This window comes from Medicago truncatula, chromosome 4, assembly GCF_003473485.1.
Source record: "Medicago truncatula cultivar Jemalong A17 chromosome 4, MtrunA17r5.0-ANR, whole genome shotgun sequence".
Classification (NCBI taxonomy): Eukaryota; Viridiplantae; Streptophyta; class Magnoliopsida; order Fabales; family Fabaceae; genus Medicago; species Medicago truncatula.
The window spans coordinates 33,023,034-33,095,122 of NC_053045.1; the positions used below are offsets into that span (position 1 = coordinate 33,023,034).

General features: G+C 31.1%; 6 protein-coding genes and 1 long non-coding RNA gene across 8 annotated transcripts in view; 2 read left to right on the forward strand and 5 right to left on the reverse strand.

Annotated features, from left to right (window-relative positions):
• The window catches only part of LOC25492610 (lysine-specific demethylase JMJ30), a 7,532-nt gene extending 7,185 nt beyond the window's left edge, over nucleotides 1-347 (reverse strand). The window contains exon 1 of the mRNA XM_013600777.3: nucleotides 1-347. This exon is cut by the window's left edge and continues 235 nt beyond it. Within this exon, the coding sequence (XP_013456231.1) occupies nucleotides 1-236 (236 nt within the window). The 5' untranslated portion in view covers nucleotides 237-347.
• Nucleotides 348-4,739: 4,392 nt separating this feature from the next.
• LOC25492611 (NADPH-dependent pterin aldehyde reductase) lies at nucleotides 4,740-5,543 on the reverse strand. The gene has a single exon (XM_013600778.2). It carries the CDS (start codon nucleotides 5,535-5,537, stop codon nucleotides 4,764-4,766), a length of 774 nt encoding a protein of 257 aa, XP_013456232.1. The 5' UTR covers nucleotides 5,538-5,543; the 3' UTR covers nucleotides 4,740-4,763.
• A 3,847-nt stretch (nucleotides 5,544-9,390) lies between these two features.
• Nucleotides 9,391-10,402, reverse strand: LOC25492612 (glycine-rich protein 3). Its single transcript, XM_024781538.2, has 2 exons — nucleotides 10,268-10,402; nucleotides 9,391-10,173 (listed from the first exon to the last, which is right to left on the reverse strand). Exons 1-2 carry the CDS (start codon nucleotides 10,347-10,349, stop codon nucleotides 9,836-9,838), a joined length of 420 nt encoding a protein of 139 aa, XP_024637306.1. The 5' UTR covers nucleotides 10,350-10,402; the 3' UTR covers nucleotides 9,391-9,835.
• Nucleotides 10,403-20,943: 10,541 nt separating this feature from the next.
• LOC25492615 (CLAVATA3/ESR (CLE)-related protein 40) lies at nucleotides 20,944-21,690 on the reverse strand. Its single transcript, XM_013600782.3, has 3 exons — nucleotides 21,408-21,690; nucleotides 21,271-21,329; nucleotides 20,944-21,153 (listed from the first exon to the last, which is right to left on the reverse strand). The coding sequence occupies exons 1-3, from the start codon at nucleotides 21,475-21,477 to the stop codon at nucleotides 21,034-21,036; spliced, it is 249 nt and encodes an 82-aa protein (XP_013456236.1). The 5' UTR covers nucleotides 21,478-21,690; the 3' UTR covers nucleotides 20,944-21,033.
• A 3,442-nt stretch (nucleotides 21,691-25,132) lies between these two features.
• LOC25492616 (mavicyanin) lies at nucleotides 25,133-25,763 on the forward strand. Its single transcript, XM_013600783.2, has 2 exons — nucleotides 25,133-25,316; nucleotides 25,391-25,763. The coding sequence occupies exons 1-2, from the start codon at nucleotides 25,133-25,135 to the stop codon at nucleotides 25,723-25,725; spliced, it is 519 nt and encodes a 172-aa protein (XP_013456237.1). The 3' UTR covers nucleotides 25,726-25,763.
• A 38,456-nt stretch (nucleotides 25,764-64,219) lies between these two features.
• LOC25492619 (FT-interacting protein 3) lies at nucleotides 64,220-67,767 on the reverse strand. Its single transcript, XM_013600786.3, has 2 exons — nucleotides 67,150-67,767; nucleotides 64,220-66,648 (listed from the first exon to the last, which is right to left on the reverse strand). Exon 2 carries the CDS (start codon nucleotides 66,635-66,637, stop codon nucleotides 64,325-64,327), a length of 2,313 nt encoding a protein of 770 aa, XP_013456240.1. The 5' UTR covers nucleotides 66,638-66,648; nucleotides 67,150-67,767; the 3' UTR covers nucleotides 64,220-64,324.
• Nucleotides 67,768-71,295: 3,528 nt separating this feature from the next.
• LOC25492620 (uncharacterized) overlaps nucleotides 71,296-72,089 on the forward strand; it is a 2,140-nt gene continuing 1,346 nt past the window's right edge. For both annotated transcript variants that reach the window (XR_003010853.2, XR_003010852.2), the window contains exons 1-2: nucleotides 71,296-71,438; nucleotides 71,533-71,634. This is a non-coding gene — a long non-coding RNA (uncharacterized lncRNA). The remainder of the gene's footprint in view (nucleotides 71,439-71,532; nucleotides 71,635-72,089) is intronic.

Sequence of the window (72,089 nt, forward strand, 5' to 3'; positions counted from 1 at the left end):
GAGTACGCGTCACGCCACACCGGCAACACCGAGTGCCACGGACCAGAGTGCAGCTGCTCCCACGCCATCTCGCGAACTGCTTCTGCTGCGCGAATGTCGCCGGCGGCAGCGAGGGAGGACATACGAACGTAGGCGTAGCCTCCGTAGGATGAGATGGAGTGGAGGAGTGTGGGAGATTCTGCATCGAGTGTTGGTGTTTCGAGAGAGTCGCTGATGGATGAGGTGGTTTTTGACATTTTCTGCGACGGCGCGTGGGGCTCCGAAGAGTGAATTGAAAAGTGAAGTGAGAGTGTGTGCTAAAAAGTGTAAAGTGCGTAGATATTTGAAGCACACAAGAGATATTTCTAAATATCTTTGGTGATTTTTTTTTTTAACATGAAAGTATCTTTGGATTGGGACCCAATGTAACATCATAAGGAGCTTTTCCGAATAACCCGTTAGTTAAAAAGTATAAATAAGATATATCTTGTGTGTCTGATCATAGAGACTAATTTCTTATGTATGTATTGATCTAAATGTATGAACGGGAAATTCTCGCTATGAGAGTTTTAACATTGTTGCATGCTCAAACTGAATTCGAACCTAAGACATTGGGTAAGCTACGAGAAAGTGTGTCATATCATCTATGCATTCTTAGATAATTAACGATTATTTCTATAAAATAAAGAGTTATTTGTCAATTTTTATATTTTAGGAAATACCATTTTTTTTTGTGGTGGCCAGGGTATGAAACTCGGACCTTGCATATTTTATGTATTGTCCATACCAACTGAGTTAAGCTCACGAGGATCAGAAAATATCATTTCAAAGATATTTGAAGAGTCGAGATATTAAAAGGAGCAAACTTCAATGTCTCATGTTACTACCATCAGACTAATTCAAATGAGTTCATAAAAAAAAAACTATTTCGCTATATTGTAAGAAATAATTAATATTCATTATTATGAGTAAAACAATTGTCAAATCAAAATGATTGGAAAAAAAAAAAAAAAAACTCTCACGTTTAGCTTTATTGAAAGTGCGCAGAAAGGAGAAAGAGAAAACACTAAAGTATGGTTGGGAGTAGTTAGGAAATGTGTTGAGATAAAATCCAAATCCTTAATTTAAGTTTTAAAGATAACAAAAATATTAAATTAAGTTTTATTAATTCTAATCTTAGATGGTATTTAACTTGTGTTATTGAGTGTTTCTTTTTAGTTATAGAAATAAAACAAAATATGATTTACAAAAGAAAGCACAAAGTTATATTGAAGAGATCGATCCCAACTTTCATCTTAAGAGTACTGGGTTATTCAAATAAAACAAAGACGCATAAATCCATGAATAATATGCAAGTCCATATTTTTTAAGTAAGCAATAAATATTTGAAGAATGGAATATGTCATGACAAAAGAATTTTAATCATAAGAGATTACCACATATATGTATATGCACAAAAGAAACATATTTAATAGGCTTAATTGCACTTTTGGTCCCCTATCTTTTCAAAAGTTGCAATTTTGATCCCTAACTAATTAAAATACAAAACAGTCTTCTATGTATTGGATCTTCGACATTTTGATCCACAAGGCTACTTTTGATTTAGTCTTCGCTGACGTGACACCCACAATGGTCGACACGACACCTCACTTAAGGGATGTGGGTGCCACGTCATTAATTCTTTAACGCAAAACCTAACAAGCCATAAGGATATTTTTTTTGGACCCACTTCCATTTCTTTTACTTTCTTTTCCAATTCAAAACATACTGTAAGTGTGTTTTGTTTAACTAAAAAAAAATTGAATGAATATAAAATTGATTTTCAATAATTCCGAGTAGAATATAAAATTAATTTTATTTAACTATTTATTTAAAAATGAGGTGAAACAAAAAAAAAATTAACGACAAAATAGTTGTAGGAATGCTTATAAAAATGTAGTAAATAGTTGTAGGATTAAGAGTTTCAAATCTACAATAATTGTAGTTACCTTCTAGATATTTTTCTCTTCACTTTTTTCTACAGGGAAATATAGATATTCTTGTTGCACTTTTTGTGATATTTTTATCACTTTCTTTCCTACAAAATATTTTTGTCACTTTATTGTGGCGTTTACAGTTTTTTTTTGTCCTTGCTTTTTTATTATTTGAGTGCACGTATGCTTTGGGAGATTGAGATGTGAAACTTATTTGATTTTGAACAAAGGCACGCATGAAGCCACGTTTTCTATCATTGAAATTTTGAGGAAGATATAAGTTATTCAGCAGGGGGTATTATTGGATTAGAATTTTAAAAGATAATTTTATATGAAAAAGTTTAGTAGATTTTAAAAGACTATGTAAGATTTTAATGACTTTTAAGATTTTAAAAGATACTTAAGATTTGTAATTTGGATTTCAAGGGATTTATATCCTAAGCTTTTATAAGTTTTGAAAAGACCATCAGGATTTTAAAGGATTTATATCAACAAATCAATTGTGTTTTTTCTAGATGCTTATGAAATGTTTTTTATTTTTTCCTACATTGTATTACACCATGATACTCATTTCTAACTTATAACCGACTTTGAAGCCGTCTTAATGGTTCTAGACACAGAGTCATCTTAAAAGAAAATTGGTTTGAAGTGAACTAATAAATTGAATAAATAGCTAAAATTTTACGAGAATGAAATTTGGTTGGCTTTTTCAGGGATTCAATAGTTTTTTGACGGGGATAGTTTTTTGGTTGTTGTTTGTCTTCCTATTTATTTCAGTAATGTATTGGCCACATGTTACTTATTGTAATGATGATTATTGATCAATAAATGAGCTGTTTCAAAAAAACAAATAAGGTCGTGTTAACTTGTGCCTTAAGGGCACGTGTTAAAGTTTCTACAAAGAGAAAATATCTATTATGGAAAATTAAATTTCAATCTTTTGAGAAATAAACTTTAAACAAATCCCAACAAAAAAATCTTCGTAAGAAAACTTGTGCCTTAAGGGCACGTGTTTGCTTTTCTTCATCTTCTTCATCTTCATCAATCATATTAATATCTTCGTAAAAAACTTTAAACAAATCCCAAAAAAAAATCCAGAAAAATTAAATTAAAACCCAAAAAATTCTTTCCTCCTTCTCATTCAAAACAGTAACAACAACATCATAAAGAAAACTCATCTCCCTCTTCTCTCTCGGATCTCAACAACAACATCGACAAAAATCCATGAAAAAAATCAAATCCCAACTTCACAGTAACTTGGGTAGATGAAGAAGAAACACAAAAGCATAGAGCAAATAGTAACAATGTTGAGAAACTTGTATGCAACACTCGAATTGGTTAGACTCATCTTATAAACGATTTGAATTCATGATTTAATGGTCAAGCTCTTATCATTGTACCTCAAGTATATATTTGATCACATTCCTTGTTCAGAGGATGAAATAAAAAATCTTATGGACAAGATCAGCTAGAACTAAAGGCAAATGATAACACTCTGAAAAGACTACTAATACTTATTTACTAATAACATGAGGTATATCTCTATTGGCTACTTAAACTGTAAGAGTTAACTTAAAATCAGATTTCTGCAGAATTGTGGCACGATGGCTAGGCAACGTGGCACGATTGGAGGTTTCAAGTTTGAGGCAAAGCACTGGAAAAATCGTGGCACGATGGGATCGCATCGTGGCACGATGGTGTGCTGGCAGCGAAAAACAGAAACATATTTTTGAGTGCAGATTTGTTCCAAATTTTAAGCAATACTTTTACTATAAATATAGACCTTGTATCAGAGCAAACTTAGAGATAGAGGGGGCTGAAACAAGGGTTTAGAAAGGCAACAACAAAACTAGGGGTTGTATAGAGTTTGTCTCTTTGGAACAAACACTAGGCTTTGAGGGTTGATTCACCTTGGGAAACACTATTAGGATTGAGTCTCTTGGTTACGGGAAGAGACTAGGACTTTGGGTAGAATTAGGCGGGAGACTTATTCATGTAACCCATTGATATCTCTTTTGTAACGTTACTTATCATATAGTGGAACGGAGGGCTGCTCTCTCCCCCAGACTAGGTCAATTTGGACCGAACTGGGTCAACAAATTCTTTTGTGTTATCTCTTCTTTTTCTCTCGCTGTTGTTTTCTACTTTTGGCTTGTGATTATAATTGTTCCATACACTTTGTTTTGGTTGTTTGATTATTCCTTGCTCCACACATCAAGTTGTTATTGGTGTGATATTTTCATCGAATTCGCAACATAAACTAATGTAAAATTACGAAAGCTGGACTGTTACACCATTGATGTTTCTCGACTCACCAACGAAATTGTCCTCTATCATAGCAAAAATTAAGCTTGAATTATTTTAGAGAAAATTCTATCATTTGTTTTCTTCTTTTTATTTCAATAACTATATTTTTAAATCAAAGTTGAATTAGAATTAGTTTATATTTGATTTCCTAAGATTTATTTAAGGATTATATTAGATTTAATTTAAAAATCAGAATTAATTGATTGGGATTTGATTTAATTCTAATTTGTTGGTATTACAAAATGCATAATATCTCTAATTTTTAAGGATATTTACTAAAATATAAACATAAAATTTCTACTTATTAAAGATATTATATAAGAATGCATCTTTTGTATTCTTAATAAAAAACCCTAATCATTGATGAAAAAGTTCACGAAAATATTTTTTATTTATTTCAGATTTGATAATTAGCCTTACTCAGGCGATTACATCCAGATTCATGAGACTAGTTGGGAACAAAATACTAATAGAGTTGATAATCAATCATGTAGCTAGGAGACTTCAAATAGAGAGAGAAGCACCATTGTCTGCAGGTGTAAGATTGAGTATCTTGGTGGCTGCCTCTGAAGCCCATGATTCTGGGGATTGATAAAGCGATGAGGAAGCACCATAGCATGAAGCAAGCATGTCAGTGTTGATGACTCCTGGATTCAGTGCCACTACTGCCATTCCTTTAGGCAACTCTTCAGCAACAGACTTAGTGAGTCCTTCAATTGCCCATTTGGATGCACAATAAGGTGCTACAAGTGCTGCACCTGATCTTCCCCAACCAGAAGACATGTTCACTATTATCCCTCCCATTTCATTCTTGTTCTTGGCGATCATTAGAGGAATGAAGTGCCTCAACACATTGGCAGTACCTTTCAAGTTGGTATCCATCACCGAATCAAACTCTTCAGAGGGAACCTCCCACATCTTACTGTTCTTGTTAATGACGCCAGCGCCGTTCACTATAATATCTGGAGGACCTCCTTTTTTCTCCATAACAATGTGTGCCATCTCTTCAACGTTGTAATTGCACCTAACATCAACGCTGATGAATAGATGATGATTGGTGCTGGGAAGTTGAGATTGAAGGAAGTCGAGCTTATTGTCATGATCACGAGAACATCCGATAATGGTGTGGCCGCGATTAGCCAATTCAATTGCAAGAGCCCTTCCGAGGCCCTTGCTAACACCAGTTATCATCACTGTTTGATTTCCATCACTCCTTCCTATTCCAACTCCCATTTCGATCCCTTTACCTCTACCTTTCTCACTGCCACTACCAACCATCTCCAATCCAATTATTCTTCCACTTTTTCAATTCTAAAATCCTTTAGAGCATATTATAATCCTATCAGATTCATGTATTTTTTAAAATTTTAATGTAAAAATTTTATTGTATAGAATGAAATCCAATTTTTTCATCCTATTTTATTATATAATTATTTGTTTACCTTATTGGTGTTTTTTTATTAAAATATTTGTATGTATTAAAAATGTATAATTATTATGCTTTTAAAGGATATATACAATAAAACATAAACATAAATTTTCTACTAATTAAATATTTTTCTTAATACTAGGATTTGATCATATTTTTCTTTGTTAGGAAAATATATAAAAACATATATTTTGTATATTAATAATTTCTAATTTAAATATTTCAATTACTATAATTTAAAATCAAAATTGATTAAGATTTGATCAAACTTTATTTTAGTGTCGTTTACCTAAATGTTTTTTTTTTAGTATATTTGTAATTATTACAAAATGCATAATTACTATACTTTAAAAATGACATTTTCTATAAAATATAGGAATAAATTTTCTACTAATTCTTGTCAAAAAAAATAATTTCTACTAATTAAATATTTATTATATAAATATTCCAATTCTCATTTCAATTCCTTTTTCCAATTATTGTTCCTATTTTTCAATTCTAAAAATATTTTTTTTTTGACAAATTTTCTAAAATTAGGTATGAATATTATTAGTGTCTAAGGTAAAAATATTCTTTTATTGAATATAAATCTAACTTTTAAGATATTGATTGTATATCTTATTGGTACGCTTTTCTTTAATATATATGTAAGTTTTTTTTTTGACAAGATAATATATACGTAAGTTTTTTTTTTTTTGAGAGAATAATATATATGTAAGTATTAAAAATGTATAATTATTATACTTTTAATGGATATATACCATAAAATATAAACATAAATTTTATACTAATTGTAGATATTGCATAAAAATTAAGGATTTGATTATATTTTTGGTTTCAAGGATAAAATAAAAAAATCTAATCGTTGATAATAAAATTCAAGAGAATCGTAAGACACCCCCTTGCTAAAAATATACCACTCCAAAGAGGACTAGTAGGCACACCCCCACTATTGTGTGCAAATCTCCAATGACACAAGCTCAATAAAATTGGATTCAAAATCATGGATATCCAACCAGTTTCGTTGTCTCCTGTTCATGATCACGGGGCAGCCTAGCATAATGAACAATGTACCATGAAATGTATGAACATACAGAGATTTGACACAAACTCAATAAAATTAGATTTACGATCACGAATATCCAACCAGTGTCCCAACCTCTGGTTCACGATCACGGAGCAGCCCAAACTGACGAGCATTGTACCATGAAATGAATGAGCATATGATTCTCAATCTATGGTAATGAAACAACTTACATATCAACTCATCTTATGTAGTAATCATAACATGCCTCAACCGGCAATTCACATAATTCTTTCAAATCATATGAAATAACATTTCACAAATCAACAGGCATTTCACAGATTTATGAAAGCAAAGCACATAAATAGATCATAATCATATTGATAGCATAAACATTATCGTTGGGAAAACACATTCACTCAACATATCATAAAAAAATTTCGATTTCCTTTCCTTTGACATGAATTTATGATAGAATTGTTACCTCTTGAAATGCAAAAAAGGAATGACTATATTTCTAGACATTTAAGAATTATGGTGTTTCAAGAGAGTGCCTTTACCTGAGCAAAGTATTCCTTACAACGTAGTGCGCTACACACGTAAGCATCTAAAATAGGATTGACTTATAACCCTTCGAGCTAATTATTTTCAAATATTTCAACGAAACTGAATAATATATCAATTTTCCTTAAAATCACGCAAGGGAATATTTTCTCAAATGCTTTAAGTCTCTCAATATATCTTAAAGAGATCAAAACAGTTGAAAAAATATTTATCATGTCCAGATGAAACTTCAAAATATTTTCCATTTTGAAACATCTTTAAAACCACACAAAAACTAAGAAAATGATTCTGAAGAATTTTGGCAGAGTTTCCTTTGTGTTTACATTGAATATCAGAGTCTCTGACTCAGTCAACCTAACACAAACTCACAGACAAAATATTTTCACAACATAGCATCTCAGTCATTTTTAAATTTTAATGTTGGCAGTGTCAGCAGTCACTTCATGCTCTACCTCAAACGTCCTTTATTTCAAAAATTCATTCTTCATTGGAACATCGCAAATCATAGGTTCATTTCAAACGTCTCGACGAGGCGAATTTATTGGTCAATTTGTTTTCACAGTTCAACATTCCAAAAATGATGAAAAAATAACCCTCAAAGTCACAGTTGTTTTAACCCAACATTATTTTTCGAAAACCAATCGGTTGAATCAACTCATTTACTCATCTAAATCATAAATATTAAATGAAATTCATATTTGGACACTTTTCTAAAAATTCTAAAATTTTAAAATAGTCGGATCCTAAATATTTTTGCAGATCTTTACTCATACAGTCTTACCCAACAACATTAATACATACCACAAGTCAAGAAAATTAAAACTCGACGTCGATTACACACAAAACACTCAAACCTGCACTTTAAAGGGAGAAAAAGGGGAGGAATACCACATCGAATAGCAGTGAATCACGCGTAGGAAGGTAGGAATCGAATCGTCGAGGGCTTCATTTTGATTTCTCTTTTGTGTGATTCGTAATGGTGGGGGAATGCGTTGTTGTGGAAATGAGAGAAATAAGTGTTTTTGATTTATGAGAAAAAGTGGTATATATATATATATATAATGTTTTGGTTTTCAAAAATAAATTGGACCGGTTGTTTTAATGCATACACATAGTTGATAAAGTTCTATTCTAATTCTGATAAACTTGTAATCGGTCTCAAACATCTTAGAATTGTCTCATTACTAAAAAATTACTATACATTCTCTAATATTTTCTTTTAAAAAATTTACTCAACTAGCAGCTCTAATACCACTAAATTTCCAAAAAACACCTGAACGACAAATAAATTTCCTAAATGAGTATTAAGGACTTTCAAGGTCCAATAATATTTCATTAGCAGGCAAATTCATATTCAATTCTACCAGAATCTCAAAATCACAAAAAATGCACAAGATTTAGAAAACACTGAATCATAGCATTTTACATAACACAAGTCACAGAAATATATTCATTTATTTTTTCATGCTTAGCAAACATTGTTAAAACCATACTTAATCATACATAATAGAACAAAATAGCATATATGAGTCAATTGTAGACCTCACATAGTTAACTTGCTCAACAACTTTCCCATTCACAACAATGATTTTGAAATTAAAATAACTTTAGACAAAAATTTCATTTCCAATATTTGGAGAAATGTAATGGGATTATCTTCCCATTATAACAATGTATAAAACTCAGCTTTAAATTTTTATGGTGCTCTTGGTCCGTTGAAAATTTAAACATCAGGTACATATCTAGCTCATTTTTTTCAAAATCAATAGAAAACAAATCTTGAAATTCCGACAACGTCAGAATATTTCATAAATTCATTTAATAATAAAGTAAATATCAAGACAAAACACAAAGCCCTAGATTTAGTCATATCTAAATTACGGGTCTTACATTCTTCCACTTATTTTGTTGTATTCATAACATTTTGTTTTCAAGTGTTTTTTATCAATATTTTTGGCTTATTTATTTTGGTTCTTAATTATTTTGTAATGGGTTATAGTATCCATTGTACCATGTTTTTCAATATTTCTTTATTTTGCATTAAAAAAAATGCCTAAACATATTTATTCTCCTAGTAATTTATAATATTGAGTCATATAACATGTTAAAACTAATTATTGAAATTAAAATATCTCGTTGAATAAAATAACATGACATGTAATGGTGGTACATCTTATCTATTTGAACATAATGATATAGGTGGTACAATCTAAGGATTTTAATGAAAGACAATTTAATTTAAGCGGAAAATAGTGATCCTATTAAAGACCGAACATGGAGTAAAATAAAGTGCATTTTTTCTTATTTGAAAATTGATGTTCCCACATCAAAGGTTGTAATGAAACACCACAAAATTACCAATATAACTTTATTGGCAGTTAATTGTTGATGGATGGAATTTGAGGTTAAACTTGTGATTTTACGGTGTTTCTTAGCATTGTGTGAAGTGGGAAAAACAATTTTCTTCTTATTCATACTTCATGAAATAAAATACACACATTTGTTTGATTTTCATGGATGCTTCAAGCACCCACCATTTATTTTGCTGCTTCTTTCTTCTCACCCCAAACCGGGTTCTTCATTTTCTCCTCTTTCAAAATTTTCTTCATGTACTCCTGCTTCCCAACCTCCTTCTTCTCCTCCACGACCTTCATATCCTCCTCCAGGTCCTTCATATCCTCCTCTTACCGAACTATATTCGTTTCCTCCTCCCCAATTGCCTCTATTTCTCCCTCTTCTAGCTTCTCTACGTTTTCCTCCTCCCAACAATTTATCTACCATCCGATGTATAATATTTTCAAATAATCCATCAACATTTCCTCCTTCATGGTCTCCATTGTGTCCATCCTCAACTCTTTCTACCCCAATTTTGTTTTTGGAGTTTTCAGTTTCACCAACTACAAATCAAACAAACACATTTATTAAATATAATAAAAGAGTAAAGCAATTGCGGAAACAAATATATATTGATACAAACACATTCATTCGCACCTTTCGATGAATCGATTGCCATAACAGAGATGATAATTAGCGGGCAAAGAAAGAACACGAAGATCAACGGTTTAGTTTTCATGGTTGATTTACTTGGAGTTTAATTGTAGTAAAATCTGAATTCAATCAACATTATTTATAGTGATCATGGGACAAGATAAATATATGAACAAAAGAGCCTTGTTAGATAATATATAATGCATAGTAAAAATTTGACTCATTGTGATAATAATGGGCCATCAACACCTATTGAGACATAAATTCGGTTGTGTTTGTCAAATTAGGTGATTTTTAATATTACTAGTAAGGTGCTTGTGCTTTAGCATAAGTCACTTATGTTTTAGTGTTTTTTACATGTATTAGTTAAAATTTGATTTGTTTCACATATATAAGTATCAAAAAGAGGTAATTGTCTCTACGAAAAGTTGTGATTTTAAATAACTAAACTTACCTCAAATTGGTTTGTGAATTTGAGCTTCAGTTTGAACAATTGCATAAAATAGTTTGATATAAGACATATTTGATATAAAAAAAAAATAATAACTAGTAAAATTCTAAATTATTGAAAGAAAAAGGGGCATGTAGAGAAAAAAAAATTATTTTATAGAATTACAACACTTGAAATAAAAGGACTTAAATTTTATATATTGTAGTTTTGAATAATAAGGAATAGAGAAAGCTATAAAATATAAGAAATTTTTAGTAATATAAAAATAATAAGGTTAAATTATTTAGAGGAGAGAGAAAAAAATTGGAAGATAAATAATACATTACTACCTCCAAAATAATAATAATAATAATAATAATAATAATAATAATAATAATAATAATGATAATAATAATAATAATAATAATTATTATTATTATTCTCTCAAAATAAATAATAATAATAATAATAATAATAATACATTATTAAATTATTAGGAAAGGTAAAAAAATGAATTTGTTAAAACTTGGAATATAATATACACACGATTTCTCACTAGTTTATTATAAACATTGGACCATCATAGGAGATATAGCTTCATACCTCAGTCCTAAAGAGAAAAGGCTCCACAAAGCTTAGAGAAGTAGCTGACCTGGTACAAGGGTCTGAGACAAAGGAGGAGGAATGACGACTCCTATTAGATCTAGTATTCACCATATATTCAGTTGAAGTGATTATTTCAGTTGAGGAGTGTCCTCCCAAGTAAAGTCGACATTGATCTGGTTGGATCTAAGAAGATAGTTGGTTGGATGAGGTCTGTTGTGTTAGGGGATTGATCTTTGTTATGTCTGTCGTAAGCCTTGCTCTATTGCATCGTCAGTCGTGGGTCGTACTCCATCAGAGGGAGGTTGTGTACCTGCATGTGCTCCGACGCCTAAATCAGTCAAGGGTTCAAGAGAGAGTGTGGCTATAGTATGGGTGTGTCTATTGTATGGTATCGTCTGCTTCGTCGACTCTGGTCAGACTTGAGCTTAGTCGGGTTGGGCCTTGGGCCAGTCGAAAACATATATTGTATTTATTTTCCTTATTATTTGGTATGTATAAAAAAAAAAATCAATTTAATTTATTTATTTGAGACAAAAAATAAAAAAGGATAAAAAAAAGATAACAGACTATACTTAAAATTAAGTTAAATGATGAATTATTTAAGAGTTTTTCTAATTACACCTTGTTTAATCCTGGTTACACCCCAAAATGACAAAATTACTCTTTCATAAAATTTAAGTTTCAAAAAGCCTCTTCCTTTTTGTCGGTTACACCCCAAAACCCCTCTTTAGTTTAAGTAGGTCATGTAAACTTAGTTTAAGTAGGTCATGTAAATTGAGTTTAAGTGTACATACTTAAACTCAGTTTAAGCAAGTCATGTAAACTTAGTTTAAGTGGGTCATGTAAACTGAGTTTAAGTGTACATATTTAAACTCACTTTAAGTGTACATCTAAAAGTTCAACCTTGCTCAATGATTCTACGTAATCTCAATTTAAGTATGTACATGTAAACTAAGTTTAAGTAAGTCATGTAAACTGCGTTTAAGTGTACATACTTAAACTCAGTTTAAGTAAGTCATGTAAACTAAGTTTACATGAACCTACTTAAACTGAATTTAAGTTAACCTCAACAATGTAAAATTGAAATCGTTGTACAGTACAGTTGAACAAGAAGAAAATTGAAACTAGCATTATTGAAAAAGAAGAAGAAATTCGCAATCGAGTATGGATGAAAAATATTTTGATTCACTCTTTAATCTTCCATAACAGAGATTGATTGAACATCAGGTTTGATTGATCGTTTTAGGGTGAAAGATAGTGGAATTTTATAGTGACAATGAATGAAATCAAGATATTAAGATAATTTATATAAAAGGGCAATTTTGGTATTTTAAAAAACTTTTAAGAAAATTTGGGTGTAACCAGAAATATATGGGGTATAAATAGAAAAACTCATTATTTAATTTTGTCTAAATTAAAACAGATCACTTTTTAGAATGAATAAAAATGTACAAAAGTTTTTTTTTAAATATATATATATATTTTTGACATTAAAAAGACATGTAGTCACAATCTAAAAGAAGTTAATGCTGTAACTATTTCTTTTAAGAAATAAATTGGAGAAAAAAACACTTGTCATAAATGTAGAAGACGATAATATTGTCTTTCTGCTAAACTGAAATATTATTGTTCTTTGGCTAACCAGAGCCAAATAGGAGGCGATAGATTAAAATAGGATAGAGTGAAAGTCTTTTGATTGATGACAAGTGACACAAATATATCAAGTTTTATATCAGCAACCGTATGTAGTGATCGTGGGATAGTATAAATATAAGAAGAACAAAAGAGCTTAACTAGATATTTTATAGGTTAAATTACATTTTTGGTCCTCTAACTATTTAATTGGTATCGGATTGATCCTCTAATTAAAAATTGATTTATTTCGGTCCTCTAAGTTTCTCACCGTTACTACATTTAGTCCTTTCTGTTAGTTTTATTCAAATAAACGTTAGAGTTTGTGTTATGTGCGTCCTCTAACTTTATTTATTAGTATCATTTTGGTCACATGTCTTGTTAATGTATTATGATTAAATAGTGACTAATATTATTGGTAACTGTTATGGTTCATATGTATGTGTGAAACAGGAGGTCAGACACCCACATAACACAAACCCTAACGTTTATTTGAATAAAACTAACAGAAAGGACTAAATGTAGTAACGGTGAGAAACTTAGAGGATCAAAATAAATCAATTTTTAGTTAGAGGACCAATCCAATACCAATTAAATAGTTAGAGGACAAAAAAAGTAATTAAGCCTATTTTATACTAACAAACTGATGGATTATGAGAATAATAATGGGCCATCAACACCTATTGAGCAGTAAATTGAGATTCATTTGTCAAATTAGTTAATCTAATTTTATAGATTACTCTTCACCACTTTTCTTTACATTAAAGTTGTTTTTGAGTTTGAGTTTGAATTTGAAAACCTATAGAGAATAATACTATAAGATAATATTTGATAGAAATAACGAGACAGAAAAAAAAAATTTGTAGAGAAACTATAATTTTAAACAATTATGATTGACATAAAAGTGCTAAAATTTTAAATATTGTAAATTTTAGTAATTTTTTCGACTCTTGACAATTTTAATAATAAAGAATAGACAAAACAATAATATATTCTTCTCTACCAAAAATAAAAAAGAACAATCAAATGTTAGAAAATATTTAGTAAGTGAAGAAATAGATGGTTAAATGTCATGGGTCAAATATGTTAAACATCAAAGTCCAATTGAAGTGGAATTGAATGCTATGAAGAATGAGTATGATGTGAGCTATTTAATTACCACCTTGATGATAAGGTAAGGTGTTTGTGCAAGACCAATGGAATGTAAAGATCTAAGATAGACCCAATAGAATATAATAGCTCAACTAGATTAAAGATTATGATGAGTTAATTGAATTATACATATTTTAGAGGTGAGTCATCATGTTTTAAAAGGATCTAGAGAGATCATTTGTGACGAGTCATTGAAATGTCAATACTATAAATAATGGATTGGTCATTGTAATCATAATCAAAATAAATGAATGAAGAAATAGTTTGTTAGAATAGTTATAGTTGGAAAGGCGGTAGAGGATAGGGTGTCTGTTGGGTGTCAACTTAGTTGGGATGCTTTAGACTCTCCCGGATGCCCAACCTTTCTCTTGGCCTTATAAAAAAAAAATAGTTATAGTTATAGCTTTTAGTCACTTTTAGAGTAATTTTCCTCCATTAATGAACAATCTCAAAAGTTGTTCATAACATTAAATTATTGAGACAGAAAAAACGAGAAAGAAAATTAAAATACGATATAATGAAGGAAAATTATCGAGAAGAAAGAAAAAACTTAATTTTACGAAAATGTATTAAGTATGCTTCATACATTATATATATATATATATATATATATATATATATATATATATATATATATTAAACATATTCGAAAATAACATTAAAAATAACTAATCTTTGGGAAAGCTATGCAGCCAAGTTCCTAAATTACTACAACCAAAACAAAAATTGTGGAGCAATAGTACCATGTTATTGAAGCAAAGGTTATTTAATGTAAGAACATTGGAGGAATTGTATATATCCTCATAATGGAGATAACCCCTACACAGTCTCCATGGCGAGTGTGTTTAGTCATGATCAAATTGTATGTGACAATATCAAAGGTAAAGAGCAAAAAAACCGAAGATAGTAATACTTGACAACGAAGATCAAACATATACCATCAATGTCGTTTTCAAAGAAGTTTTTGAAAACTTATAGTTTGTAATATATTTTCACCTATATTATATGCTTATAGTAATATATTCAACAACTTTTGTCCAAGTTTAAGCATTTACAAGTTGTTCTAACTTTTGGAAGTTGACTATGGATAGTTAGTTTGTTGAGTAAAAGTATTTTCTATTCAAATTATATTTGACCGAATTTTTTGTATTACTTAAACCCTTTCAATTTAGAGTAATGCTATATCGCACGACAGTTTAGCCACACGACATGCACGACAACGCAAATTTTCATTACTCATGGTCAGAGACTTTATGGATTTTCAACAAATAAAATAATATAAATTTTGATACAACAACCTCTCTTTGTCTATCACCCACTCACATTTTTATCCTCCTCTCTCTTTATCGGATTGTTGTGATAGCTTTCTTCATGAATCATGATTTATGGTATTTTTCTTTCAAAAATATGATTGGCTTGTTTCAAGGATTTATAGTCTCGTCGTTTTTACCCACTCATTCATGTCTCGTCGTTTTTACCTAATTGTGACTACGATTTGCTACTGCGACACCTCTTTCACCGACATCAGAGGATGGGGTAAAACCGGAGAAACTGGTGACTGTCTACGGGGTTACGATGCAGGTGACTGTACAGTGGAGTCGCATGGGAGGAATAAAAGGAGTTTGATGGTTGTGTTTTTCGTTGAGAACAGAGCTTTGTTTTCCACCATTAGACAATTTTAGAGCTTTGGTAGTTAACAGTAAGCCCTTCGTAAAAGGGAACAAAATGATTTTAGAATTTAATATAGTTGACTTGTCAAATGCAAAATCAATTGTGGGATATGCACGAAAAAATGTGTCGTGCTTTTAATCATTTCCCTTCAATTTATTATCTTATATGTTGATTCTGACAATAATTTTCGTAATAACACGCGGGTCTATTACTAGTAAATGTAAAAAACAACTAATTGTCTTCTACAAAAGGTTGTGATTTTAAATCAGTAAACTTACATAAAAGATTATTTTTTTAAGGCAACATGACAAAAGTTGTTTATGATTTTGAGTTGAAATTGTGAAAATTGTAGAGATTAGAACAATATGATATGAGAACATTCGATGTATAAGATATAAGTAATAAATCCCTAAGCTATAGAAAAAGAGAAGGAAGAGGGGGAATGTAGAACAATAGTAATTTTATTGAATTAAGAGACTTTACATAAAAGCAATTAAATTTTATATCTTGTAAATTTTAATAATAAAAATAGAGAAAACAAAAAGAAATAATTATTAGTGAAAAAATAGAAAGTTAAATTATCGAGAGGAGAGAAAAAATATTAGGAAGGAAAGAATAAAGGAGAGAATAAAAGTATTTTTTTTATTGGTCCTCAATAAAAAAAGTATTTTTATTGATGAAAATTTACACAAAAATAGTCAAGTTTTTTTTTTTTAACAAAAACAAATGGCTACATTTTATATGGGTACTTAAGTCTAAAATTTTCTATGCTTGAGATATGTTTTACCTGAGAATCAAAGCTTAAATCATGGTACCTAGACAATGCCTTCTCACGATACATGACAGGAGAAAAGAATATGTTTCAGACCATAACATTGAAAGAGGTGGGAACTCAGAGATTTGGAGGAAACCATAAAGGCAAGATTATTGTTACATAGACTATTGGTAATAATTCCTATCTCTATGAATAATGTTTGGTTAGTTGATGGACTAAAACAAAACTTACTTATCTGAAATCAATTTTGTGATAGTGGTTATGAAATGATGTTTAATAAGAACAACTGCACATGATTCTGACAAATCCATTGGGTTTACTAGAAAGAGTAAAGACAATGTTTATAAAAATAATTTCTCTGAATTGGATGATTATAATATAGTTTGTCTTCTATCAATGAGTGATGAAAAATGACTTTGGCATAGACGTTTAGGACATGCTAATTGGAGATTAATCTCTAAACTTTGCAAGTAAAAACTTGTCAAAGGTCTTCCAGACTTGAAATATCACTCAGATGTTCTTTGTGGAGCATGCCAAAAGGGGAAGATTTCTAAGAAATTTTTAAACTAAATAACATTGAATCTACCTCTATATATACCTCTTGAATTTTTAAAGATGAGAGATATAATGTGTTTAGTATCTTTTGTACTCAAGTATAAAATGAAAAGGAATTAAAAATTCTGAAAGTTAGAAGTGATCGTGAAAGAGAATTTGAAAATGAATCATTTGAAAATTTTGTGAAAACCATGGAATTCTTCATAAATTCTATTCTCCTAGAACTCTGCAACTAAATATGGTTGTAGAGAGAAAGAATAAATCTTTACAAGAAATGGTTAGAACCATGATTCATGAAACTGATATGACTAAGAATTTTGGGCAGAAGTTGTAAACACTACATGTTATGTTTAAAATATAATATACATCAGACATAAACTGATCAAAATTTCATATGAGCTATTCAAAGGAAGAAGACCAAACATATTTTACTTTCATAAGTTTGGATGTACATGTTTCATTCTAAACAACAAAACAATAAAGTATGTCTAAAGAAATATGACTTGAAGGCTTATAAGGGTATCTTTTTAGGATACTCTTAACGGTCAAAGACATACAAATGTATAATTCTGAAACTAATACAATGGAAGAAACGACTCTATTGGTGTAGACCTCACCCTTTTCTTTGCTCCACATCATCCCAAACTCTCATGATGTTGTTAACTACGTCACTTGTTTTCACATCCTTCACTTTTTTCACTTCTCTCCCATCAACTTTTACATCCATCGACTTCGATTTGACTCTACATTCCGTGATTCATTTAGCCCTTACATTCTTTTCAATATGAAAATAACAAAGTAAAGCGGCAGTTTCAGAGAGAACTTTGGCAACAACAATCATCAGAGCATTGTCCCTAACAATGACAACCACCTTAGACATATTGAGTTTTGAGGATAAATGACCAACCAACATCTCCATAACCTAAGTAAAATTACTTTATTTTTCAGAGGCAAGAAAGGAAAAAGCAACAGAATATGTCATGTTGGTAGAGGTAACACCAACAATCTTAAATAATGGCATTCTATACATATTAGTTTTATAAGTAAAGTACATGGCTAAAATGGTCGAAAAACTGTTTAGCAAATTAATAGACTCCAGATGAGCAAAAAATATATCTTCAAGAGTGGTTTGCTCACAATTTGTTCTTGTGAAATTGATTTGTATCTTCGTCTTGTCACCTCTTATAGACTTTGCCATCTAGAACGTGCATTGCACACGCATTTTATATTTGTCATACTTTCTTTGTTTTTTTCCTTCAAATTCGTGAGAATATTCCTAGGCAACGCCAAACTCTTTGTCACGTCAACAACTCTTTTCTTCCCCTCCTCTCTTAGTCTACCCGCAAGAAGGTGACAGTCTGACCTTGGCTCCAACTCATGGTTGCGAACTCCATTAAGAATGGCCAACCACCATTCATTTGTCTTCTTCTCAAAGTAACCACACATCTTTAACGGACAATCACATTTCCTTGAGCCCATGCCTTCAAGGTTCTACTTTTTCTTCATCTTTGGTAGTTTGTATACACCACTCCTTTCACATTGCAACGTCAACATTAGACTTTTTATATTGGATTTATCTATAGATATAGTAAATCCCTCGCTTTCCGTTTGTCGACGAACCCAACCAAGCAAATCATCTCGCTCTCGCCATCAATCATTTGTGGAAAAAATGAGGTGGTGTTTACTTCGTTATCACGAAGTTTGGAAACATCGATAGGTTTTGCTTCAATGGAAGGTTTGACATCAACTGAAGCTTCAATGATAGGTTTGACATCAATGAAAACTTCAATAATGGCCGGTTTTAGCTCAACACCATCATCCAACACATTTTCAACCACCACTATATCTATCGAATAAAAAATAACAAATAAAAAAATTATAAATAACTTACGTAACAAGCCTAAGGAAAAAAAAAAACAAAATTGGTGCCAAAATTCAAACACTGACCCCCTACACAAGTTAACTCATGTTGGGCACTCAGTGTGAGTTAACTCACGTTGCACCTCAGCGTGAGTCAACTCACGCTACGTCTAGGGCTCTAGAATACCGAACATATCAGAAAAACCAGCAAAATATAAATAGGTAAGATGACACATTACTTGATTTTTGACGTTTGATGAGCGTAGAAACTTGCTTCATGATGTTTTTTAATGATTTGAGCTCAAGCTTTTTTTTTTTTTTTACCAAAAATTCACACTTGTGGATGTTTTGGAGGTGAAGAGGGAAATAATTGTGTGTTTGAAGTGTATAGCTGTTGTGTTGGCCTAAAAACAGGAATGGGTCGCAACGTAAGTTAATTCATGTTGATTTTCAACATAAGTTAAGTTACGTTAAGGTTATTTTAGGAAGTTTGGGGTGGAAATGAGAAATTAAAAACAAAATGGAAAAAAGCAATTTTCCAAAGTATCTTGGATCTCGTTATACATACTCCATAATTGTAAAATCTATGAGAAAGTAACTAGACATTTTTCATATGCTTAAAAGCCTACCGGTCATTAGCTTTTGATAGGTATTTTCATTAAATTTTAAGCAATGCAGGGGAGTTCTTAGCATTTTGAAGTATCTTTAATTGGTAGTATTAGTAAGCAGATATTGGGGTCTAAATTAAAGAGCTTTAGCACGGGTGTATCTTAATTACAATTGGCGTTTAGTTACCAGTTAGTAGCTATATTGTTGAAAGAATTAAATATTTTCTAAACTACTAATTATATAAGGAAAATGCTAACTTATATCTTTAGAGCAATGTTAAGAATTCTATTAATAAAAATTACATATTAAAAATTGTGTTGATTTATTGTTCAAAGAGTCATGCTATATAGCACGACACACATGCACACACGAATACACACGACAGGTTGAAACAACAAGTAATTTGCACAGTAAAAACAAATCTAACACTTCAAATGTAAATATTTAATTCACTTAACACTTTAACAATAATAAGTATTGGAATGTTGGTACTTATCCAAAATTAATGGATAAAGTGCAATGATTAATAAGACCAAAAAGAGATAAGACATAATAAAACCCAGGCTTTGGGTGATTCAGAGAAGTGGCAAAAAAAGAGTTGTAATGTGACTTTTTATAAACAATTAATTACCTAAACACTAACTGGATCATTTTAAGTCATCAAAAAATTAAAATGAAAGCAATTTTGTACTGTCGTGCATGTGGCACAAAAAAGACTGTCGTGCACTTTAGCATTTTTGTTGTTCAAAATATTGAATATTAATTTGTAATAAATTATCACCATTAGTGGAATGCTTAACATGTGCATTAAGGATGCAAGTTAACATAACCGAAATAATTACATATACTCCCTCCGTCTCACAAATTTTGTCTGTTTATTTTTTTTAAAATGATTGTCACTTTACAATATCAATACATCATTTATTATTAACTTTAAACGACTAATATTGTGAGATGGAGGGCAGGTGCTGTCTTTGATATCGGCGCATCTGAATTTCTTACCACAAATTCTATACTTAATTTATCTTTCAGAAGAACACATCTCTTAATTTAATTTGCACTAATTCCTCTTTATTTTGCTGAACTTAATATAACTCTGAAATTGTACCAATTTGCAGTGTAGACTGTAGTAGTCCCTTCCACTACTATTCCCTGTAAATGTGGCAACGAAATGAACTCCATTCTTGCTTTTTTTGTCTTCTTTCAAAGGATAAATACAATGACCAATGAAGCCACAAACACATGAACTAAAACAACTATGAATAATAAATTTATGGAAAATAAATTAATTTTGAAAAAATTAATATACCCCAAATGTAATTTTTGTTTCTGATTTTGTACAAAAACAAAATTAATGTTGCATAAGATATATCATATGGCTCATATATAATAAACTACAAAAACTCAAGTACTTGAACCATAGATCAAAATATTGTGCTATATGAAAGAGCTAGTGCTAATTTCATGAAACCTAACAACTTAAGGTTCAAAAGGGTTATTGTTGTGATGAAGAGGGTCAGGTCCAGTTGGAACTTCTCTTGCTGAATCTTCTACTGTTCCAACAGTAACACCTTCATTCTTAAACCTTGCAAATGCAACCTAATATCAAAAGAAAAAAAAAAAACTTTTTATTAACATAAACCAAAAAGGGTTTTGAAAGTTCAAAACTTTGTAACCAAAAAACAAAGTTTTCATCTTTTTCTTGTTGTTACTTACCTCAATGCTTTTTGCTATGTTTCTACTACCTCTTTCCATGTTTGAATGATAAATACGAGCTACAATAATGATATAAAAAACATGGTTTAGTACAAGAAAAACTAATGAAGAGTGATTTGGTTTGAAGATGAACTTACTTGAAGAGCATTGAACAAGTGTGAGAATCACAAAGACCAAGAACAAAGTGTTAACTTTCTTCATCTTCATTGTTTTAGAACAACAAAAACACACCAAATAGAACAGAGAAGAAAAAAGGGTAGCATAAAGTTTTGATCTTTGTTGGTTTTTCTTCCCTTGTTTCTGGCTGGAAAGGAGGAAGCTTTTTGAATGAAAAAACGCTTCCAAGAAAATTGGTGTGATGGGTTCTGAAATTTTACTGTGGTATGTTTTGTACTGAGGTTTGAGGTTGTTGGGTTTTACAATTATAACCTTTTGGTGTTGTAAAAACAGAGGAAGTAGAAAAAGACAGAGGGGTAAAATTGGTATTAAAGAAAAATGTCACATAGATAGATACTGTTACGAGGTAAGGAGACGTTTGACAGTCTGGCACGTGTCGGTTAAGACAACGTCGTAGGAGGTTGATGGCGGCGGGAAAGGTACACGTGGCCGTTTTTGATTGGTGTGAAGGTGATAAAAGCACGTTAAGATGGCCCACATTCAATCATTTTTTGTGGGGATAGTTTTTGTCATACTGATGCCATGCTTTTGTCTTGAAATAGCTCAACTCTTCCAATGCATTATATTTGTCTTAATTTTATTTTTTTATTGTTCCATTTTTATGTTATCTTATAAACAATAAAAAAGAAAGGAAAAGAAAAGAGAGATTAAGATATTTTTGTAGATATTTTGGTTGATTGAAAGTGAAAAAGAAAAAAATTGTATTTATTTGATTGGATAAAAAATTGAACTATGTAATTAGTTTATGAGAAATTATATTTGTAGAATCATTTTTATACAGTATTTGGGACAACTACTTCTCTCAGTTTTTAATCAAAATAAAGAAGAGTGAAGAAGAAAGTTGTCATAAATAATTGTACAAATATAAATTCTCTTAATTTAATGTTGCGTTTACTCTTATCTGCCTGCTAGATATTAAAACTTGTTAATTTGGCCAACAATACATACATACACGCGCGCGCGCCCACACACACACATAATATATATATATATATATATATATATATATATATATATATGACAAGTCCTAATTAGAATAATGCAGTTCAATGAGCATCAACATCGATGATGCAAGTTGCGTAGGGGTACTTGCAAACACTTCGACACTCAAGTCGATAAGAGAGTAAAGAGTGAAAGGTTACAAGGAAGATTGTGTGTACCATGAGTTTGTGGTCCAAGGGTCATCATTATCATCATTTCATCTTCGTTGTGCTTCCAATAAGGTTCGTTGGGCGTTGACGGTCTCTTGTAGTAGTTGAATTTGTCGCCTCATTTCTTCCATCTCAATTTCATGCAAAGATCTCTCATTTTGTTTTCTAGGTGGCATTTTGACGATGGTGGTTGGTGATCTTTTTTTTTTTTGTTGGTGAAGATAGTGGCGGTGCGTGGTTGTTTTGTTGGCGGTGTTAGTTTCGTGAATAAATGAGCGCAAAGTGAGGTTTTAAGAAAGCAACTCCTTGCTCACTTAAAAACTCACTTTCTGTTGATTTCTTCGCTCAAACTCAACTCTGAGGTATCGTAACCTGCTCTAATACCAAATTTGGCTTAAGGACAAAAGGAAATGTTGAGAAATAGAGAAAACTCTCTAACTTGCTCAAAGAACATGTTATTGCTCAAAGAGAAAACACTTGGTGGTGAACCCTATTTATACTACTCTAGGAAGGTTCCACGTTACAAAGTAGAAAGATGTAGAAGCATTTATTACAAGAAAAGTCTAAAGATATGGATACTTTAGTTCATATGACTAAAAAGACCTAGAAAAGTTACTATTTTCCTAATGCTTTAATTTATCTTATTTAGTAGTGCGTCTAGAAGCTTCCATAATATTCTTTAATATTCTCTATATCTAGAAACCTCCATATTATTCTTCATCATCTTGTGTCTCAATCTCAAAGGCTAATAAACTTGTATAAAACTGATATGTCTGATAATATTTTCCATCACATTCCCATTGTGCATATAATTAATAGGGAGGAAGTTTTGGGTTTTGGAGTGGAACTCCAAATACATGTACACATTTCCATTGTGCATTATTGTACATCAATTCTAAACTTGTATCGAGACTGATATCGTTTTCCATGCATAAGTTGCGTATTTACATCTTTCACATCTTTTCCTTATGCTACTTGATTGTGAAATGGAAAAGAGCTGAACTCAGACATTGTGCAGGAATAGTTGATCTATAGTCGAATTTTGCTTGATTAATTGTATGATCTTAATAATTTGAAATACATCTTAAATGTGACCAATACATAAATTGTATGATCTTAATAATTTGAAATAAAATAATTTTAATGTGACTAATACATCTTAATTGTATGATCATCAATACAAAATTCACCGCCTATCAAACGATGATCCTCTGCGTGGTCAACATCAACGTTAACAACAATATCCTAATTACCATTAATGTTAAGTATTAATGTAACTAAATGATCTTCTGGGTGATCAACGTCAAAGTCAAGGACCTAGTGTCTAAACGTTTCTCTGGATTATTTTAAGGAAGACTCCAAAGAAATTGTCTAGACACTTCAATCCTTTAATAAAATCAAATTGAAGATCAAAGGCTTTAAGTTCTTAAATGATCTTTCAAGTAAAACAAAGTGAATATCCAAAATGTAAGAGATCATACTCAACCTAATGAAGACAACAATCATAAAGCACAAACAATTCAATATCTTACAAATTTATCTAATGGCTCTTTGTACTTTATTTTTGTCTCATTCTCCAACTTCTTTTTCAACTATAGTATTCTCTCCTTATAAGAGAGAAACTATGGATAGTGTGAAAATTGTTGATCTGCCTGAAGTCATCATTGATCTACTTGAAGACTTCAAGAGAAAGAAAGACAAGTGTTGGTGTTCAAAACACCACAATTAAAATGTAAAAGGCAGTGTTCTAGAAAGAGAAAAACTTAAGAAAAACCAAGAACATGATGTATAAATTCATTGTAATATCCTCTCAAAAGAGAGTGATTAGATCATGTTGCAAATCAATAGTGTAGTCTAAGTACACTTGAATTGATCTTGGATTCAAATTGTAATATCCTTTATTAGAGAGTAAATGATCCTATTCTATGACCTTGTATTACTCGAAGACAAATTCAACCCGATGTAAATGACCTTGTATGACCTTGTAATATCCTTAACTTTCATTAAAGAAGTTTGAGGAAAGTTAATTTTTTCTTAACTTTTGATTAATGTGAAGTTGGAATAATTTTAATTTTGCTTTGCAATTATTAAAAAATATGTGTACAAATATTTAAATTATTGATAATTGTTTGTTATGAAAGAGAGATAAAGTGTGTTAAAAAATAAAAATTTGTTGAAGAAAAAAATAGTTACTAATGATTCATTATCCCAATTATAACCTTAAACAAAAAATAGAGTAACTAACGATTTGTTATCCCAATTATAGCATTAAACAAATTTTCCTAAAATAATGTTTGTTGTTGGTATCATTGAAAAAAGATAAGTATAGTTTGTTAATATCATAAAAACATAAAAAAATCTTATTTTATTTTTGTAGGAAAAACACATAAGAAATCTTGTTTTATTAGTTTGTTGCAACATAGTAAAAATAGGGAAATCAGTTTTTATAATTTGTGTATAAATATATACCTCTCGTTGCTTCTAAAGGATTAAGAAATCATTAGTTTTGACAGTTTTAGTGAAAGAGGGTATCAATGTCTGAGTTAAAGAATATATCAATTCTCTTTATAGTTGTTTTTGCAGCATCAATGCTACGAAGCACAGAAGCAATAGATCATATTGTTGGAAGCAGGAATGGTTGGATTATTCCTGTAGATGGCCATTCGTTTTACTCCGATTGGGCCTCCAATATCACATTCAAAGAAAACGATGTCCTAGGTGAGTTTTTCTTTTTTGCATATATGTTTCTAAAATTAATAGTTTCTGATTTGTTATTTTATTTGCTATCACAGTTTTCAACTTTGTCACCGGACGCCACACTGTTGTTGAACTGAACCAGACATACTTTGAGAATTGCAACGTGAATCAGAATATCCAATTCTTAGATACATCACCATCACCAGTAAGATTCACCCTAAATAGAACTGGAGTATTCTATTTTACATGTTCCATCCCAGGCCATTGTGCCAGTGGCCAAAAGCTTATCGTTAACGTCTCTGCCTCTTCACCAGCTCTTTCACAAGGACCATCTTCCCCTACTTCCTCTGTCAGCAGTGACATTCATATTGATCTAGTTGCTACTTTCTCTATTCTCATTGCTGCTGTTGCTGTAAACTTTTTGTTTTAGACTTCAGCTTCTTTGGAAGAAGGGTTGCTATTGTAACATGAAGCAAAAACGTTGTTGTTATTGTCTTCTTTGTTGGTTCCATCATCATGAATAGTAGTAGCTAGTTTTCTTTTGACCACTTTGGCTTTGGTCTTCTTGTTTGTCGTCGCCATTCTACTCTGCGCTGTGAATTAGCCCTATACTCCATTAGGTTAAAGGAAAGAAAGAATAAGCAGAGAAAAAAGGTGCAGAGTAAAAATAGATGTGGCAAATAGAATTGGTTTATGCGAGTTCTGGGCTTCGAATCCGGACACCCAAAAAAAAAAAAAAGATTGATATCATTGAAAATGATAAGTATAGTTTGTTACAATATGAAAGTGCAAAATTCCCATTATCTATGCTTATAATTTTAATCAAAATAAAAATAATTTTAATTAAAATTTTAAAAAAATATTGTTAGTAAGTTATACTCATTAGCACAATAAAAAGAGCGAACAAATTTTTCTATATATTATATTGTTGATGTTATTAAAAAAAGATAAGAATTTTATATCATATTTGTTATTATATTATTGTTGTCATTGAAAAAGATAAGCATAATTTGTTGGGTTTATTACAATTTAAAAGTCACAAATATTTGTACTTATAATTTTAATTATAATCAAAATTTTAAATAAAGAGGAGGGATCAAATTACACCAAATAGTTACACTAAATATTACACTCATTATTATCCATTGATTTTATATAATTTGGGATAGTAACTAGAGTTGGGAAACACATTGGGGGGATTAATCATTGAGTCTCTTTGCCAAGTGAAGAGATAAACAAGGGTTGGGAAACACCTTGGGGATAAATCATTAAGTCTCTTGGCCTCAGGAAGAGATTCGGAAAAAATGATAGAAATTATGATTTATTCTCTTGGTCATGGAAAGCGATCTGGGAAAAGGGTGAAATTATAGTATATTGTTGAAGGGTAATTTCTTGTAACCCTTGTTTCTTTTTGTAAAGAAACTCTTTGATAATGAATTGGAGAGATCTATCTCCTCTAGACGTAGGTCAAATTTGGACCGTACTGGATGCACAAATATCGTCGTGTTCTTCTTCTCCTTTATTTTATTTTAGTTTATTGTCGGTGATCACTTTGGTTTAGTTGCTACTAATTTTGCTCCACACATCAAAGTATTGGTGTAAGTTTTGTATTTCAAAACAATTGGGCCCAAAGTGGAGCAATTGAAAGGCGAGCACCATGGGTACCAAGTGGGATATCGAGAAATTCACTAGAGATAAAAAAAAAATTTAGGAGAAGGAAGAAGGTTGAGTATCTAATATTGGAAACTGATTGACGAATTGACAAGTGCACCAAATTGAAACAAGTAATAAAGTAGCAAGTTATCATCTCCACATAAATTGTCGTTTAAATTAGCAATTAACGAAATTTATTTGTTTATAAACGCAACTAAAAGAGTATATGGGTTTTGTTTGCAATTTTTTAATTGTTTTGCACAATGTGATATTAGGTTTGGTTGATTCAGATGATTAACGGTGACTGGGTATCCTTGAATCCCCTATATATTCTTTGTTGGAATTAACTTGCTTTACTATTAGTTATGACATTACCTTGATAAACAAATATTCTGATATGATACCGTGATGTTACGGTGGGATGATCGAGTATTTGTGCCTCGACAAAGGCTATACTTGCGACTTCCCCTAAAGATGAATCATAACCCTAACAATCATATTCAATTAAAATAAATTAATATAGAAAATAAGTAATTTACTACCGTTCTTGTTCGAGCACCAACAAGATAGTCAGTCCAATACCCTAGCCTAGAAATCAGGTTAACCACTAGTTGAAAAGCATTGAGAATCCTTAAAGTGTGCCCTTTTAAGGACTTTATATAGTAGATTTTTTTATAGAAATTTGTGTGTTCAATGGATCATGAATTGGATATTTTCAATGAATATTTTCTTAATTGGAAATCCTTAAAGAGAACCCTTAGGGAACTCGTTAGCAACACCCTACTTTTAACCCCCTTTAACTACATAATTATTATAACCAACTCATCATTTTTAATTCTTTCTTCATAGTTCTATAATGATATGCGTGCCCTCTTACATCTAGAGATGCAAATGGATATCCATGGACGCATATAGTATGATATATGTGTCCACTTCGTTGGATAAATATGATATTCATGTCCTCTTTATATCCATGCGAATATCTGTTAAGCGGATAATCCATGAATTTTGAGGTATGCATGAGTATATACAAATATTCAAGGATAACATTTTTTTATTTAAAAAGATTATTTTTTGAAAAAAATCTTTTTTTAATTACCTAAATTTAACACTAAAAGTTCATCACATTCATTTTCTTCTTTTTACCAAATCATAATAATATCCATACATAGTAATATCAATTTCTAATAAAAAAGTGTTAATCACATTTAACTAAAACAAAGTTTCTTATTCAACAAGAACATAAATAAAGTTCATCATATTAAAAAAAAAAAACAATGTTCATTAGTTCAACAAAAACGTTAATAAAGTTCCTTGTTTAAAAGGAGAATTGAAGCATCGCGTAATAATACTAAATAGTATTGGGTAATTTACTTAGTTTAATAGCATTTATGAATATTTGCGGATGCGGATACCATCAAATCTACATTTGTATCCATAAAACAACAAGTAGTTGAAATACATGTTATTTTATCCATGAATATATGTTAAGGCATCCGCTACATGTACGTTTTGGCTTTTATCCGTGGATGCACATTTTTTTTTTTTTGTCATCCCTACTTCTGTCTGTAGGTTAACCTATTATGCTCCACATACAAATCAATGTCTATCAAGCTATGAAGCTCGGATACTCCAAAACAGAGACGTACCGGTATCAGATACCGATACTCCACATACTCGCAGATACGTGTACCCACGAAGTATCAGAAGTAATTGTTTTAATTTATAAAAAAAAAAAAAAATCTATCTGATACTTATTGTATACTCCGCAGATACACAAGGATACTTATAAGATATTTCACAGATACGTATCCTAGAAAAGATGAAGGGGAAAAAAGTGAGACGATGTTGTAGAGATGTTTAAGATAATAAATATAATTTTAGATTATAAAATCATAATTTTAATTAATTTCATTAGAATAAAATAGCACACAATTTCAAAAAAATAAAATGCATTTTGAAGTTATGTAGGCCAGATCTGAGGCAGGGCGAGTAGAGCGACCGTCTTAGACCCCAAAACGTAAGTACAAAATTTGGGTCCCAGAAAAAAAATTAGGCGTTCATTAGGCCTTTAACCAATTATTTAATTACTAAAGGGAGGTGTGATTGTTAGTACGTAGTGGGCTTAGTTCTTTGTTAACCCATTTATAATTTATTGTGAGGTTATAAAGAGAGTTCAAATTCTAGCCTTCCACCATCCCAAACTCTCATGTCAAAATCAAAAGAAACCATCCCACATTCCTTATTTCGAAAAGTTAGAGGCTAAACAATTGAGGGTTATATAGACATGTTTTATGAGAGGAGATTTTGATTCTTGTCGGATAAATTATGAATTAAAAAAATCTTGCACAACTTCTAAAGCTGCGTTTTCTCATAAGGATTTGTCTGATGTTGATGCAAGTGTTTTTTTTTTTTTTTTAATTGAAAGTGCTGCAAATGTCTTCGCCAAATATGTCAATGTCAACATTTGAAATTCTTGAGTTTATCAAAGCCACAAATTGTTATTCGAATGTTTCAATTGCTTATTGAATTCTCTTAACTATGCTGGTGACAGTGACAACTGTTGAAAGAAGTTTTTCGAAGTTAAAGTTATTCAAAAATTACTTGAGATCGAAAATGTCACAAGAAAGATTTAATGGTCTAGCTATTTTATGTATTGAGAAAGACGTGATAGAACTATTGACATTGACACAATTGTTAGTGACTTTGCATATAGAAATGCTCGTAGGAATTGTTTTGTATGAACATTTGAATATTAAAGAAAAAACTCAATGTATTCTAGATGAATTTTGATGTTTTTTTTAGATAATTTCTTAGCGTATGAAAAACTATCATTTTCAAGCAAATTATTTTCAGACTTTAGAAATTTAAATATTTTTAGTGTACTCATTATTTAGGACCCTAATTGTAGGCTCGTCCCAGGCCATCAAAAATCTCAGAAATGGCTATCAAGTTATGCCTTACCCACATAAGCATGGATCAAATTATAGAAAATTGTTTAGAAAGTTGTTATTTCATGAGCAATCTGAAACTTAAAATTTTGTCAAGCCTAAGTGTGTATCTTATTCTTCGATACCATAGAACAATTTTGATAACATTGATTTTGTACAAATGGGTTAATATATGTTTACTCCCCTATAATATAGTTGATTTACGATTTACCCCTAGTAAAAAAATTGAGATTTCAATGTCCACACCTAAATAGGAAGCAAATCATATTTGCTTTGACCAGTGACACTCCTTAGAGAAGTATGAAATTGTCTCATTGTATAGCCCATAAAAAACACACAATGGATCGCAATTATTCATTTTTTAAAGAGATCATTTTTTACTGGTAGCTTTGCATGTAGAATCATCCAAGAAAAATGGATGTGTTTTGGAATACTTTTTATTTTCCTTAATTTTTTTTTTTACATTTGGTGATCAATGTCCTGCATTGAGCGATGGGAGAAATCTACTCCACCTCTTGCATTTAAGACAAAGTTTGTTTTTTTTTTTTGTTATCTTCAACATTGAAATCTATGTCACATAATTGAATCTAGTATTGGTTGAAACCATAGTTGAAGCCTTAACTTTGATTAAAGAAGTTGGAGGAAAGTTAAATTTTTCATAACTTTTGATTAATGTGAAGTTGGAATAATCTTTATTTTGCTTTACAATTATTAAAAAATATGTGTACAAATATTTAAATTATTGATAATTGTTTGCTCTGGAAGAGAGATAAAGTGTGTTAAAAAAATTGTTGAATTAAAAGAAGGAGAAAACTTAGGTACAATTCCTTAGGTGCTTTTCGTATGGTTCTTAACTAAATTCACCATGATTTTCTCAAATCCATAATTTTCTCAAAGTTTGTTATATCCAAAAAAAATAATATGTATTTTTAGTTAAGAACCATCAAAAAGTACATAAGAAATTGTACCTAAGTTTTCTCCTTAAAAGAATGTAACTAATGATTCGTTATCCCAATTATAACTTTAAACAAATTTTCCTAAAATTAATGTTTACGGTTGGTGTCATTAAAAAAGAAAAGAAATTATATTATATTTGTTATATTATTGTTGTTATTGAAAAAGATAAGTATAATTTGTTACAATATAAAAGTGCAAAATATCCATTATCTATTGTTGGTATCATAAAAACATAAGAAATCTTGATTTATTAGTTTGTTGCGACATAGTAAAAATAGGGAAATCAGTTTTTATAATTTGTGTATATATATACCTCTCGTTGCTTCTAAAGGATTAAGAAATCATTAGTTAGAACTTAGAAGTTAGGTTAACCACTAGTTGAAAAGCATTGAGAATCTTTAAAGAGTGCCCTTTTAAGGACTTTATATAGTAGTTTTTTTTATAGAAACTTGTGTATTCAATGGATCAGGAATTGAAGTATTGGATATTTTCAATGAATATTTTCTTAATTGAGAATCCTTAAAGAGAACCCTTAGAGAACTCGTTAGCAAGACCCTACTTTTAACCCCCTTTAACTTCATAATTATTATAACCAACTCATAATTTTTAATTCTTTCTTCATAGTTCTATAATGATATACGTGCCCTCTTACATCTAGAGATGCAAATGGATATCCATGGACGCAGATAGTATGATATCCGTGTCCGCTTCGTTGGATAAATATGATATTCATGTCCTCTTTATATCCATGCAAATATCTGTTAAGCGGATAATCCATGAATTTTAAGGTATGCACGAGTATATACAAATATTCAAGGATAACATTTTTTTATTTAAAAAAATTATTTTTTTGAAAAAAATCTTTTTTTAATTACCTAAATTTAACACTAAAAGTTCATCACATTCATTTTCTTCTTTTTACTAAATCATAATAATATCCATACATAGTAATATCAATTTCTAATAAAAAAGTGTTAATCACATTTAACTAAAACAAAATTTCTTATTCAACAAGAACATAAATAAAGTTCATCATATTAAAAAAAAAAAAAACAATGTTCATTTGTTCAACAGAAACGTTAATAAAATTCCTTATTTAAAAGGAGAATTGAAGCATCGCGTAATAATACTAAATAGTATTGGAAAATTTACTTAATTTAATAGCATTTACGAATATTTGCGGATGCGAATACCATCAAATCTACATTTGTATGCATAAAACAACAAGTAGTTGAAATACATGTTATTTTATCCATGAATATATGTTAAGGAATCTGCTACATGTACGTTTCGGCTTTTATCCGTGGATGCACTTTTTTTTTTTTTTTTTGTCATCCCTACTTCTGTCTGTAGGTCAACCTATTATGCTCCACATACAAGTCAATGTCTATCAAGCTATGAAGCTCGGATACTCCAAAACAGAGACGTACCGGTATCAAATACTGATACTCCACATATACTCGCGGATACGTGTACCCACGAAGTATCAGAAGTAAATGTTTTAATTTATAAAAAAATTCTACCTGATACTTATTGGATACTCCGTAGATACACAAGGATACTTATAAGATATTTCACAGATACGTATCCTAGAAAAGATGAAGGGGAAAAAAGTGAGACGATGTTGTAGAGATGTTAAAGATTCAATTTTAGATATACATTAGTAGAATTGTTTCTCGATGAACCACTTAAAATTATTCTTCTTATGGATGAAGGTAATGAGAGAGAGATGATTCAATTAATCAACGTTGGATAAAATTTGTGTTGAATGCTTCTCTCGATATCCCAACAAATGAAAATATTATCTGGTTTATAAGAAAACTTTACATACATATAATAATGAAGAATAATCAATAAATTTTCTTCAAGTATTTTACATATATATATATATAAGTTTCAGTATAATATTTTTATTAACGTATCTTAGTTGAAGATTGCATTGATTATTTGTGTGTTTGCTGGAGTCCCCTTTTGGTGTACTAATATCATATGTCATGAACAAAATCTTAAATAACTGGGATATATGGCCTACATGACAAGCTTGATGCAGTCTGATCCTAAGAAAATGTTACATATAAGAAATGGATGAAGTATAGGAACAAGATTATCAACACGATTTTGTCAAAAATAAATATATCAACAGGTTATAGGATGGAGAACCTTCGAAAGGAATCAGTTGTAGAACATAATTATGTACTCGTCAAAATCAACCCAAATTCAATTATAGTAATAAATATTAAGGTGGATATATAAAGTTAATTATTAATATTACCGCTTTGAAACGAGATAAAATCAAGTCATCTACTATCTAAAACTTTTACTCATATTTAATCAAAGAAATCACAGTTGTTATTACAATCAAGCTCTTTTTCTTTTTAACATGAGGCCTATCTATGTTAAACCTCATTATACTTGCTGCAGTTCATGTTCTAGTGTTGGAAATAAATTGCACAGTTCTGTCAAACTGGATGTCGTGATAAAAAACAAAAAATCAACAGCCAAAGCAGATGCTACTGAAATAGCATCATCAACATCATTTTCATCATGTTGTGGTCATCCATTTTAGGGTTGCTCTGGATGATGATCTCCATTTTAATCAGCATCATTATCTAGTTCACTGCGCCACAACAACTTTGGTTTGCCAATAGACAGAACACTGAAAAAAACACAAGGGCATGAAAATGATTTATCAAGTTCTTATAACATAATAATTAATAATTTGTAGCTTTTTAAATATAAAACTAAATACATAAATAAAAATTATATATATAAAATGTGATGATTCTTCAAGAGAAAAATTTATAAAAATAATTATCCTTCCGCATCCAATCAATGGAGAATGTAGAGGAAAAAAAATAGGAAAAGAGAAATAAATAAATGAAAAGAGTGGTACAATGAGTAAAGAGGAAGACTAGGCAAAAAAAAAATAGATCATAAAAAATTTTCTAAATAGAAGTTTCTTTACTACATCAAATATACATCACATTGCACAATGAACAAAAAAAAGACTTTCAAATGGTTATATGGTAGGGAATAGCTTGTTAGATATACTAGAAAGAAATACATTCACATACAAATTGTTTCACAATATAATAATTAAAGTTTGGCTTAAATATGTAAATCGTACCTGTAAGTTTGCGTGTTTTTGGTCTTCGTTCCTGTATCTTTTTTTGTTCTAAAACAACCCCTGTAAGTTATAAACGCTTTGGTCCCTCTGCCGTCATCATCTGTTACAAAAATGGCTATGTGGCAAACAAATGATGACATGGCGACGTGTGACGTGGTAGACAACGCTGATGTGTCGTTCCATATGCTGAGTCACAAAGTTGGAGGGACCAAAATCAAAAAACAAAATTTGCGGAGGGAACAAACCCAAAAATTCGTAGAAAACTTCATATTCTTCCTTCCTTTTCTCTTCTTCATGATCTATGGCATGCCATCCTCGTCATCATATACAGCCCACACCTGGTTCTCACCAAAAGAATCCTTAATTTGATCCCCATCAAATTCATGGAAATCTGGGTCTGGAACATTCATGGAGACAAATACAATCACCTCTGAATCAACATAGATAAATTTGTTTTTGTTCTCAAAATCAACAATTTCTTTTGGACCAGACTTCACACTATTAATAGCATTTTCTTTTTCATTCACTCTAACTTCTGCAATAGTGTTCTTTGATATAGAAGACAAATATTATTCATCAAGCTTTTTACGAATCTCCTTCAACTCATCAAAATTCCTACGGCTCTCTTTCGACTCATCAAGCTTCCTACGAATCTCCTTTCGAGCCTTCGAAAGGCTCGAAAGGAGATTCGTAGGAAGCTTGATGAGTGGAAAGAGAGCCGTAGGAATTTTGATGAGTGGAAGGAGATCCGTAATAAGTTTTATGAACGATATATGTCTTATATATCAAAGAACACTATTGCAGAAGTTAGAGTGAAGGACAAAGAAAAGGCTCTTAAAGGTGTGAAGCCTGGTCCAAAAGAAATTGTTGATTCGGAGAACAAAAACAAATTTATCTCTGCTGATTCAGAGGCAAATGTTTCCGTCTCCATGAATGTTCCAGACTCAGATTTCCATGATTTTAATGGGGATTGAATTAAGGATTATTTTGGTGAGAACCATGTGTGGGTTGTATATGATGATGAGGATGGCAGGCCAGAACATGAAGAAGAGGATATGAAGGAAGAAGATGAAATTTTCTATGAATTGTTTGGTTTGGTCCCATTGCGAATTTTGTTTTTTGATTTTTGGTCCTTCTAACTTTGTTACTCGGCATATGGAACGACACATCAACGTCGTCTTCCACGTCACACGTTGCCACGTTGAACGATGATAAAAATATTATGTTCCTTCAAAGAAAAATGTATGTAAAAAATGTATAGAACATTACCAGTCGGCCGACCACTAAACCATTTCAAATGGATGGAATTACTAGCACATTCAAATGAAAAATAAATAGTACTCAACAAAACAAAACTAATCAATTAAAATTCAACTATAGTAGTAAATATGAAGGTGAACACACACATATATAATTTCATAATTATTACCTTATTGAGACAAAATCATGTCACATTTTATGTGCACGATTTTCCTCATATTTAATCAAAGAAATCACGATCGTTGAAGATACATTCGAGATTCCCATAGATCGAATCAAAGCAGAGAAGAGTACAAATACATGACACCATTAACGACTTTCATTCAATACACGCTTGTGATGAGAATCCATGGATCAGTTTTGCTATGAAGTTGATAGATCTAGATTGCATAAAACAAAACAAGATTAATAGAAGAAAACAATCCAACAAAAGCAAATATATGAGATCAACGACGGAAAACAAAATGATATTGATTAGTCGTATATATAGTTTTAGTTTGAGTAGAATGAGGGGGTAATAGATTTACCCTTCGATCCATATACATCCGATAGAAAGATCGTCACGTTTTTGGAGAACGGCAGTGATGCTTGCAACTTCTGTCAAAATGGTGAGGGCAACCACTTATATAAGAGGTTAACCGAAGATTAGGTTAAAATTAGGTTAACATTTTAGGTAATCTAAATTTATAATATAATAAATTAAAATAATAAATATGTCCTTGTGAGGTTAGCTCAGTTGGTAGGGACAACATATAATATATGCAAGGTCTGGGGTGGGGTTCAAACCCCGACCACCACAAAAAAAAATAATAAATATAATTTTAGATCATAAAATCACAATATTAATTAACTTTTTTAGAGTAAAATAGCATACAATTTAAAAATAAAAATAAAAACATACATATTGAAGTTATGCCTTACCCCCATGACCAGGGATCAAGTGATAGAAAGTTGTTATTTCATGAGCAATCTCAAACTTAAAAATATTTCAATCTTAAGTTGTGTTTTTATTCTTCAATGACAGAGATCTATTTTGAATTGATTGATTTTGCAGAATTGTTCTTTGTTCAAAGTAAGTTGAATGCGAAGTAATTTCTGTTTTGATACATTTTAGTAAGAGTGAGTTGAAAAATAAATTTGATGTAAAAATCATGTATGAAGTCAAAAGCTACAAATTCAAGTTTCAAGTTAGAATCAATTTTGCCTCATTCAAATTGAAACCAAATATACACTAAATAACATATTGATCGTCAATTTGTGAACCTGATTTGTCTGTGCATGATTCTTTTTTACATGAAGTAAATAATCGTATTTATTATGAAATATGTGTATAATGTTTAGCATTTGTTAAAAAGAAATTTACAAAACACTGGAAAACTGTATTCCAACTTTTGGCCATAATCTTTAACTATGTTTACTTGTTGCAAACCATTTTATTTTGAGTCTAATGTTTACACATTGAATAAGCTCCAATAATTTATTACATTAATTTTTCTATATTTTAAAATGAATTCATGTTCATGATAGAATTCGTAGAGGGGTGTATGAAGGTTTAATATCTCTCAAGTGTAGAGAAGATGATGGAATTAAGGATATATATGAAGTCGCCTTCTATATATATCGGGTTAACTCCATTTTCGGGTTATGGAGGTGGGTCAGATCCCTTACTTTGATAATTCTCCATGCCACTAATCTCATGGTTAACATGCCTTGATTTGCTCAAGTTGAGTCTACAATGACTTGGATTAGAGTTGTTCCTTTAACTGAGACTTTGTGATGAGCCTGTAGTGCTCGGCCATGGGCCAGGTTACTCGAATATGGGTGTCATACTCTAAATTTGGACCGTTTAAAATCTTTTTTGTCCATATTTTAAAATAGTCCACTTTCTTTGTTATTCGTTTTTTTTTACTATTTGAAACTCGTGTTTTTTCGTCTTTAGTCATTTAAAAAACTTTTATCTTGCATTTAAGTCCCCGCTTGCATTTTTACAGCAATTAAAATCACTTCATCTGCATTTTTATAATGCATTTTATAATCTTTTTAGTCATAACAGTCAAGTCATTTTAAAAGGTCTAATCGTATTTTAAAAATCGTGTCTTTTTATTCATTTCAAACGAAATTTCACCAGGAAGGTTACTTTGAAGTACCTCATTTTAGTTACCGAAGGAACAATTTTATTTGTTGTTAATTCATTCACTTTATCTTTATTATTTTTTAATTCCACTTATCTAATTTCTTTATTGTTTTATATTCTTTTGTTTTTTCCTTTTTTTATTAAGTCACTTTTTTTTCAAAATCCAAGTTTTCTATTTCATATTATTTTTTATTAAGTCTCTACAAAGTCAAGTTTAGTTCTGTCCACATGTCACATTCTCATTGGTCCTATAAATCAAAACCCTATTTTACGGTAGTATAAATACCACTGCATTTATTGCAATCAACAAAAAAAATAAATCACTGTACACTGACATAGCAGCCGGTACCAATCATCACAAACACAATTCCTTTTCTCTTTCCATCATTTACAGATCAAACGATTTTTTCAAAGAAATTTCCTCAAGAACATTCATCAAATCAAAAATCCAGAAAGATCATATAATTCCAATTCTCTTTTTCCAGATCGGTTCATCACACTAACACAAACAACAATTTCAAAAATCTTCAACCAACAATCATCAATCTCGTTTTCTTTCAAACCATACCAACATCAATTTCGTTTTTCTCGATTAACACCGAACCGGGTCGGAATCAAAGAGAAGAAGGAACAAAACCGAATCGGAAAAGGAACAGATCGGAAGCAGAGACAGAGGAAGAGGTAGAAAGTTCTTCCTTCGTTTTCTTTAAGTCCAGATCTAGCATTTTTCAAACATTTTCTTTAAAAACTAAGTTGATTTTCGTAACCTAGAGGAAAAAGGATGTTTAAAAATGTAAAAAGTTTTTGAATCGGAGGAGTTTAAAACTCCGGCGCGGTGGCACCACCACCGGCCACTGCGCCGGAAAACTATTTCTCGCCGGAGAAGATGAAGTGTATTTCAGAGCTTCTCTCTCTAGAAAACCTTAGAAAGAGAAGCAGTTGTGTTTTGTGATGTTTTTTTGTTGAAGCTCCTTTTATAATGCTCTTTTTTTTGTCCGATCTTGTACGCACGCGTATACATCAATTCAGTGCTCCATCGCGTTAATAGCCATCCGATCTGGATCGTTCCTTGATCTGATGGCTACTGCGTGTTTTGATCTTGAATCATGTGTATGTTCTCCTGTGTGAAATATGGTGTGTTTTCTGTTTGAACCGTCAGATCTTTGATCTGACGGTCACTGTGCTGCCTGAGTTGTTTCTCTTTTTTTTTTTTTTTTTTAAACCGTTGGATCTTAGATCCTGTGGCTGTGATGAGATCTTGGGATTTAGATCTGGACCTCTGGATTCATCCAACGATCCGGATTGTATCCTGCTGAGCCAATTTCTTTCTTTTAATTGTTCTTTATCATTTTAAATACTTTTTATATTTTTTTTTGACATTTTAATGCTTTTAAAAAAATTCCAAAAAATATTGTTCTTATCATCTTAATTTTCTCTAATTTTCAAAAATTCATCCTACTTGTTTCTTTTAATTTTTTGCTCATTTCTTCACTTGATTTCAATTGTTGCTTTATTGTGTCTTTATATGATGATTTTAATTGTTACTTGTTATTTTCATATGTCTATTTCTTGCTTATTATTTCTCATGTCTCATTCATCACAATATTCCTTATGCTTACTAACGATCTAATAATCTTTGTTTTGAATCATAGCATGCACATTTAACTTTCTCATCATTTTATTTTGTCATTGACCTAGTGTGTATAAATAGGAAAATGATGTAAGTTTTAGTTCTTGCATTTTATTTTGGCATAAAGGCCTTAGGGTTGTATTTAGGAATTGATGTAATAATGTAGGTAACACAAGCACCGACACTTGCACCGACACTACCACAATTTATTTACCGCTTTCCGCTCGTTTTTTTTTCTACGTCGTTACGTTAGCTTACCGTTAGTTTAGAAAAAACCTTTTTATCAAAAAACCTAAATATGTCAAATTCAAAAATCATTTTCTTAACAACATTTTCTCTTTATTTTCTTAATCAAATCCTTAATCAATCTTAATTCCACTTCAACCACTTTTAAACTTTAAAATCAATCAACCTCACTTGTTTTCTTTATCTCATGCCTTGAGGCCTCTTTTTCTTCTTAAAACCCATTTTCAAAAATCTTAAAATCAACCTAACCCACCAAAGAAATTTTTGAGGTGAACTACATTGGTTTTTGGTAAACAAGATGACTAGTTTTGATTATTATAAGCATGATCAAACCAGAAATACTAGGACATATTGTACAATTTTTTTTGTTTGTTCAGAAAATACATAAATGTTCATCATATTCACAGGTTGCTTTATGAACAAGATGAAGAAAATTGTTTTGTGTATGAAAAGGTCTGTCTTTCGACAGAGATAAATAAAGGAAATGCAAGTAAAAGACTTAAAATTTTAAAACGTAGAAACTTAAAGAAAAGGTATATTGCATTGCATTAATGTAAAGGTGGTTCGACAAATCAGATTACATACATTATGTATGACTCTTTTCTCTAAACGCCGGTACTTCGAGTGCTAGAATTCTATAAGTGATTTGCGAACCTTTTTTCAAATGAAAAACTACTATATATACATATAGAAAATAACTGCAGAACCTAAACTGCTAAAAATTGCATGTCTTCGTCGAAAACTGCATGCCTTTCACTTGTCTGAACACTTGAAACCACCTTCTTTGCTAAATTAAATGCTTGTCAGTTTCCACCTTTTTGTCAAAAACTTCGAATGCTTGTCGAACTATGGCTTCTTTCGAAAAACTCTCAGTATCTGTCAAATTCAACAACTTCAAGTCATGGACTTAGAGAATTTTGCAGCGTTGAATCTTCCTTTTCCTGTCGAATAACATCAGATAAAAATACAGGCTAACAGTCGGGACATTAAATAGTGTGATTCCTGCGATTATTGCACCATTATAATCTATATTAATATTTTTGTTTGTTGCATATAAAGTTGTGGCACCTAAGCCTAGTGTGCCTGCATTTGATGTTGGCTTGAGAGAAGGTCCTAAGATTCTTGTTTTGGCTCCCCCACAAGAGAGTCTTGGGAGCATTTTGTTGGTGTTGTTCTGTATGTCCCTGAGGATGTGAGTTACGAGTTCATTCCAGCTCGACTATAAGGTCACCTCATTTTTGGGTGGAAAAAGGAACAACCTCAGTTGTATGTCGTCACTCGTGACATTATTCATTTTAAAAGTGTCGTAATTTTCAAGAAAAGTAGCAAGATGAAGATTTGGATGTACACCAAAAAATTAGTTTTGTTGTACCAAAGACAATAAGATGATACAAATCATCCTATAATATTTTATGCTATGTTTTTAGTTATTTTATTTGTATTTGAAGATAAATAAGAAGTCATTTAAAAGAGTTGTCAATCGTTTGAGTAACATTTTGTATTGTTTTCATTTGAGTCGCTGTAATTCACTTTTATCATAAATCATGTAACTTCATAGATGTAGACTTACTATATTAACCTAGTTAACAACATGTAACACATAAATAAAGATAGAAACAAGGATCAAAACTATAAGATAAGATGGCATAACAATATATTAGCATGTAATTATAGGATATACACTTAATATTGTTTAGTAATAACATTTTAACCGTATGAGATTTAGCCAACTTATAAATTTTTTAACACTTATTTGAGAGACATTAGCTCAAAATTAAATCACTTAAAATATAAAATTGAGAACACTTACTTGAAATGATCATGTCAAGTAAAAGTTAAGAAATATACCTCTGTGTAGACTTACTAAGCTAAAATCAACAAAATTCTCCACTTGACATCTCACCATTGTTGTATTTTCATAATTTTATAGTGACAAAACCTTTTAACCCTAGAACATGATTCTTAAAATTTGATTAGCCACCTTAAATTTGTTTGTAGCATCTTTCCCTTGCATATTATTCAATTATTTTCTTCTAAACATACCTTCAAACCAATCAAGTATAGTTTTTAGGTTTTCAACTAATGTTGGGTCCTTAATGGTTAACATTATGTATGTTGCACTTGTGTACCCAAATAATTCTACCCTTAAGAGCCATAAATTTACTAATACAAAATTTTGATATGGTATGACCTTTCTTGCAACAATAGGGGCAAACAATATGAGAAGGATGAGACTTCCTTTTATTGGAAATATTGGACTTGCTTTCATAAATCCATTGTATAAGATTCCTAATTCCCTAACTTCACACCAAACATTATTAATTTTCTGCTTCTTTCTGAATTCAAACCCAATTTAAAGATAAAAATTTCATAAAAAGAATTATAAATTAAATAATTGATCAATTTTGTTTCAATCTAAAACGAATAATACACAGAAGAATTTTAATTTTGTGAGTCATGAATTTGGACCTGCCATCTCATTATTAAACGGCCATGTAAACACTTTTTTACGAGGGTTGGATGAAATAAAGGGCAATGGGTAAATAAATTTTATGATTTAAAGACTAATTTATTACAAAAAAAAAAAACATAAATCGTTTACTTGTTACGAACATTCAACTTAAAGGACAACACAATGTATTTGATTTTTTTTAAATAAAATTTACAATTTTGTTTCCTAACGAATATCTTATAGTGAATTCAAAAAATTGACTTAAAAATCTTTCTATTGGTTTTGACATCACTTTACTATACTTAGAAGTATGTTTGTTGTGTCTAATTTTTCTTAAAAGTATGAGTATATAAATATTGAGTTGGGTTTATTTGAAAAAATAATAATGCAAGAACAAGTAAGCATTTAACAAAAATTTACACATCCATTTAGTCATATTTTACAAAGTGAATATAATGGTGAAGATATGAAATGGATTGAGTAACAGCGAAACATTATATATATATATATATATATATATATATATATATATATATATATATTTTCACAAACAAATATTGAACTGAATTGAGTATTCTACATTCAGATTTCACCAACATCAATATACATGTGGAATTTGAGTAAAATTTCACAATGTATGATACATTAAATTCTGCTAGATCCTAAATCACTTCTATTCTTCACTGTAATGAAACACTTAATTATTCATCACAACTCACTTAAACAAAGCACTACTCAACATTCTTTTTACTTGAAGACCCAATTTGATTCCTAACCATTTTTTTGGCGATCCAATTTAATCCAGGACAAATAATAATATCCAAATTAATCCTTTAACATTTTTATACGGAAGATAAATTAGCCCTAACTTACTATAATAGAGAGACTAATTTATCCGAATCTTAAAATATCTCAGATTATTGTTGTATTATATTTTATCAGGACTAAACTGAACCGCGAAAAATCATCTGAAACTCGATTAAATCTTCACTCCTTCTTACTTGACCTAACAATTTCATCTTTCATTGCAAGTGACAAAGCACCAACATTAGCCTCATTCTCCAACATCACACCTGGCATAACCATAGCTCTACTTCCAACAAACCCATTTTCACCAACCTTAATCTCTCCAAACTTAACCAACCCACCTTCATCACCTTCATATAAATGTCCAAAAAACAATGCATCTTTTTCAACACAACCACCTTTTTCAATCTTAACCATCTCAGGATTCAACAATGCACCCATGCTATCAACATAAACATCATTGTTTACATCAACACCCATCATTTTCATCCATGTCACAAACATAAATGACCCACATGTCATTTCCATGAAATAATCACCTATTAATGTTCTTATAGCTTGCCATGTACTATCAAAGATTATTCTTTTACTCCATATAGGAACTTTCTCACCTTTTTTGTTTCTTCCAATAATGACCCATTTGGCTATAACACATAACAATGCAGCTAAAACACCTGAGAGAATCCAAAACAATGGAAATAGCCAAAAAATTGGAACTTTTTGTGTGTTCTTTAGGTGAAAAATCAAGTTTAGAGGTGCATAAATTGATATGGCCAATAAGAAATGAGGTAAAGCTGTTTGTAGAAATGGCTGAATGAAGAGTGATGAGAAGGTTTGATACCATTTTCTTGTTAATGTGAAGGTTACTTTTTGTGAGTCTTGTTTGTGCAATGTTGTAGCTAAATTAGCTGCATTGGATTGTGATCCAATGTATAAGCCACCTTCTTGGAGTGTAGAGTTCATTGGAGCTAATGAAAGTGCACCAAGGATCACATTCTTTTGGATGAGAGAACCAGGAAGGATTAGGCTTTGACTTCCGGTCACTGAATTATCTTGAACCTCGATTTTTCCGGAAGTATATCCATTGGAAGAATGGAATCCTGTAATTATTTTGCTAAAATCTCCGAGATGGACACCGGCACCAATTGACATTAGCTCTGGATTTGAAACTGGGTTGATGGCTCGGATGGAGCAATGCTTGCCAATTTTTGCGCCTAAAAGGCGCAAATATACGCAGAAGGCTTCTGTTCCTGAGAGAAGCTTAGCACATCTAAGGTGGCAGGAGATGTTTAATCGACATTGAAGCCAGGTTTTGAATTTAGTTTGTTTTTGGTTATGTATGAGGAGACGAGTAAAAACAGCGGTGAGAGCGATGAGTATTAGACCGTGAAGCAAGTAGGCGATGGTAAATGTAATGGCAAAGGTGATGGGGTTTGATGGGACTTCAGAAAACATGGTAGCATATGCAATGACGGTAAATGGGATCCAGTGAAAAGCACCACATATGCAAACAAATGAAAAGTGTTGGAGTGATGGAGGTTGGTTGGAGAAGTTGATATATAAGAAGTACGCAATGGCTGCGGCAAGTGAGGAGAGAAAGCCAACAAGATAGATCCCCATAAAGTGGTAGATGGTATCATATTGAGTTTCGCTGTTAATCGCAGGAAGATCTGCATTCTGAAATAAAAATGATAAGGTATTAGTTAATAGTTCAAAGTTCAATTATCATTTGTCTCTAATTTATGATGTCGATACAGGTTCTGTTTGGATAAACAACTTAATTGAGTGTTTATAACATAATCTCTTATCATATAATTGTTTTTGTATGAACTATTTCTATAACAAAAGATAAAATAAAGTCTAACTGTTTTCATAAAAGCTATAAGTTGTTTTCATAAACTCTACTAGAGAGCTTATGGAAATAAGCTGAAAACAATTTATGAACATGCCATAAGCTGTTTCCATAAAATAACATGAAAATATATGCTTAGATTATAGAACATATTTTTGTAAGCATTGAGTAATGTAACATACCTTATCAATACTTTTAAGCTTATCCGACTTTAGCACATGCTCGCCTTCTGCAACCTTTTGCAAGGCATGTACTTCAACACTTTCTCCAATAACACTTCCGTTTTGAACAACAGCATAAGGTCCAATAGAAGAACATTTTCCAATCTTAATGGGATGGAGACTTAGAATTCCATTCTTTACCTCATGGCTTTGAACCAAAACACCTTCTGCAACGACAGCTTCATCTCCGATTGACACCAGAGTTGGGTCCGTGATGTCAACTGTATCAAGCAGAACTGAGGATCCAATTCTTGCTCCCAACATTTCAAACCAGTACTTTAGAAACACTGTTCCTCTGAGGTGTGTAGCCAAAACTTTAGAGGAAATTTCTTGAGTCTTATATAGCGCCCACCACTTGACAAAATCCGTTGAATAGATGGAGATGTCAGAGGCATGTTCATAGTTTAGCCCTACTAAAGAACTTCCAAACAATGAAATGCAAACGCAAGTGGAAGCGATGCAAAGAATCCAAGCAAGAGGTGCAAAAATCAGAGAAAATATATAATTTAACCAGGGAACTCCGGCTACTGATTTACTGGCACTTAGGCTGGAATTTAAAAAAGCAGTGATGGATAGATAAGCAGGAGAGGCAAGCATGATAGAGATATAAATAAGTGCCAGGAATTGAAGTGAACGGATACCCAATTTCCGAGACTTGGATACCTCCACAACTGGTTCAGTACAATCAATGTCCACTTCTGGAACATCGGATGGATTATTTGAAAGCTGAGGCTGAGTCTTTGATAGAAGATCCTCAGAGAAGCTAGCCAGTTCTTGAATGCATGATGCAGTGAAAACATCTATTGCTGCAACTGGTGTCCCAAGAAAATCCGAGAGTTTTTGAGTTGCTTTAACCACACCAATTGAGTCAATTCCATAGGATGTGAGATTGTCTGTGACTGAAATCTTGTCGACTGCAACTCCAGTCTGCTCAGAAATGAGCCTTTTCAAGAACTCTAGAATGTCATTTTTGCTGATCCTTTTACTAGGTATGGGTATACTTCTCTCTGTCTGAGGCCGAGTCTTTGACAGAAGATCCTCAGAGAAGCTAGCCAATTCTTGAATGCATGATGCAGTGAAAACATCTATTGCTGCAACTGGTGTACCTAGGAAATCTGATAGCTTTTGAGTTGCTTTAACCACACCAATTGAGTCGATTCCATAGGATGTCAGGTTGTCAGTGACTGAGATTTTGTTGATTGGCGTTCCAGTCTGCTCAGAAATAAGCACTTTCAAAAACTCCACAATGTCGTTTTTATTGATCCTTTTACTATGCACAGGTGCACTTTTTGTTAGCTGGAGCCGGGGAGGTTTTTCTTCTCTGCATGTTACTGTAGAAAATGACCATATCATAGATTTTTTTGTCAACATAGGTTTTGTACCTAGAGGTACCAAGTTTAGTGTCTCATCTGTGAATTGTTTGATACATTCAAATCTCTTGATCTTTCCAGATGTTGTTTTGCTGATGGTTCTAGGCTTGATCAACTTGACAGAAGCAAGAACAACTCCATGTTCTTCTGCCACACGCATCTTAATAATCTCAATCACATCTTTGCTAACCTGTTTACCGTCCCTTACTTCTGCAATCACAACCAAGGCAACCTGATCAGAGCCATCAGGAATAGAAATTCCCTTTGCTGATAGAATTTCCTCAGGGACACCAATGACAGCACAGCAACCAGGACGAAGAAATTCAGATGAAGTCTCAATTGTCTTTTCCACGTCAGACGAGTAAATGTTTCTTCCAGCAACAATGATAAGATCCTTGATTCTTCCAGTGATGAATAGCTTCTGATCTATTATTCGTCCCAAGTCTCCAGTTCTTGTGTAATTACGTCCCGGACGATTCATAAGTTCATTCCTGAAAGTTTTCTGACTCAATTCTTCCCTTCCCCAATATCCTACTCCTGCACTTGGACTACTAATCCAAACTTCTCCCTCCTTTCCATCTTCGTGAAGCTCTTTGCAAGTTTCTGAATCAACTATTCTAATGTCAATATCTGTGTCCGCCGGATGAACATACCCACAACAAACTCTTCCCTGCCAATCAACAATGATAGGCATACCTTCTCCAAATGCACAGCTGACGAACACACAATTTTCTGCCAAGCCATATCCAGGAGCCATCACCTTTTGAGATAAGCCAAAAGGAGTAGTTAGCTCAATGAATCTTTTCAAGGTCTTATGTCTCACTGGTTCAGCGGCAACCATAAGAAAAACCAATGATGAAAGGTCTAAATTCTGAATCTTATCCTTGTTGGACTCTAATCTTCGAATCAGTAACTCAAAGGCAAAGTTAGGGCCGGCACTATGAGTTGCTTGATACTTGCTGATGATTTCAAGCCATAACATTGGTTTCTTGATAAATGTCATTGGTGAAAATAAAAATGCAGATCCACCGCTAACAAGCGATGTAAATAGTCCCCCGATCAGCCCCATGTCATGATACTGAGGAAGCCAACTCACTAGTTTAGTCCTCGAGGTACTTTTGTATCTTCTTTGCATCAACTTCACATTGTGAATTAGTCCGCCATGAGAGATCATGACTCCTTTTGCATCACCAGTTGATCCTGACGTAAACTGTAAGAAACATATATCATCAGGCTGTGGTTCACATTGATCATCAAGATCTTCCAAAACAATGGTCTTGGAATTCTTGACCCATGTATCAGTGTGCAACCACGGAAGATTCGGCCACCGAGCTGATGATTTCCCCTTTTTTCTTGTTATAGAAATTAGATTTTTCAATGAACCTGCACGGACTGCTGAGTGATAAGCTATGGTTGACAAAATTGCCACAATGCCACATGACTTGGCAATGTTTTCAATTTTCATTAGTGCTTGTCCACTTCTTTGCATGGGATCCGGGGGAATAATTGGGACTGGTATGACTTTAGCTTTTAGGCATCCAAAGAAGGCATCAATAAAGTCCAAACCGGGGACATAGACAAGGAGAACCCGGTCACCAGGTTTGATAACCGGCTTTTGGCTCGTCGAGAGCTTATGAGCAACACAAGAAGAATAAAAATGTTGTTCTGCATAGGTCCTGCGGCACACCGGATTCCCTTCTTCATTGATCCATGTATAAAGAGTCCTATTCTGAGTGATTGGATGAGTCCCCCAGTGCTTTAAGTAGCTATTCAAACTCGGCAAGTTAGGAAATCGCACTTCTGGCAATTCACCTAATTCTTTAGGGTTCTTCTTTTGACTCTCAGTTTGCAAGGGAAACAAATCCTGCATAAGACATACTTCTATTAGGTGCAGGTCTATTTGGAAAATATGACTGTCTACAATCACAGTCATTTGCCAAAAATATGCAAATGTCAAATTACCTTAGTGTAAGGAAATGTTGGCAGATCATTGCTATTGGCAAAGTTCTTGCAAATTAGAGCCATGGCATAAGATGAGTTCCTCTCAGTAAGCTCAAATGCCATAAGCCCGCCTACATAATAAGTATTCCTTGAACCTTGAAGCTCTGATTCCAACTTTTCATAGAATCCATCTTTCATATCTGCATTAAAGCTTCAAAATTTAGGTCCCTTTTACTTTTTGAAAACATTTTTCAGATTTCATTTTATAAATTTTTTGTTCATTCTAAATTGCTTATAAAGACGTGGAAGAATAATGTAGAGAATAATTGTGATAGAAATAAGATGGAACACGTGCTAGGAAGAATGCATTTTCAGAAACAATGTAAACAATGTTTTGGCATTTTCAAAATTTCTGGAAATGCTGAGTTTATTTTAAAAAATGTATTAGAGAATTTTAAGGAATATATTGTATCTATATTCTCTTATATTTTTAGTTGAAGCGAAAATAAAATTGATTTGAGAAAAAAATGAAATACCTTGGCTGCTAACATGAGGAAAATACTTAAAGTTGCGTTGAAGAATGAAACTCTCAACTTCTCCTCCCATGGCTTCTACTGTCTTCCTTGCAAGCTCCTTGACAGCTGGCCCCTTAATATCAACAGAGTTGCCATAGGACCAGAACAGGAATATATTACTGTCATCATAAAATTTCTGCATTGCAACTGGATTTCCAATTGTGTTGGGATCTTCCATATATTTATCAAAGTAATAAAATCCAATAGGGAAATGTTCTAGCCCTTTAATCTTGAAAACAGTGGTGTAGTAGTCATTTGTCTGGACTTTGCTGAATAAATCCTTTTCAAGTTCACTTGCATCCATTACTTCTTTTTCAAGTTCTGCCACAAAACTTGTTCAATAAGTTATCACGCCAGCGAAAGAAACAAAAAATCTGACATAAAAGTACGGATCGGTGAGAACTCTACATACCTATGCAAGTCGAAGGTGATCGGTAAATGCTTCCATATTTTAATGGAAATGAACCAGAAATTATGATCTTATCGAATTCCATTGTTTCAACTACATTCGAGTTCTTGATATGAACCTTGACACCATCAGAGTTCCGCTTGATCGCCAATACTTCAGTGTTACAAAGAAGTTTCAAAGGAAGTGATTCAGCAATCTTCTGCCAAAGACTTGTATATCCCCCTTGAAAACGTCGAATTTTTCCGGCCATCGACGTTCGAGTAAATTCATGAAGGTAGGCATAAGGCATGTCTTGAACAAACCCATATCCTGAAGCAGTGTAACCATAAGCTACAGATTTAGGAATGGATTTGAGTCCATGACACTCTAGGTACTCTGGAGTTAAGTCTGAGGCAATGTCACTAACAGCATGAACTCCAATACGACCGCGATTCTTCACTTTTTCCTGTCAAATTTCAAGTCAGATAACAATGTGATGATCTATTTGATTTGCAAAAGAATAAGTTCTGAACAGAACAGTATTAGAAAAACACTTAAAGTGTGTTTTGATGAGTAATTGAAAATTCTAGGTAAATTAGAACTCTAGAGGATTCAAATGCTTCAATTAAATTACTTTTATTGCTAAATATTTTTGTTTGGATAGATAAAGTAATGAATTTCATCATTTTTTCTTTGAAAAAGCTAAAAACAATATAGTAAAACCTACCCAAGCACAAAGTGTACAAAGTTCTTCATTCTTGAACTTTGTTGGTAATTTTTATGAAATTTCAAAAAATTAGGAACCAGATTGCAATTTGTAAATTTTGTAGGGCCAGTTTCCAATCTATTAAATAGTTGTAGGCACTCATTTGGTAACTAGTTTGTAATTTTTTAGAAAAATATAGGAACCAAATTGGAATTTTAAAATGTAGGAACTAATTTGTTATATATATATATATACATACCGACCAAGTTGCATTTTTAAATTTTACAGGGACTAATTTGCAAAATTTTGAAAAAAATCAGGTACTAATTTGCAAAATTTGAAAACATAGGGACCAATTCGTAAAATTCGAAAGAATTACAAGTTCTAATTTCTTAGTTTTCAAGTGGTATTTGAAATTCTTTGATTCTAGTTTTGATAAAATACTTCATAAAATCTCTTCTTTTTGAAAATATTTCAAATTTATGATCCAAACAACGAAATTTACATAAAAGAATTTTAAAGGGAAAACAATACTACTCTCTAGCACAAGATTTGCAAAGGAGAGCAGAACATGAGTCTACAAAGTATCCTGAAATTCTCTCATTACCTAAAAAATTCTCTCATCTAAAGCAAGCTTAAATTATGGACATTAGATAGACAAAATAATATAAAATTTACTATAATATCCTCTTATAAGGTTGTGTTGTCTTTTCTTCTATAATTTTGAGGTTAATGGAGTACTTTTTTAGTAAATTAAATGCAGAGTCTATGTGTTTAACAAATTGAAAGTATAGCAGTAGAGAATAGAGACTAACTTGTATTTCCAATGTAAGTGACATAACAGATACATAATCATCAGCAACTTTAATATCTTGATATTCTCCAGAGGTAGGGTCAACAACAGCTAGCTTGTGTGAGTCCAATTCTTCCAATGCAGATCCTGTCTCTTTTGCCAAGTGAAAGATCACTGGAGCACTGCTTGCAGCTAGAACTTGTCCTCCCAAATCATAAACTTTTCCTATATATACATTAACACATACTCAAAATACATTACCACTTGATAGTTGAATACGTAGTTTTAAATTGCAGTCTGCAACCGCAACTGTGAACCTAGGATATAAATTTTCGTGCATTTTACTACGATATAAAAGTTTGCAGCGTAACTGCAACTACGATCACAATTTAAAACCATAATGAACGAGGTCGAGAGTGAAATCAAGACATACCTTCAATTTCAACTGATTCACACATGCCACCAACTGTGTGATGTTTCTCCAAAACTGTAACATTCTTATAACCAAGCCTGGTTAATGCATAAGCAGCTGATAAGCCACTTGGACCAGCACCAACTATTCCAACTCTTGTGTTTTCTGGCAAAGAAGGATGTAGCTTGGAGAATTGGTCATCTATTGATCTTTCTGTGTCCATCTTTTTTTTTTTATTTGAAAACCTGTTAAAATAAAAGATATGATATCTTACACACTGTTTTTAAGACTTATCACACATGCAGTTTGGAATGGTTTAAGTCCTCTTTGGATAACTTAATGAAGTGCTTATAGCATAAAGGCTTATATATAAGTGGTTATGTATAAGTTATTTCTATAACAAAATATAAAATAATATATAAATAGATAAATTCCAATAAGCAAATTCAAACAGACATTAACATAAATATGAGTTGATGTGATATATTATGAATAACACAAAAATCTTGACTAGAATAATCATCTCCTCTAGATAATTAAATAGAATAGTCTCTTCTGCTAATTTGAAAAATTCAACATTTTTGTGTGATTCTTTCTTCGATAGAAAATTAAAATAAATTAATTACTAGGAGACACCATAAAATTGACTATAGAAGTTTTACACAAAAATTAAGAAATGGTACAAATTAATTTCACATCAAGAAAATTCAACAATATATTTTGGGAAGAGAAAAATTAATATACCTCAGAGGTAAGAAGGATGCAGTTTATTAGTATCAATCTTATAGCTTAAAACTTGTCACAACCACATTGCAATAAGTAGCACTTTTTGTAATTGCAACACTATAGAATAGAATGGTGCACACATGCATGAAATTATAAGGTGGTGACAAAAGTTTGAGTAGAAGAAAAATGGAAAATGAAAATAAGTAGCTTAGTGAGCATGCAAATGCAACAAACACATTTAGTTGTTCCAAGTGGATGCCAAATGGCTTGTAATGAAAGTGTAAAAGTGTGAGAAAAACAAGAGTACGTGGCTCTAATTCTACACATTCATGAATTGAAACTAATCATCAAGGTCATTGCTCTTATATAGTATGAGTAAATCTTAATAAGAGTATATAAATAAAAGGGTCCATTAATATCCAAAAGGGTAGAGACAAAAACGAGTCCCAAAATAGCATAACCATATCTATCTATAGCTAGGGTAATGGGAAACATATTATTATATTATAGGATCATAAAAAGATATTCCATTTTAGATTCTTATAAATTGAGCTTCATGCAAAAGGTAACGTTTGAAGAATCCATCTGCATGCTGCTCGGATTCATGCATATTACAGTGGGTTTTTAGACTTTAGAATAAGACACACAAATAATTACATCGTACAACTTTTCACATAACATAAAATAAAATGAAAGCATAACATGCGGTTTGTTAATCTTGGATTAATGGATTATACTTTTGAAGATACGAATCAATGCATTATATATATATATATATATTGTCACTTGTTTCATTTCATGAGCAAGATCGGTTCATAGCGGAACTTCCTATGATTGTGGATTTGTTGTCACATTTTTAAATTTTTTGTTTCGACTTTTTGACTTTTGTACGATATTGTACTAGTCAACCAAGGATTGATGCATTATATTACTAGTACTAGGTTTGTTTCCTAAATATATAACTCTTTCTTTTTTACTAAGATAAAATCTAGGGTTAGGATGATTCATCAGTTCAAGCATGGAAGACGTTAACTAGGATTTCTTATGTGCAAGTATATATGGTCAAACAAATAATAAATAGATAGGAAATGATTGTTTCCACTAAGCTTGACTTGCTAAATTAATAATTATCCGCTTTAAATTAACCGGTTAATGAGAAAAATTCCACTGACAGCCAAGAATGGTCGGTGCTTCACCTATTTAATCAAGCAAAATTAACACCCAATTTAAGGTGTTTTGTTTGCGGCTTAACTGTCTATTGAATTTTTTATTACGAGTTTTTCATTAAATATCCTTTCGAAAATTAGCGGTGCTGCACTAATGGCAGCAAAAAGACGCAACAAACTCCTCCTTTTTTAACCAAAAATGTTACCGTCGGCCAAAAGCCATGGTATATATTAGCGGCATCCATGTCAGTCATTAAAAATAAGAGATAACACGGTTATGACAGCAAGAAACTGAAACCAATAAAAAAAAATTAGGAACATGCTATCAGCGGTCAAAAGCCATTGCTAATAAAAAAAACACAAACACATTTTCGGTAGCTAAAAGCCACAGTTAATAAAAAAAAATCAAAAAACAAACCATGATAATGGTTACGAGGCCGTCGCTAAAGTAAAGACTTAAATTTTGCGTCGGTCTTTCGCTGATGCAAAGGAAGAAAAAGTCGCCACAAATTAAACATAGAAAAATTATATATCTTGAAACATTTCCAATGGTATTGGCTGCCACAAACGACATCAAATCCTCTGCAAATTTGCGTGGGCTTTTGACCGCCAGTAATTTTTATCAATAATTTCATGTTTTCTTGTAGAGTAATGCTAGCAACATTATCTTTTCAACACTTTCTCTAATACTTACTCTCTTATTGGTTTAAATCATTGTAGGTCTACACTTTAAAAATTGAATCCAAACAAAATGGTGGGACATACATTGATTACATCCAATAAAAGAGTGAGTGTGAGTGTTAAAAAGTAAATGTTGCTAGCATTCATCTTTCTTGTAACATGCAGGTTGTATGTAATCGCCAAAAATAGGAATCTCCGTTGTATACTCTCTAAATGAAAATTATTCATCAATTTAGTATGCAAAACGAGATGAAATATAAGTTATTTCTATAATAAAACATAAAGTAAAGTCAAACAGTATTATATAAGATTATATGTTGTTTTCATAAACTATCATGTATTCCCTCCATCTCAAAAATACGGTTATGTACCCATGTCATTAATCGTTTTCATTTCGCAAATATTTATACCAATTCAAACATACCTTATCAATATTATAATAAAATGTAAATATATATTATGAATAACACAACGTTTCCCTAGATTAATTTTTTTTTTTTTTAAGGACGTTGCCTAGATTAATTATCTCCTCCAACTTATAACATAGAATAGTACATTTTCAACTTTGAAAAGCTCTACCTTTTTTAAGCTGCTTTCTTTTATAGGAATTAACATGAATGTGACTAAAAACATTAACAGAAACAACTAATAAACACCACACAGTTGACTAAATAGGTTTCACACAAAAATTAAGAATTGTCACACTCACACGCACATCAATTTCACATTAAGAAAATTCAACAACATTTTGGGTAGAGTAAAGTTAATATACCTTAGAAGTGAGAAATATGCACTTTATATCAATCTTATTATTAAAGACTTTGTCACGGCCACATTGCTGTAATTGCAACACCATAGAAATAAAATATGAGAGACACTCATATCAAATCAAATAAGGATCAAATTAACTAAGGTGGTGACAAAATTTTGAGTCATGTAAAAAGGAGAACAAAGATAAGTACTAGCTTACTTAGTGAGCATGCAAATGCAACACGTTTAATTTTTCCAAGTAGATGCCAAATGGCTTGTAATGAAAGTGTAAAAGTGTGAGAGCAAAAAGAGTACGTGGCTATAATTCTTGAGTTCATTGCTCATAATTATGTCTTAATTTATATATAAATAAAAGAGTCCAATAATTTATTCCATGCTTTCAAAATCCAAAGGGTAGAGACAAATTTGAGGGTTGTTCACATTGGCTTCAATAAGGTCCTAGAATATCATAACCATCAATCTTGCTAGCTGGGATATTGCAACAAATTATCAAAGGATCATAAGAAGATATTCCATTTTAGATCCTAAAGTTTCAGCTTCATTCTAAATGTAACGTTTGAAGAATCCGTCTGCATGTAGATAATTAATTTCACGTTAACTATGAACTATTCAAACTAGGATATTCATGCATTACGTTGAGTTTAGACTTTAGAAAAAGACACATGAATAATTACATTAACAACTTTTTAGATACGTTTGTTAATTAAACTTGGATTAACGGATTATACTTTGAAGATACGAATAAGCATATATTATATATTGCCATTTGTTACTTTAATTTTATGAGGTTTTTTGTTGACAAATCATTTCATCAGCTTGATCGGTTCATAGCGGAATTTTCAATGATTGTAGATTTGTCGTCACCTTTTTAATATTTTTGTTTCTGTCCTTTTTATAAGATTGTGTACCTGTCAAAATTTGATGGATAATTCATTAAAAGTTTAGTAGTATAGGCAAATGCATCACGACATAATTACGTCATAATTATGCATTACGTTATAATTAATTATTAGGTCAATCGGATAATGCATTACTCGCTCCGTCCCAAAATTTAAGAAAAAAAATTCATTTTCTTTGTCTCAAAATGTAAGTAAAAAAACAAATGTTTATCCTATTCAATCTTGTTTTATTAAAAAAAAAACATGTTTTTCATAAAATTAAATGGAAATTACATTTAATTTTCTCTCTCTTTCATTTTCTCCATAACCAATAACCAACGAAAATTGTTTTTACATCTTCTTATAAAACTTTTTCCAAAGAAAATACAAAAAACTATACTCCAAATTCTTACGTTTTAGTTTTCTTAATAAATGTGATTTTTTCTTTTGCTTATAATTTGGGACGAATTGAGTACTTCATAATGAATTACTTGGTCAATTGGTCAACTGTATTCTTATATTTTTTTTTTTTGCAAATGCTAACTTGTACCTTCAAGGGCACATGTTAAAAACTTATTAAAGAAATATAAACATAAAAAGTCGTGCATTCAACTTCTTAAAAGTTAATATATTATGTTTTTCAATGCAAACTTGCTCTTTTTGGATTGCTTAACATGTGCTCTTAGGGAACAAGTTAACAAGACCATTTTTTTTTATAGGAAAATGTTAGTACAGTACTACTCCATCCGTTTCAAAATGAGTGTTGGTTTATCCAAAAAAGTTTGTTTCAAAATGAATGTCATTTTCGATTTCCAATGCAATAATAACTTTTTCTTTTCAATTGTACCCTTCAATTAATACTATGTTACACTACTTTAAAAATATTATTTTTTTCTTTAATGAAAAACAAACCAATAGTTGATTAGGATAATTTGGTAAAATTGTTATGACATTTGACTACTTTATTCCATTCTTTAACATGTGTGCAATTGGTTAAAACGACACTCATTTTGAAACGGAGGGTCACTAATATAAGCAAAAATTCACTTTTTAGATACATTCAATTAATGATGTATGTGGTCTTTATTATATATCAAATACATCATTAATTGAATGTATCTAAAAGGTGAATTTTTGCTCATATCAGTGACCGGAGGGTGTAGTAAATTAATGAATTATATTTGTGGTTCTTAAGGTTTGAATGCTATACTTTTTTATCAGAACATTCTTTGAGTGTTTCTTACGTCATCTACGTACGGTCCCTTGTTTGGGACAATAATTTTAAATTGTTAACTTTATTAATTGATTCTTTCAAAAAAAAAACTTTATTAATTGATTTTTGTTTGAAAAAAAAGAACTGTACGTATCATTATTTTTATAAGAAAAATAAAAAATAAAAATACAAAAATAAATATTAGTCATCTATAATGAAATGCAAACTTAGAAAAACAATGCCCATTATTTATAAATGTAATCATAGTATATTTTTTTTTAATATCAATGATTTATTTTGTAGAGGAGTGTTATATAAGTCATTTCAGATCCATGGAAAGAAAGTCTCGTGCTCAAGGAAAATTTCAAGAGTTGAAAGCAAGGATTGAGATGGTGAACTAAAAAAGTAAATATAATAATACCAATTATTTATAAGATTGTCTACCTGTCAAAATTGCATGGATAATATTGCATTACAAATTTATAAGTAGTAATTTGTTTCACAACGTCATAATTAATTACTAGGTCAATTGGTCAACTATATTCATATTTTTTTTTTGTCCATTTATATCTGATTTTTTTTATACGCAAATGAGTACACTAAATTAGTGAATTATGTTTGTGGTTATTAAGGATTGAATGTTATACTTTTTTATCAGAACATTCTTTGAGTGTTTCTCACGTCATGTACGGTCCCCTGTTTGGGACATATATCTTTCAAATTGTTAACTTTATCAATTGATTTTTGTTTGAAAAAAAACACTATTAATTTTTTTATAAGAAAAAAAAAGTAGAAATAAAAGAGTAAAAATTAATCATATATAATGAAGAGTAAACTTAGAAAAACAATAATAATTATTAATAAATTTAATCCTTAAAAAAATTATTAATAAATTTAATAATAGTATAATTTATTTTAATTTTAATGATTTAATTTGTAGAGGAGAGTGTTGGAAGTCATTTCTGATCCATGGAAAGAAAGTTCTTGTGCCCAAGGAAATATTCAAGAGTTGAAAGCAAAGATTGATATGGTGAAATAAAAAAGTATTTTTTGGAGAGAATTTATTTAAAGTAGAATGAGTCAAGGAGTTAAACTATCTTGATGACTTAGAATGTGGAGATGATGTTTCTAATTGATAAGTCAAGAAGGATGGAAGTGAAGGAAAGTTTTAGGAATTTCATCTAGAACAAACATAGTTTATTAGAGCAAAATTCTAGAGAGAAGTGGGCGACTGAAGGAGATTCTAACACTAAATTTTTTATTGCAGGTTTGTAGGTTAGAAAGTAAAAAAAAATAATAATAATTTCTCTTAAGAAACGAGAAATGTGACGAATTGGTGAAAGGAATGTAATTTTTTTGGATTAGAGTGTCACAGGAATAGCGTCCCAGTGTGTGGATTGTGAAGCGGTGTAGAACTTTTTGGTGTTCAACGCGCGTTGGTGAAAGGAAAAAATGTGAAGAAATTCATCTCATATGGTTGGTAGCAACTTGGTCTATTCGGATGAAAATAAATGATATACTCTTCAAAGGAAAAATGATAAATTTGTCGAAGGTGATTGACAATGTTTTGAGTTGGGGCAAGATTCATTCCCTGCACGGACCGGGTCACTCCCTAAGCTAATGCATGGGAGGACCATATATCTGCCCCAAATCTACTGAATCAAGGCTGCATGAGTGAATTTGAACCGTTCAATCCGAATCTAAGGCTAGCTTGTCATGAAGCGCACTAGCTTGGCCCCTTAATTTTACTTCAATTAATTATATTAGTTATGTGATTAGGATTTGTAACTCGACAGTACAAAAACAAACAAGTAGAGTTAACTGAAAACCAGCTTCCTCATCTTCTTCTCCAAATTAGGCAATGCATATGATGGATTCCAAAAACCAATCTTCCGAGCAAGTAATTTCAGAAATGGTTCAAATGGATCTTGAACATTCCAAAATTTCTTGAAGCCATCAAAGTAGTGGGTGCATCGTTGCATCTATTCCCAACGTTGTGCTAGTAGAAGTCAATTATTTCCAATCCGCTTAGAAATTCATATGTAGGGATGGAGTTAGAAATTTTTAATAGTGAATGATCATTTCAATGATTTGTTATTTTGGTTGAGGTTTAAAAGTATAAATATACATCAATATTATTCTCTACATTTTTTTTCATAATCCATATTTGATTGGAGGCTGAGGAGAAGGGGGATGTTAGTTTTCTAAAACTCCTAATTTAAGGGTTATACTAACCAAGTGCCCTAAAGATTTAATAAAGAAAATAATTGTTAAACTTTATGTAGAAAAAGTTGTTTTTTAATCTTTCAATAAATTAAATACACAATTTTCAAGATAAAATTTACTACTTTAAGCTTCTTATCAAGTGTCCTTAGAACATCTCCAATGCAGGTTGCTTATTGTTTAGGTGGAGGTGAAGGTTCCGTCCCTTAAGTTTTGTAGCATTGGAGAAAAGTCAGCTGAAATTCTCATTGCTTAATTTTATGTGTCAGTTGTTTATTTAAGCAATCCAAAAAGTGTGTTGCTTACCATTAAAAAACAAAAAATCATGTTCAAATCTCAACAAATTTTAGCATATGGTGGGGTGAATTATTGGTTGCTTATTTTATTTAGCATTGGAGTAAAATTGGTTAAAATTGCTTAGAGATTGCTTGAGTGCAATATGATAATTTAGACCCACAAAAAATAGCTTAAGCAACTAAAATTAGTTCTCCCATTAGAGATGTCCTTAAGACACTTGTTTAGCATTTCTCCTAATTGAGATGTAAGCTGGAGTTGCAAATCCAAATCACTAACGCTAGTTGAGATGTAAGCTAGAGTTAATAATTCTTATGAAACTAACTAGTTACAAACCCGTGTAACATATTTTTTAAAAATTTAGTTATGAAGGAGAAATCTTATAAATTACGGAAAATTGTTGTCCTTTATAAATGTGAAAATCAAAGCTGCGTAAACCAAAAATTTGTAACACAGAGAGCCTAAAGCACTACATAAAAAATAACATAACAACTATTGTAATCTTTAATTCCTTAAAGTTAACCCGAACGCAAAATTTTACCCTAGATTTAACCTAACTTCTTTGCTTAATTTTACAGTACTAACCCTATTTAATTAACCCTATTTAATTTAATCAAAATGTTAACGTTAATTGTTAGGGAAATCAAAATAAGCAAATCGCTCCTAATTTTTATCCTTAATTTTACTAAAAAAATTATATTAACCCTACATTTAATTTATGCAAAATGTCAGCTCATTTACAAACGTTAACTCGTGACGCAATATTAACCCTAGATTTAACCTATTTTTTCGGGTGATTTTACTATATTAATCCTAGATTTAATTTATGCCAAATGTCATCTCTAATTTTAACCTAATTTTTCCCTCCACACTTTTGAATTTAATGTTTATCTAAAGTAAAATAAAAGTATGTTCCCAATTATATGCTGTTTTTTTGGAAATGAATAACCGTTAACCCGTCTCGCTATACTTAACTTAATCTCTCACTTATAAATGTTAACTCGTCTTGCTATACTTAACCTATTTTATTTCTTAAAGTTAACCCGAACGCAAAATTTTGCCCTAGATTTAACCTAACTTCTTTGCTTAATTTTACTGTATTAACCCTATTTAATTAACCCTGTTTAATTTAATCAAAATGTTAACGTTAATTGTTAGGGAAATCAAAATAAACAAATCGCTCCTAATTTTTCTCTTTAATTTTATTAAACAAATTATATTAACCCTAGATTTAATTTATGCAAAATGTCATATCTTATTTCTAAATGTTAACCTGTGACGCAATATTAACCCTAGATTTAACATAATTTTTTCGTGTGACTTTACTATATTAACCCTAGATTTAATTTATGCAAAATGTCATCTCTTATTTTTACATGTTAACCCGTGACGCAATATTAATCCTAGATTTAACCTAATTTTTTCGTGTGACTTTACTATATTAACCCTAGATTTAATTTATGCAAAATGTCATATCTTATTTCTAAATGTTAACCCGTGATGTAATATTAACCCTAGATTTAACCTATTTTTTCGGGTGACTTTACTATATTAATCCTAGATTTAATTTATGCAAAATATTATCTCTAATTTTAACCTAATTTTTCCCTCCACACTTTTGCATTTAATGTTTATCTAAAGTAAAATAAAAGTATGTTCCCAATTATATGCGGTTTTTTTGGAAAGGAATAACCGTTAACCCGTCTCGCTATACTTAACTTAATCTCTTACTTATAAATGTTAACCCGTCTTGTTATACTTAACCTATTTTATTTTTTAAAGTTAACCCGAACGCAAAATTTTACCCTAGATTTAACCTAACTTCTTTGCTTAATTTTACTGTATTAACCCTATTTAATTAACCCTCTTTAATTTAATCAAAATGTTAACGTTAATTGTTAGGGAAATCAAAATAAACAAATCGCTCCTAATTTTTCTCTTTAATTTTATTAAACAAATTATATTAACCCTAGATTTAATTTATGCAAAATGTCATATCTTATTTCTAAAGCTTAATCTGTGACGCAATATTAACCCTAGATTTAACATAATTTTTTCGTGTGACTTTACTATATTAACCCTAGATTTAATTTATGCAAAATGTCATATTTTATTTCTAAATGTTAACCCGTGATGTAATATTAACCCTAGATTTAACCTATTTTTTCGGGTGACTTTACTATATTAATCCTAGATTTAATTTATGCAAAATATTATCTCTAATTTTAACCTAATTTTTCCCTCCACACTTTTGCATTTAATGTTTATCTAAAGTAAAATAAAAGTATGTTCCCAATTATATGCGGTTTTTTTCGAAAGGAATAACCGTTAACCCGTCTCGCTATACTTAACTTAATCTCTTACTTATAAATGTTAACCTGTCTTGCTATACTTAACCTATTTTATTTCTTAAAGTTAACCCGAACGCAAAATTTTACCCTAGATTTAACCTAACTTCTTTGCTTAATTTTATTGTATTAACCCTATTTAATTAACCCTCTTTAATTTAATCAAAATGTTAACGTTAATTGTTAGGGAAATCAAAATAAACAAATCGCTCCTAATTTTTCTCTTTAATTTTATTAAACAAATTATATTAACCCTAGATTTAATTTATGCAAAATGTCATATCTTATTTCTAAATGTTAACCTGTGACGCAATATTAACCCTAGATTTAACATAAGTTTTTCGTGTGACTTTACTATATTAACCCTAGATTTAATTTATGCAAAATGTCATCTCTTATTTTTACATGTTAACCCGTGACGCAATATTAATCCTAGATTTAACCTATTTTTTTCATGTGACTTTACTATATTAACCCTAGATTTAATTTATGCAAAATGTCATATCTTATTTCTAAATGTTAACCCGTGATGTAATATTAACCCTAGATTTAACCTATTTTTTCGGGTGACTTTACTATATTAATCCTAGATTTAATTTATGCAAAATATTATCTCTAATTTTAACCTAATTTTTCCCTCCACACTTTTGCATTTAATGTTTATCTAAAGTAAAATAAAAGTATGTTCCCAATTATATGCGGTTTTTTTCGAAAGGAATAACCGTTAACCCGTCTCGCTATACTTAACTTAATCTCTTACTTATAAATGTTAACCCGTCTTGCTATACTTAACCTATTTTATTTCTTAAAGTTAACCCGAACGCAAAATTTTACCCTAGATTTAACCTAACTTCTTTGCTTAATTTTACTGTATTAACCCTATTTAATTAAGCCTCTTTAATTTAATCAAAATGTTAACGTTAATTGTTAGGGAAATCAAAATAAACAAATCGTTCCTAATTTTTCTCTTTAATTTTATTAAACAAATTATATTAACCCTAGATTTAACATAATTTTTTCGTGTGACTTTACTATATTAACCCTAGATTTAATTTATGCAAAATGTCATCTCTTATTTTTACATGTTAACCCGTGACGCAATATTAATCCTAGATTTAACCTAATTTTTTCGTGTGACTTTACTATATTAACCCTAGATTTAATTTATGCAAAATGTCATATCTTATTTCTAAATGTTAACCCGTGATGTAATATTAACCCTAGATTTAACCTATTTTTTCGGGTGACTTTACTATATTAATACTAGATTTAATTTATGCAAAATATTATCTCTAATTTTAACCTAATTTTTCCCTCCACACTTTTGCATTTAATGTTTATCTAAAGTAAAATAAAAGTATGTTCCCAATTATATGCGGTTTTTTTGGAAAGGAATAACCGTTAACCCGTCTCGCTATACTTAACTTAATCTCTTACTTATAAATGTTAACCCGTCTTGCTATACTTAACCTATTTTATTTCTTAAAGTTAACCCGAACGCAAAATTTTACCCTAGATTTAACCTAACTTCTTTGCTTAATTTTACTGTATTAATCCTATTTAATTAACCCTCTTTAATTTAATCAAAATGTTAACGTTAATTGTTAGGGAAATCAAAATAAACAAATCGTTCCTAATTTTTCTCTTTAATTTTACTAAATAAATTATATTAACCCTATATTTAATTTATGCAAAATGACATCTCTTATTTCTAAATTTTAACTTGTGACGCAATATTAACCCTAGATTTAACCTAATTTTTTCGTGTGACTTTACTATATTAACCCTAGATTTAATTTAAGCAAAATGTCATATCTTATTTCTAAATGTTAACCCGTGACGCAATATTAACCTTAGATTTAACCTATTTTTTCGCGTGAGTTTACTATAGTAACTCTAGATTTAATTTATGCAAAATGTCAGCTCTAATTTTAACCTAATTTTTCCCTCCACACTTTTACATTTAATGTTTATCGAAGGTAAAATAATAGCCGTAGATAATAACGGCATAAAAAAAATTCTTCGAAAGAATGTAGAAGCAACTGAATTTGGGAGAAAAAATTGAAAAATAGTTAAAAATATAAAAATTGGAAAATAATTAAAAGTTATTAAAAATATAAAAATTAGAAAATAATTAAAAAAAATTGTCTAGGGGCAAAAATGGAAATTCATAGGCCATGGTTCAAAAAAAAAAACTTAACCAATAAGTAGATTTCCAAATTGCCCCTTATAGGAGCAAAATGGTAAATTCAAAGGACATTTCTTTTTATATAAGTATATAGATAAAAATGACTAACAAAAGTAAAGCAAAAAGATTAAAACAGAACAAAAAATAGTTATTAGACTAAAGTAAAAGTACGAAATAAGTTAAGGATCAAATGTGTAATTTAGTCCTATATTATAAATGGATGTACATATAAACTTTTTTATGTTATTGATGGTTATTTATAAAACTCTTTATTCACTATAATTTCTTTAAAATATCAGCTTATCTTATATGTAGTTTATCACTCCTTCTTTTCCTTTTTAATTGTTGTGTTTGCAAGAAAGTTTTGTTCATATTTAGTTGTCATTTTTAAAGTTCAATGAAACATTAATTGTTATTTTGTCAATAATACCCTTAGTTATTTTTTAAGAGAGAAAAGTAGATGAAATAAGATTATAAATGATTAAATGTATCATAGAAAAAAGATAAATAATCATATGAAAAGTAACAAAACTTATATGTTGTTATGAAAAGTCTCAAATAGTATTATATGTCCCTAATTATATACATGTCTTACTTTAAGAGAAAAAAAAATTGTGAATTTAATATATTTGTACTTAGATCACCTAAAATTTTAATTTTAAATATAATTTTTGTATATTTATAAATTTAATTAATTTTTTTCTTCATATTTGAGGATGAAGACGTAGTATTAATAAGAGATGTATTTGATGGAAAACAAATACACCTAATAAATTGCATAAGGTCTTTAATTTATTTATAATGTTTTAATGAAAATATACTAAATGACTCTAATGATATTAAATTAAAGAGGACCCGACTAATATGATATATACTTTAACGTGAGCATTTCAAAAATAAATAAAATAAAATTTACAGCACTATCATTGGAACAATTAGTAAAATTATCTAGAAACTATCATACTCAAAGAAATAAAACTTGACATTAAAAGAATGTTTATAACACAACATAATTGCAACAACATGAATATTCCCAAATCAAATGAACATAATCATGAATGATGATCTATAACATGCTATCTGATCTAGCAGGTAACCTCCTAAAGAAATTAAGAGGAACTGATGGAAGTTTCTGTCTGAATCTAGGATGTCTCAGAACATAAAAGCCAGTAATTAGTAACACAACTTGAAAAGGAGTAACATAAAGAATCATAGCAGCAACAAAACAAAATGTTACAAAAAGTGTTGTAGCCCTTGGATCTCTCCAACTTAAAAGACTTTGAAACCTTTCTCCTTGAGTTGCAAGATCACCTACAACACTTTGAACTCTCCCTCCAATGCTTCTTAATCGGTCGTATCTCATTCGAACAATATCTGAGGAACGCGATGTAGGGAATGTGTCGAACTCTTCGTCTAGTTCATTCGGAAAAGCTGCGTCGGCATGAGATAGTCTAGTGTCCATATGTGGAGGGTGTCTTGGCCTCCATCTAAAGTTCCATATTCCAATCATGAACATGTATAGGAAAATTGTTGGAAGTATTAGTTCAGGGTAAAGAACTAATATTATGAATAGGATATGAATTAGTATCGATGTGATCGGGTTTTTCCAATTGCAAATTTGATCAAACCATTTTCCAAATGCGATCAAACTCGATAAAACTTTCATTATCCTGAAGAAATTGGCTTTGCTTCTTCTCATACTCCACATATGTGAATCCACATCAAGCATGTATTCTACTACTTCTTTCCTTAGCGGTGGCTCAGCTCGGCTCAGCCTCATCGACACAATTTGTGTCGCTTGATGCCTCAGATGGTCGAGCTGAATCACCGATAAGGGATGAATGTAGTGCATCTTCGGCAACAGCGGCATGGAATACATATACAACATGTTGAAGTAAGAAGAATTTGTGAACCTGACAGCCAATTGAACTTCTCCTGTTTTCTTCACTCCTGACGGATTTAATACTAAAAGAGGATATGAATGTGTGTAAACTCTATCGGTTTCAAGAGTAGATAACCGAATTCTTACCTTCCCTATCCTAGAATCCTTTGATTTGTCTCCTCCATGTAAATGATTGTTATCAAAGACACCTATTGTGATAACAGTAGATGGATCAAATACTTCCCAAGTGTATTGTTCATTCCACTTTGGACTAAAGCTATCGACGATTGTCCTAGTTCGGATCCACTTCTGTCCGAATTTCGCTACGCAATAAGCATCTGTGGTTCCTCTACCATCTCTAGTTTTCATCGGCATCAACCCATGTGCACTTATAATCCCTACTTCTAGAATACCAATACTTGACTTCCATAGCTGCTTCGCCGTTGGCCTAAGATCACTACTGTGATGCGTTGACTCGTCCAGCACGTGGTATCCTCCATCCAAACATAACCTTAAATGTATCCTGCTTGCAAATTTCGTGTCCTTTTTTTCACCTTCAACAACCAAGTGCTTCTCAAGATTATGCCACCGAGTGTTCACCGGCTTATGGTCTAACCGCCTTTGCACCATCTGCAAAGGAATCATACACTTTCCTAGGGTTTCATCTTTGTTCTGTCCAACCCTGTCTTCCACGGTTAAAACCAAAGGTTCCTCGAATGGCTCGGCTGCGACAAACATCAAATCTTCATTCCATATAGGATTTATGGTCTTCAGTTGAGATATTCTAGTTCTTGAAAACTGATTCCCTAGAGCAACCTTCACAAAAACTTCAGGATACCGGCTTTTATCACTTGGAATCAAGTCCTGAGCTTCGATTACATTGACCCTAACATACCAAAGCTTGGGAGACAAGTAAACTTTTGATCTTATATTTGCAACTGCTTCAGATCCAACCATTGCTGCATCAGAATGCCAAGAGTCAGGAAATGCCTCATCTGCTTGAGTTCCCATCCAAACTGCAAGCATTAACTCTCCCTTGACTTTCTCACCTTTGCGATCTTCGAGCCTATACCATTGCGGAGCCAAAGGGCTATCTGGTGGTATACGTTTCGGTATATCATTCAGATCAAACCACACCCTCCCTACAAAGTCATCTGCTATAACATCTTTATCTTTAACAATCACCTCCAAAACCGAAGCCTGGATCCGATCTTTGGAGAAGGCGAAAACCTGATTCCACTGGGGATTTGACTTCTTCTCAAAATGCTTCGTAATTCCCTTGTAGTTTCCAAGCTTCACTTCAACATAGGGATCAAGACTACCAGTGACATCTTTTGTAGGTAATTCTTTGGCTTTGACGACACGAACGTAGAGGTATTGCATTTGCTCGACCAAGTCATAGGTGCAGGATAGCTTGTCCCTTGTGACTGCCCCTGCTCCAATGTTCGGCGTTGTCTCCTTAAGGGCAAACTCATGAGAATTTGGTGGCTTCTGCATTTTTCTTCAACCTGCATCAAAAATTCGAAATTCAAATTGAAACAGTTCAATCACATGAAAGAAGTAAACATAGCAATTATAGACAAATCTTTCATTCTTCTTTCTATGATTAGATCTTTCTAAAACAACTCTACAAAGAGCTTTAAATAATGGTCTGCAGCCACGATTTAAGCCGCAACATCAAAGTTTTTTTTATGTCTACGCGACCTCAATTGAGGCTACATCGGTTACATTAAAACATAGAAATTATGGACAAATCATTCATTCTTCTTTATATGATCATGTATTTCTAAAAGCAAATCTAAACAGAATTTGAAATAAAGGTTTGCAACGACGATTTAGGTCGCAAAATCAATGTTTTTGATATCTATCTGACCGCAACTGAGGCACATCAGTCATATTTGACTACGATTCTTCACAATATTAAGGATCATAACCAGATAACAATGTAAAACCTAGACCTTAAAGCTAACCATTTCTAAATGCATTCTCAAAATTAAAGGAAGTCTCACCTTACAGTGATGATAAGCTTGAAATGAACACTTGATAACCTTCTGCAATAAAGAACCACACGGAAAAAAACTCGTAGCGTTACTATATTATACTAATTCTGAGTTGAATATGGTGCAACCTTTGTGAAAACTCTTTTACATAGACCAAGCTTTGTGCATAAGTATCATCACTTTTTCTTCTAGGTAAAGCACAAGTAGCAAATAAGGAAAAATAACTGAAAAACAAAAACACAGTTGGTGTGACTAAGTTAAAGTTTAGGTAATTTTTAGAGAACTTTAACCTTGAATTGTAATGTAACAACAATAGATGAGATCTAATTTAATCTAACACATAAAATGAAAATCACAAGTAAATAACATAAAGTTGTTTCAAATAAAGGTAAGTAAAACAAAGAATTGGTCATTCATCAACTTCAACTACTAATATCACAAAGCACTCACAGAGAAAGAGTTTGTTGAACAACCACTGAAAATAAATATTTTTCAGAATCAAAATGTGTCAGCAGTAAGTTAACCTTGAAGTGAGGTGTGACCATGTGGGTTTCTTCCACCAGATGCAATGCAAGTATCAACACTGTATTTTATTAGTACTATGTTTGGAAAACCAAAATTTTACCATTAGAAAAATGATTTGAGTAAATCAACAAATAGGTCTTGAAATTTTAAATTATTTGAGCAACAAGGTTTTTCAGTTAGGGTCCATTTTGCCCATTATAGGGTCCATTTAATTTATCTCTTTCTTATCGTCACAATAAAATAGAGAAAAAAATTATTAAATTATGTTATGATAAGAAAGAGTAATTAATGTGACGAAAATACCTAAAATATTGTGACAAAATCATTTTTTTTTACAATTTGAAATGCTGATTTTAAGAGTAATGCTCTCTACACTAATAAATTATTGATGAATAATTAAAAAAATAAGTACCTAGATCAGCTTCTAGTGTTGTGTGTTCTTTTACAATTTTTTAAGACATCACCTGATGCGCACGTGCGAGGATTTTGGTCGGTTGTCTTGTAGCACTTTCAGTGGGGACATTTTTTAAGACACCCTGGTTACTTCAATCTCAAAATATTGTCCAACATCAATTTGGATGCATGTATTTTAAAAATCATTAAGTTTTTAAGATACGTTAAATTTTAACAAAAAAAAAAATTTTGACAAGTAAATTTTAACAATTTAAATGCAGTATTTTTGAATATTTTTACGATCTTTATGCTTTTAAAAACATGTAGTAATAGATCTTTTAATAGCAAGGATGGAATAAACAGCACCCCAAAAATTCCATTTAAACATAGAATTCAGTTTTATTTTGAACCCATTTTTATTTAAAACAGCACCCAAGTCATTTTTGGCTCTGTTTGATAAAAATAGCGGATAGCTTATAGCTTATAGCTGATGGCTGATAGCTTATAGCTTATAGTTGATAGCTTATGACTGATGACTGATAGCTGATAAGCTAATTAAAGTGTTTGGTAAAACTAGCTGATAAATGTAAAATGACATAAAAGGACATTTTTATTTCTAATAAAATTATTAAATTATGTTCTTAATATATATTTTATATATTATTAAATTATTTTTTTTTTCTTTCAAAAAATATTAATTTTTTGTTATAGTTTTATTTTAAATTTATTCCATTTCCATTTTTATACTTCAAAAAAAATTCAAGTATAAAAATTTCTTTCAAAAATATAAAGTATAAAATTTTATTTTAAAACAAAAATTGTTACAAGAAAAAAAATTTCGTAACAAAGCATTGAAAACTTACATCTCAACGTAATACATGATGAATTATGCTTAAAAGTAGTAAGCTCAAGTAGATGAATATATGGAAAATATGCTCGAGTAGTTTTTTATTTTATTTGAAGAGTACTCGAGTAGTTGAGTTGTACTAAATTGGAAGTATATAGGAACTTGGAAACGCAGGAACAAAAAAATATAGAGGGAAAACATAGAAAACGTAATAAATGTGTTTTAATATATAAAGGGTAAAAGTGGGTTTTAATTAAAATGATAAGGGTAAAAATGGAACAAAAGATGATAAGCTATAAGCTATAAGCTCAAACGCTACTTGGAATAGCGTCTGAAAAATAGCTTATAAGCTCGTGGTGAAAAGACAGTACCAAACATTGCTTTTTTGATCAAACGAGCTTATAAGCTATAAACTATAAGCTCGTTTGATGGCTTTACCAAACAGACCCAAATATCTTTAAGCTTAAATATCTTTTGCAATGCCAAAATAATATCGGTACTTGGTCGGCCCAATAAAATATAAAATTGATTTTTGTCAAAAATAAATATAACATTAACTATTTTTTCTCAATAATACCCCTATTGATACATCTGCCATCGAAAAAATCTCCAAAGCTGAGTATGGATCCCCGAACAAGATCCAATATCAAGGGATTTCCATTAGATAATTTTTTCGATCTCTGTTCCAAAAATACAAGGGAGCATCACTCGCTTTCGATAGTATATTTTGATAAATTTAAACATATAAAGATGGATTGAAAAATTGTTTTTTCATTGTTATTCCTAAATCATAGTGCAACATTCTTCACTCCTTAGACCTGCCACGGTCCATCCACAATTTAGGCCTGGAAATTCTTCAATAGCCCCATCAATATCTCAAAATTTCAAGGAAATAACCACCAGAATTTAACTCCTAATTTACTTTTAAGCAACAAAAAAATATCTATCGTGAATTACATCCCAATAGATTGAGCAAATAAGGAGACCAAAAAGTGCATTCACCTTTTGAAAGGGGCTCGTTGTTGCAATTACTTTCATGTTGCAAGAAAACGTAGGAATTCCTATTAAACCATATTTTATACAAATTACTCCAATCAAAGTACTGCCATCAAAATCACCACCATCACTTTTTCCACCAATTAAATTATGTAGTAACCAATTTTAATTTTAGTGTGAGACCAATTTTTATCAGAAAGTTTTTGAATCAATTTGCAGTAAGGATGAAAGAAACACCCTAGTAGTAATATTATTTCTTTAACATGGAGTTAATGATTGGTAAAAAGAAAAGATGGAATCAATGGATTAACCATTTTTTCATAGTTTCACATTTCATTCCATTATTTCTTGGGATATGTGAGGTAGAGAGTGCGTTCCTAGCATAGTGTAACGAAGTGTAAGAAAAAGTGTAAGAACAAATTAACTTGTTTGTAGTCGGGGCAAACATTTTAGAAAGTCTTTTACCTGCGTGCTTGAGCATATAGGTCTTTTGGTAAAACCTTGAGCAGTTGGTAGTCTCAATTAGTGGGGATTGAGCAAAGGGAAGTCTTAAGCAATTGTGCTTAATTAAGGGGAATCTTTAGGTAGAGTAGTCCTAGAGCAGAAGTCTTTAGGTAGAGAGTCATAGAGCATAGAGATCTCTTGTAGTTGTGCTTGAGCATAGAGAAATCACTTGGAATTGTCCTTGAGCAATTTGTAATTAGATTGTAGGAGGAATCACTATAAAATTGTAGTTTGTTTACTTTCTCTATCTCTATCTCTTTATCTTTGTCTGTTGTACTTATCTGCACTCTGTATCAGAATCTATATATCTAAGATTCTAATCAGACTGTTTCAACCAAAGAAAAAGAAAGCCACAAAAAGCTTACACAATTCAAACCCCCCTTCTTGTGTTTTTTTCTCACCTTCAATTATCACATTATTCCTACAAATAATGATGTCACCATTATAGAGTATTAATTATATTTTATGATTTATCTTGCCCTTTTTCTTCACCATTTATAGGTGTAGAGTAATCATTGATTAATTTGAACCATTAAATCATATTGGTCACCTTTACTAAGGTCTCCCCTTCTAAATAAATTTTATTTTACAACAAGATTCAAATATGATACATTGACTCTCTCTCTCTCTCCCCTCTGTTTGCGCGCGCGCACAACATGTACGTATGTATGTTTCGGAATGCTAGACATATAATAAAAAATGATTAAATATTAATAACTATGTTTTAACTATAATTACAAGCAACATTTTTATGTAAGGTCTATTATATGTGTTAAAGGGGCAAACATGATACAAAAATTCACTAATAATTATTTTAATTTATTGAGGAATTTCATGCAACTGAAGAGTTGTTTAAAACTATTTACTTGATGTAAATATTGGATGAGGTTTTTACAATATAAATTGAGCAAACAATTCACCATTTGTTATATACAAAGTTAAAACATAAATTCAAATATGGTTGGAATTCTCAAACTTGTTTATATTGTGATCATTTATGTTTCTTTTTTTCTTGTTGTATGCAAGGGTGAAAGTAAGCTTATTCTATTTTTTATTTATTTTTTATCTTAGACGCAATAATTCACTCATATTTAATCATATTTCTTTATCCTTATTTTATATTTCAGCGTGTGTTACTGTCGACGATTGTCAGGGAAAACATCATTTGCCTCCTGGATATCACTTTATTTGCATGAACAGCCGTTGTGTTTTGATATATTATAATTAGGGTAAAAAATATTTCTCCATTCGGCTAAGCCATTTTAAATTATTTTCTCATTATAATATTTTTATTGTTACAATTTGTCCCAAATGTTCTTGTAATTCTCTGGCCTTGCATCAATTTGTTTGATCGTAATAGAACCATGTTACATATATATATATATATATATATATATATATATATATATATAACTGAAAAAAGAATTACAAGGGGTACTCTAACAATACAATTAAATTCAAAGTCCCATATCATCGTGAGTTTAGCTTAGTTGGTAAGGACGATGCAATATATGCAAGGTTTGGAGTTCGAACCCCGACGCCACAAAAAATAAAAATTCAAAGTCCCATAAAGGAGAATCATTTTAAATAGGGACCAAGACTCTAGAAACATCGTAATAATGAGATTGAAGTAAGTAAAATACACAAATATTGGTAGTGCTTTAAAATAGATCTTTTAGTAGCA

Excerpts from the sequence above, each read along its gene's own strand:
- LOC25492616 (XM_013600783.2), top strand. The coding sequence starts at position 25,133 with ATGTCTGAGTTAAAGAATATATCAATTCTCTTTATAGTTGTTTTTGCA. Across the intron at positions 25,317-25,390 it reads CAAAGAAAACGATGTCCTAG|TTTTCAACTTTGTCACCGGA; the intron begins GTGAGTTTTTCT and ends TTGCTATCACAG.
- LOC25492612 (XM_024781538.2), bottom strand. The coding sequence starts at position 10,349 with ATGAAAACTAAACCGTTGATCTTCGTGTTCTTTCTTTGCCCGCTAATT. Across the intron at positions 10,174-10,267 it reads GGCAATCGATTCATCGAAAG|TTGGTGAAACTGAAAACTCC; the intron begins GTGCGAATGAAT and ends TTTGATTTGTAG.
- LOC25492615 (XM_013600782.3), bottom strand. The coding sequence starts at position 21,477 with ATGAAGATGAAGAAAGTTAACACTTTGTTCTTGGTCTTTGTGATTCTC. Across the intron at positions 21,330-21,407 it reads ACTTGTTCAATGCTCTTCAA|CTCGTATTTATCATTCAAAC; the intron begins GTAAGTTCATCT and ends TCATTATTGTAG. Across the intron at positions 21,154-21,270 it reads ACATAGCAAAAAGCATTGAG|GTTGCATTTGCAAGGTTTAA; the intron begins GTAAGTAACAAC and ends TTTTGATATTAG.
- LOC25492619 (XM_013600786.3), bottom strand. The coding sequence starts at position 66,637 with ATGCAGAAGCCACCAAATTCTCATGAGTTTGCCCTTAAGGAGACAACG.
- LOC25492611 (XM_013600778.2), bottom strand. The coding sequence starts at position 5,537 with ATGGTTGGTAGTGGCAGTGAGAAAGGTAGAGGTAAAGGGATCGAAATG.